Below are 72,089 nucleotides of genomic sequence, written 5' to 3' on the forward strand. Positions count from 1 at the left end.
ACTGACGATTCGGAGACTTTAGGTTTTGAATTTTGTGAAACCGACTCCGAAAAAGGATTCGGGACCCCGAAAACTGTCAGGATAGGTATTCTCAGAAAAGATTAACGACTGTTTAATAACCGGTCAAAGGTGGTCAACAAACTTTCAATCATTTTACAGAAATAACACCCTTTTTAAAATAATTACCAAAATAGAACCTTTTCGAATTAAATTCCCAAAATAGCACCTAAATGAATTAATTCCCAGAATAGCACCAAAATTGAATTAATTCCCAGAATATCACCGGTCAACAGTCAACGGTTGGTGGGTCAACGGTCGGGTCAGGTCAAAACCGGTTGAACCGGTCATTTCTGCCTTCCCCACGTGCAGTGGCGGCGCGTGGGGGCGTCTGGTGGCGTAAAATTCACAGAAAAATTTCTAAAAAATTATTTTGAGCGATTTTGAGATACTTACAAAGATCGGTTCAAATATTGAACGGCAGAGAGCTCGATTTCATCAAATCGGAAATTTTGACCGCTTCAAACCCACGCGCCGCCGTCGACGGAGACCGAGGATGATACCGGTGGACTCGGAACGTCACAAGGAACACGATGGTGCGGGAGGGTCGTAAACGGAACAACGATCGGCGATGAATTTAGGATTTCTCGGTGATTGAGCTAAAAAAAAACGTCGATGCTTTGACTTGAAATTCACAGCGTTTCGCTTCAATTAATTTAAGGTGATTTTGGATGTGGTTTTTGTTTTGAAAATAGAAAACCACGTATACATATATATATAAACCAAAAACATACCTAACATTTAAGGGTAAATTCATGGCTTGGTCTTTGAATTCCTTTAACTCTAAAACAAGCTACAAGTTTTAAAAACTTCCATTTAGTCCCAAATTTCACCAATTCACTTAATTAACTCCTCCAAATTCAATTAATTATTATTTTTTTTCAAATTTTCGGGTTGTTACAATTCTCCCCATCTACAAGAAATTTCGTCCTCGAAATTTACCTTATGCAAATAGATGAGGAAATTGAACTCCATTCACTCCAATGTCTCCCAAGTAGCTTCTGAGGGGCTACGATTACTCCACTGAACCTGACCATTGGAATACGCCTATTCGAAGAACTCGCTCATCCCTCTCTAAAACCTGAACAGGCTCCTCCTCATATGACAAACAGGTCTCAGCTCTACCTCATCAACCTGAATGATGTGATTGGATCTGGACGGTATCGCCTCAACATAGACACATGAAAACATCATGAATATGACTGAGCTAGGGAGGCAACTCAAGTTCATAAGCAACAGGTCTGACTTTCTTCAGAATACGATACGGCCCAATAAATCGCGGACTCAGTTTACCCTTAGTCCAAATCTCAATACCTTCTTCCATGGAGATACCTTGAGAAAAACCTGATCTCCAACCTCAAACTCGATATTTACGTCGCTTATCTGCGTATGACTTCTGCCTATCAAATGCCTCTCTTAAGCGATCACAGATCAGTCTGATAGTATCTTCAGTCTCTCGAACCAAGTCTGGACCCAAAGTTTTTCTATCATGTAACTCTGTCTAACATATAGGAGTACGACATCTACGTCCATACAGAACCTCGTACGGTGCCATATGAATACTCGCCTTATAACTATTATTGTAAGCAAACTCAGCTAACGGCAAGAAATCTTCCCAACTACCACGGAAATCAACACAAACCGTAACATATCCTCCAACACCTGAATTACTCGCTCACTGTCCATCAGTTGAGGATGAAAAGCTGTATTGAAATTCAAACGAGTACCCAGAGCCTCGTGCAAAGCTTTCCAGAACCTGGAGGAATCTCGGATCTCGATCAGATATGATAGACAACGGAACACCATGAAGTCTAACGATCTCAGAAATGTATAATCTAGCCATTTTGTCCAGGAAATTAACCCGAATAGGGATAAAATGAGCTGACTTGGTGAGTCGATCAACAATCACCCAAATAGAATCCTTTTTGGAAGGAGTTAGAGGAAGACCAGTAACGAAGTCCATCATAATGCGCTCCCATTTCCACTCAGGAATCTTGATTGACTGTAACAATCCAGATGGATGCTGGTGCTCAGCCTTAACCTGCTGACAAGTCAAACACCTCGCCACATAATCTGAAATATGTTCTTCATACCAGTCCAAAAGTAGCGTTCTTTGAGATTATTGTACATTTTGTCCCCGCCAGGATGTAGCATAAGGACAACTATGAGCCTCCTGAAGAATAATCCATCTCAACTCATCATCTTTAGGGCACAGTATCGACCGTGAAAACACAAAATACCATCATGATCACAGTATACTCCAAACTCGATCCCTGCTTAAACTAGTTCAATAATGGGAAGCAATGAGCTATCAAGGAGCTGTTTAACCTTAATCTCCTCGGCCAAAGTAGGTTTAACCTGTAACTCTGCTAATAAACTATTATCATCAAATAAGCTCAAGTTGGCAAATAAGGCTCTGAGATCTGATATCGCCTTACGGCTCAAGGCGTCTGCCACTACATTAGCCTTCCCTGGATGATATTCTATCTAAAAATCATAGTCCTTTAAAAGCTCCAACTAGCGACGCTGTCTCAAATTCAATTCTTTCTGAGTAAGCAGAAAGTCAGACTCTTATGATCAGTATAGATATAACACTTTCTCCGTAGAGGTAGTGTCTCCAGATCTTTAAAGCAAAATCCACAACAGCTAATTCCAGATTGTGAGTAGGATAGTTACGCTAATGCGGCTTTAACTGACGTGACGCATAAGCGACAACCTTCCTATCTTGCATCAAAACAACATCCTAATCCAGAATGAGAAGCATCACTATAGACAGAAAAAACTTTCCCAGATTCAGGCTGAATCAATATTGGGGCTTGAGTTAGAACAGTCTTCAATTTCTCAAAGCTAACTTGTTGGTCCTCAGACCAGACAAATGGAACATCTTTCCTCAATAGTTTCGTCAGAGGAGCTGCAATAAGGGAGAAACCCTCAACGAAACGACGGTAGTAACCAGCTAAGCCCAAGAAAACTACGGATCTCAGAGACGTTTCTGGGTTGCTTCCAGTTCAGAATAGTCTCCACTTTGCTCGGATCCACCTGAATGCCAATAGCAGATACGATATGTCCAAGAAAAGTCACTTCGTTGAGCCAGAACTCACACTTGCTCAACTTAGCGTATAATTTATTCTCCCTTAGAGTCTGTAGAACAATCCTTAAATGCTCTATTATTCTGCTTCACTTCTAGAATACACCAATATGTCATCATGAACACAACTACAAACTGGTCCAAATAAGGTCGAAACACCGATGCATCTGATCCATAAAAGCAGGGGGCATTAGTTAACCGAATGACATCACTAAAACTCTAGTGCCCATACCGAGTACGGAAAGCAGTCTTCGGAATATCGAATCTTTCACTTTGAGTTGATAAAACCAGATCTCAAGTCTATCTTTGAAAAGATAGAAGCCCCTCGAAATTGGTCAAATAGATCATCGATCCTGGGCAGAGGATATTTGTTTTAACTGTGGCTTGTTCAGTTTCCTATAATCAATACAGAGTCTCAATGTCCCGTCTTTCTTCTTGACAAAGAGAACTGGGGCTCCCACGGTGATACACGGGTCGGATAAATCCCTGTCCAACAACTCCTGGAGTTGGACTTTTAGTTCCTTAAGCTCCTTTGGGGCATACGATAAGGAGCCATTGAAACCGGGGTGGAACCAGAATAGATTTCAATCTCAAACTCGACTTCTCTATCTGGAGGTAATCGAGGAAACTCCTCGGGAAAAACATAGGAAAATTCATTGACAATTCGGATGCCTTCAATAACTGATTGAGATCTTCTGGTGTCCAAAATATAAGCAAGAAACGCCTCGGAACCCTTCCTGATCATCTTCTCCACTACCAAGGCAGACACAACATTCGTCAGAAATCCACGCGTTCCCCGATCATACATCTTTCAATTATCCGGGGCTTCAGAACAACTCTCTTAGTCTCAAAATCAATATTTACTCGATGTTTGTCCAAACCAATCTACGCCAAGAATCAAATCAACTCTTCAAAGGGTAACTCCATCAGGTTAGCCAGAAAAATCTCCCCCTTGATCTCTATAGGGTACTCTCTAAAAATACGATCCAACACGATGGATTTGCCTAAGGAACTTTGAACTATCACTGAATGCTCAGTATTCTCAAACGGAATATTTAGACCCTTAGACCCTTAAATAAATTCGATCTCAAAATTTCCAAAATTTTAATATAGGGTAATCGGCTCATGGATCGACTCCTTATTTGTTTTAGAAAACAAAATTCCCTAGTGGAGTCGCTAAGCTGTCGTAACTGACCCTTCGGGGGGAAAGCCAACTAGTTATGACAATGAGGGTTTTTTTAAAATATTTTATAAAATGTTGAGAGTCACCACCAATCATTTTAATGTGTTATTGGAACATATAAAATCAAGTAATTTTAATAAAACATTTTATTTTATCAAATATACCAAATTTTAGGGTCTACGAAAACTATAAATCAGGTTCATGAGTCGGTTACACGTGGGGAATGATTAACACCCTACAACACCAAAAAATTGGTACCTAGTTAATTATCATATATTTAAAATTGGAAATTTTGAGCTTGAGGTTTTATTTAATTTAAAATTGGAAATTTTGAGCTTGAGGTTTTATTTAATGACCACCCTCAAGCATTTAATGCGAAAGCTTCGTTATTGATCTAATTAAACATACATTACCTTAAAGTTTAAGAAATCGTGATATGTGGTTTTGAAAAGATGTTGATTTAGTTCAGAGATTACTAGTGGTCAACCCATGAGCATAACACGGAGGATACACTATTAATTCCTTGATAAATGAACATTGCCTTATTATCTTAAAATCAAGATGCAAACAAACAACCATTTGAAAACCTAATTATGCTAGTGGATTAATTAAAGCTATCCTCTACCATGTAGTGTCAAATTATGAAATTTAAAGAACCTAGAGGACTAAACCTAAAAATTACAGCTATAAGAGGACTAAACCTAAAAATTACGACTATAATATTAACCTTAATTGATTTTAACCATTTATTGAATCGAATTAAAATGGACCAATGAACATTTTAATGCGAGAGCCAAATCGAATTATTCCCTAAATTAAGGGACTAGACTAAAATTAAGCCTAAAGTTGAGGTTCTAATATTGGATCAAATAATCAAAATAGACCCTTAGACATTTTAATGAGAGGGTCAAATTGAACTATTCTCTGAATTAAGAAGTTTAGGGACTAAGGTGTGAGAAATATAAATCTAAGGGTTAAATTTAAAGTCTAATTTAACGGGAAATGAAACTAAAGTATTATCTCTAAAATTTTATTAAATCAAAGAAAATATTAATCTATCTAATTAAGGAAAGGATTAAACTTAAAATAAAGTATATTGGAAGTAATTGAAACTAATATATACACACACACATATATATATTGTTGAGTTAATCGATCGATGAAATCGGCCAAGAAGGGGGTGAATTGGCAATTGAAATTTTGGTGAAAGCTTTTGCAAAAAATTAAAAGTAATTGCACAGCGATTTAGAATGGTTTGACTTTTTCTCAACAAGTCTACGTCCTACATTAGCATCCACACTAAGGATTTTCCAACAAATTACTACTTGTTCTTTCTTTTGAGGCCAAAGAGATAACCTTACAACTCCTCAAGAATATACCCAATTCTTGAGAACACTCTTTCTCAAAGAGAAGATTACAAATTTGCAAAACTTACAAGGAAATCCTCACAAGGTAGATTGTTTGCACAATTCTAGAACAAGAAACAAGTAGTGTTCTTGAAAGTAAAATGAATATTGAATGAAAAATAGGCTTGAAATGCTCAAACTTGAGGTTTGATGCTTTCTCTTTGATTCTCTCATAATTCTTGATTCTTGTTGTTTCTTGTTGTTGATCAATGGCTTCTAAGCTTGTTTAAATACTCCTTCAATTGATTCTGAACGTTGGGGATGATTAGTGGAGTTAATAGAGCCGTTTAAGTGTGAAAACAATTAATAAAATCAGTTAAGAGCGTAAGTGCATCGATGCATACACAAGGTGCATCAATGCATCAAGTGTAAAATTCAAATATTTTGACCGTTAGACCCTTAGTGCATCGGTGCACTAAGAGTGCATCAGTGCATCAAGTGTAAAATTCAAATATTTTGACCGTTAGACCCTTAGTGCATCGGTGCACTAAGAGTGCATCGGTGCATTCGATGTTTCAAAATAGCCTGAGTGCATCGATGCATGGACTGTGCATCGATGCATAAACTACATTCGATGTTCAATTTATTCATTGGTTCCTCGATGCATGGATTGGTGCATCAGTGCATCCCTTTGAAAAATTGATTTTAGGCTTGATTTTGGTTCAAAATACTTTGTGAAAATTATTTCAAAAATATATTAAGTATAAAATACAATTTTACACATTTAGTAAGGTTTGAAATTGATCTTGAAAGAATTGGAGTAATAATTTGATATTTGATTAATTGAATCGAATATACTTATAAAATTCTTTGTAAAATCTTAAAATTCATTTATACTTAGTTTGTTATATCGAAACATCAAAATGTTTTCAACAATCTCCCCCTTTTTGATATAACAAAATATTTGTTTAATTTTAAGATTCTTTGAAAATAAATTTTGAAATCAAAATCAAGTTTGAAATTACTCTCCCCTTACTCTAACACTTCTCCCCTATTACTCTAACTTCTCCCCTTTTTACACTTTTACACTTCTCCCCATTTTTGTTAAATCAAAAAGACTTTAAAAACGTTTTAAACAAGGTTTTTGAAAAACATAGCCAATTGATTATTAATAAATATAGCTTAAGCTGCTAAGATCAAATATCAAGAGAAAGGTTAGCCATTAGTTTTCATAAACAATATTCATAAACATGTAATGGATAATTGGTCATATATGACTAATGATGCAAAAATAAGTATTAATATCAAAAAGAAAATTCAAACCAAACATATATATATTAAGATTTAATATCCAAAACAACCAAAACGTTAATCCAAACATTCAACCAGTCAAAATAAACAATCTAGAAACATCAAAATCAATCCAAGTTTTAAATCCAAGAAAGCATAACAAGGAAAAATAAATCTAATCCATCAGAGGATCGGGAGGAGGAGGAAATTGTGCTTGTATCTTAAGAGAGAGAGCATCCATACGTGCAAGCATCTGCTGTTGAAACTCCATTTGTTGAGCTTCCAAAAAGTCTAAGCGATGATTCATCGCTTCGTTGTTAGCAATCAAATGGGATTCGATGGAAGCAAACCGTAGATCAAATGTCTCCAAAAACGAACAAAAATATGGAGGCACTTGATCCTTTTGTGGTGCCGATGCATTGTCGGGATCGTCAATGTCTTGAAATAATAATTGAAGCTCGGGATCATCATCTGTAGCCGGTGTCGGAGGAGGAGCACGAGAGGAGCTAGGAGCAGCTCGTGAAGAACTAGCTCCCGGAGTTGGCTTATTGGGTCGAAAGACCCAGAGACCAGTTTCCTCGTCATGTTTCCAATCAACTTTCTTCAATGAGGTGAGATTGATTTGGTTTTGGAGAGGAATGAGATTGTCAAGAGAGATGTTAAGACTGAGTTTGATAAAAAGGTTACTAAGTAGACACCCATAAACTAAAGTTTCAACATGTTTTGAAGGAATAATGTTTATGGTATCCACTAGCTCACTAAATATGATGTGTGGTAAATTTATTTTCTTCTTATTCTTGATACAGTGAATCCACCATAAATACCTAGTACGAAGAGTGGAGTACCTACCTCCAGATGGTCTAAACCACCAATAGATCATCAAATGAAGAAAACGATCGTGATGAGTACATAAGGTACTAACACTAGCATTAGGAATATAGGGATATTCCATAGTTTCTTTTTCATTGTATAAACCACTGTCATCTAGCCCAAATTGTGAAGCAATAGTCTCAGGATCAATATGAATATATTGTCCTAAAAGATAGGATCTAATTCCTATAGTCCCACATTGAGTCTGGTTTTGAATACATACCGCATTAGAGTAGAAAATGCGCACTAACTGATGATAGACGATAGGTTTTAAGGAAAACAATTTATCAAACTTCCATGTTTTGAGAATTGGAAGGTATTCGAAGTCAAAATCAATCATGGCTTGAACAGAAGGAATACGCTCTTCCCGGATTCTATAAGATTGGAAAGAATTTATGTACCTATGGTACAATTATTCTCTACGACGTTCAGGCATATTAAAACAGGCTCCTATAAGATTTGTAGGTGGAGTAGGAATGGGATTAGGAGGTTAGGTAGAACGACTAGAAGAGGTCCTATGGCGTTTAGGATTTGACATGGTTTAAGGAATCGGAATAAGGAATGTAACCTGTAATTTGAAACACATGTATGCATAATAATCAATCCCAAAACTCAATTGAGTCTGATATAATTCAAGGTTCTCTAAACCGAATCCTAATGGGCATAGTTTTGAAAAACTATTTAGAAAACAATGTTTGAAAATTATAATATGTATAGTTTTTCATGAAAACAACATAATTGAATCAAAAACATCAAATTTAAAAATTAAATTAAGATTTTCGAATTTTTTATATATTTTTTGAAAATTCAAAATTCATTGAAAATATGAGTTTTTGATGAAATTAGTTGTAAAATCTAGTTTGTAATCATCAAACAATCAATGCCCGATATAATGTTCATCCTAGAACTAATCTAAACTAGTTCTAAAATCAAAATATGATAAAATAGAGTTTTTTAGAAAAATACCTTGAAAATTTCGAATTGATGAGAATGAGAAGTTGTTTTGCATGATTTAATGATGGTAGCAGGACTTTGAGATGAAATGAGAATGAATTCCGAACAAAAAAGTTGATTTTGGAAGAACTTTGAGAGTGAGGAGAGGGAGAGGAGCGACGGCCGTGAGAGAGTTTTAAGAGTGTTTTGAGAAAATGAGGAAGAAATAAGGTTTTTATCCAAAAACCCAATGGATGCATCGATGCATGACCTTGTGCATCGATGCACACTCAAGGAGTGCATCGGTGCATCTTCATGATGTATCGATGCACATTCAAAAGGGATACATTGATGCACTGTTAAGTGTATCGATGCATTAAGCGCAAAAATGTCAAAAATCCGTTTTAAATACTTGAAAATGCTAAATTAATTAGCTATAGTGGTATTGACAACTCATATATTGAAAATTAATCATGTTCAATCAATCAAATTAATCCTTAAACTACATTTGATCATAAAATTAATTTTCACCAAAGAACATAAACCCCCTAACTAATAGCAAAGAATGCAATCAAAAATTATTATTATAAGCATTTTTCATTTATTCTTAAAAGTGCTAAAAATAGTTTAAACACTAAGTGAAGATAGGTCAGTTAAACCTAATTCTCTCCTAAGTGCCCAAAATCTTTCTTTGTCTAAAGGTTTTGTAAAGATATCCACTAATTGGTGCAAAATATCAACAAATTCTAGAACTACATCTTCCTTAGCGACATTGTCTCTAATGAAGTGATGTCTTATTTCAATGTGCTTAGTTTTAGAGTGTTGGATGGGATTTTTAGTGAGACAAATAGCACTAGTATTGCCACACTTGATAAGAATGGTACCTACTTCAATTCCATAATCAAAAACTTGTTGTTTCATCCATAAAACTTGTGCACAACAACTACCAGCTGAAATGTATTCTGCTTTAGTAGTAGATAATGCAACACAGTTTTGTTTCTTTAAAAACCAAGAAATCAGCATATTTCCAAGGAATTGACAAGTACAGGAGGTGTTTTTCCTACCTAATTTGCATCCTCCATAATCCACATCAGAGAAGGCATGCAAGCTAAAGCTAGAGTCTCTAGGATACCAAAGTCCTAAACTAGGAGTGTCCTTAAGGTATCTAAAGATTCTCTTAACAACTAGTAAATGTGATTCCTTAGGACATGATTGAAATCTAGCACATAAGCAAACACTAAACAAAATGTTCGGTCTACTTGTAGTTAAATAAAGCAAAGATCCAATCATTGACCTATATAATTTAACATCCACACATTTACCTCCTCATCTATGTCAAGCTTTGTTGATGAGCTCATTGGAGTGTCAGAGGTTTCCCATTTTCCAGTCCAAACTTCTTGAGCATATATTGACGTACTTAGATTGATTGATGAAGATGCCATCTTTTCTTGCTTGATTTGGAGTCCCAAGAAAAATGAGAGCTCCCCATCAGCTCATCTCGAATTCACTTTGCATTAGCTTAGAAAATTCTTGGCAAGAAAATTATTAGTAGAACCAAATATTATATCATCAACATAAATTGAATTACTAATAAATATTTACCTTTATGCTGTAAAAGCAATGTAGTGTCAACCTTCCCTTTTGGAAAACCTCTTTCAATTAAAAAATTTGACAATCTTTCATACCAAGCTCTAGGAGCTTGTTTTAAACCATAAAGCGTTTTTGTCAATTTAAGAACATGATCCAAAAATTTTGAATCTTCAAAACCTGGAGGTTGTTCCACATACACTTCTTCTTTTATAAAACCATTTAAAAATACACTTTTAACATCCATTTGATATAATTTAAATTCATGAAAACATGCAAATGCTAATAATATTCTTATTGCTTCCATCCTAGCTACGGGAGCGTATGTTTCATCATAGTCTATGTCTTCTTCTTGAGTATACCCTTGAGCAACAAGTCTAGCCTTGTTTCTCACTATATTACCATTTTCATCAAGCTTATTCCTAAATACCCATCTAGTACCTACAGTAGATTTATTACTAGGCCTTTCAACTAATGTCCAAACTTTACTTCTCTCAAATTGATTTAACTCTTCTTGCATAGCTATAATCCAATGTTCATCATTTAATGTTTCTTTAATATTCTTAGGCTTTATGCATGAAATAAATGCAATATAATTACAAATATTTCTAAGAGAAGATTGAGTTGATACCCCTTTTGATGGATCACCTACACCATCCTTGACATAGTTGTACTCTCTTGGGTAAGATACCTCCCTTTATTCAATGGTTGGATTCTCGAGAGGATCATGAGTTTCCTCATCTTTCGTTTCTTCATTTGATGATGGTTCTCCAACATCAGGTCTAACGTCATTTGTGTTTATAATACCTACATCATCATTTAAACAAGAATCCTTCCTCGGAAGGGGATTATCATCAAAAACAACATGTATAGACTCTTATACAACTAAGGTTCTTTTATTAAAAACTCGATAAGCTTTAGAATTTAAGGAATAACCCATAAAAATTCCTTCATCACTTTTAGCATCAAATTTGCCATGGTTTTCTTTACCGTTGTTTAAAACAAAACATTTACATCCAAAAGGATGCAAATAATAATGTTAGGCTTTTATTTTTGAAATTTCATATGGAGTTTTCTTTAAAATTGGCCTAATCATTACTCGATTTACAACATAACAAGCAGTATTTGTGGCTTTTGCCCAAAAATATTTTGGCAAATTATTTTCACAAAGCATGGTTCTAGCAATTTCTTCTAAAGTTCAATTTTTCCTCTCAACAACTACATTTTGTTGAGGGGTTCTAGGTGCTGAAAAATTATTGCTAATACCATTAGAGTTACAAAATTCAGTAAATCCAAGATTTTCAAATTCAGTGCCATGATCACTTCTAACACTAGTGAGAGAGTAACTTTTTTCGTTTTGGATTATTTTTGAAAAAAGTGATAAAAAGTTCTAATGCTTCATCTTTAGTACTTAAAAATAGAACCCAAGTATATCTAGAATAATCATCTACCAAGACAAATGCATATTGTTTTCCACCCAAGCTAGTAGACCTAGTTGGCCCAAAAAGATCTATATGGATCAATTGTAATACTCTACTAGTGGATACGTCATTAATGGATTTGAAAGAAACTCGCTTTTGTTTTCCTTTAGCACAAGCATCACAGATTTTATCATTATCAAATTTCAGTTTAGGCAACCTCTTACAAATCTCCTTGAATTAGCCGTTGCAAAACACTCATACTAGCAGTAGTCTCCTATGTCATAACCAACTATCATGCTCATCCTTTGCAACTAGGCTAATTAGTCATATCTATAGAATCTAAATTCACCATGTAAATGTTTCTTATTCTATGACCAACAAACATAATCTGATTAGATGCAATGTCAATAACTTTACAACCATTAGTTTCAAACATGACATTGAATCCCTTATTACAAAATTGACTAATACTCAAAAGATTATGCTTTAATCCATTCACATATAAAACATTCTTAATTTGTATGGAAGATGTATTACCTATAGTGTCTATACCTTCAATGTGACCTTTTGAGTTATCACCAAAAGTCACCTCTCCTCCATTTTGGCGTTGAGCTCTATGAACCGATTTTTGTCTCCGGTCATGTGTCTTGAGCATCCACTATCAAGGTACCATGAGTTTGAGTTTATTTCCCGTGCCTTGTAGCAATGCTCCTTTTCCTACAAACATAGTTAATTTTTGATTTTTGGTACCCAAATCTTTTGGGTCATATTCATTAGTTTCCAAAATCCTAGTCCCCTTAGGTATCCATTTGTGTAGAATATCCTTATCTTTAGCAGTAATGAGTTCTTTAGAAACCCATATACTTCTAACGATTTTTCCATTAGAGGTTCTTCGAGGACCTCTATGATTGTAGTTTCTAAAACTTTTTCTAACAAATTTGGTTTTTGAATTTTCTCCTTTTTCAAAACGTTTTGATCCAACTTTATCAAAAGAAGCTTTAAGATCATCAATTTCCTTTTGATGATCATCATTGACTTTTGAAAGTAAATTATGCATATAAGAATTTTTCTTTTCAAACTCTTCTAGTTTGATTTGCACATTTTTTATTTTACTTTCAAGATCATTGTTGGTCTTGGATATGAGATTATTTTTATTTTTCAATTTCGAAATATCATGTTTATATTTTAAAAATAATTTCTCATAATCCGAAGCCAACCCAGTATATTCCTCTAATAACTCTTCATAAGATAAATCATCTAAATCAAATGAGTTAGAGGTTACCTTAGAATCTTCCCCGAATGCCATCAAGCACAAGTTTGCTACTTCTTGTTCCTCTTCATCGGAACCTTCTTCATCACTCCATGTAGCCACATGAGCCTTGTGCTTATTCTTTGATTGACCCTTTCTCTTCAATTGTGGGCAATCATATTTGACATGCCCTGGCTTTTTGCATTCATAGCAAATGATCAGGTCCTTTTGTTCATTTTTGAAGCCTTCATTTCGTTTGAATTTTCTTCCTCGGTAAGGTCTCATCATTTTTCTGAAACGTTTGGCAAACAATTTCATTTCCTCGTCATCGTCATCTTCATCCGAATCACTCTCATTTTTTGTGGATTTGAGAGCAACTCCAATGTTTTTCTTCTTCACCTTCTCCTTTGGTGTCTCATCAATCTTATCGAGGTCCACCTCATCTTCAAGCATCATTTCATGAGTGAGGAGGAAACTAATTAGCTCTTCAAGAGTTAAGGACTTTAAGTTCTTAGCCTCGATGATTGCCATCTTCTTTTATTGCCACGATTTTGGAAGTGAGTAAACTAACTTCCATACAAGCTTTTCGTTTGAAATAATCTCTCCATATTATTTGAGACCATTGACAATCGTTGAAAATCTATCCGTCATAGCTTTGATATCTTCATTTGGTGTCATCCTGGAATTTTCATAGCTATGTGTTAGAAGACTAATTTTAGATTCTTTTACCTCGTCGGTGCCTTCATAAGTGACTTGCAGTTTATACCATATTTCTTTGGCGGTTGTACAAGATGAAACTCTTCCATATTCATCTGGTCCAAGAGCACAAAATATGATATGAATGGCTTTGGAGTTAAGCTGGAACATTCTTGTATCTCCTTCACTCCACAATCTTGGATGAGTGAGAGGCTTGATATATCCATCTTCTACAACATTCCATGCTCTCATGTCACTTGCTTGAATGAAATACATCATCATATTCTTCCAATAGGCATAGTTAGCTCCATTGAAGAAATGAGGCTTGTTGACGGGCATCGAATCGAGACCGAAGTCGAAGTTTGAAGTGAAGGCCATTGATACTTGATTATCGATGTAACTCTTCCCGAATCGACTCAAGAGTCGATTAAACCTTCAAATGAGTGAGGCTCTGATACCAATTGTTGAGTTAATCGATCGATGGAATTGACCAAGAGGGAGTGAATTGGCAATTGAATTTTTGGTGGAAGCTTTTGCAGAAAATTGAAAGTAATTGAACAAAGATTTAGAGTGGTTTGACTTTCTCAACCAAAGTCTACGTCCACTACCTTAGTTATCCACACTAAGGATTTTCTAACAAATTCACTAATTTGTTCTTTTTTCTAGGCCAAAGAGATAACCTTACAACTCCCTCAAGAATATACCCCAATTCTTGAGAACACTCTTTCTCAAAGAGAATATTACAAATTTGCAAACTTACAAGGAAATCCTCACAAGGTAGATTGTTTGCCAATTCTAGAACAAAGAAATAACACTAAAAATGAATACAATTGAGTACAAGTAGTGTTCTTGAAAGTAAAATGAATATTGAATGAAAAATAGGCTTGAAATGCTCAAACTTGAGGTTGATGCTTTCTCTTTGATTCTCTCTTAATCTTGATTCTTGTTGTTTCTTGTGTTGATCAATGGCTTCTAAGCTTGTTTAAATACTCCTTCAATTGATTCTGAATGTTGGGGATGATTAGTGGAGTTAATAGAGCCGTTTAAGTGTGAAAACAATTAATAAAATCAGTTAGGAGCGTCAGTGCATCGATGCATACACAAGGTGCATCAGGCATCAAGTGTAAAATTCAAATATTTTGACCGTTAGACCTTTAGTGCATCGGTGCACTAAGAGTGCATCGATGCATGGAGTGCATTCGATGTTTCAAAATAGCCTGAGTGCATCGATGCATGGACTGTGCATCGATGCATAAACTGCATTCGATGTTCAATTTATTCATTGGCGCATCAATGCATGGATTGGTGCATCGGTGCATCCCTTTGAAAAAATTGATTTAGGCTGATTTGGTTCAAAATACTTTGTGAAATTATTTCAAAAATATATTAAGATAAAACACAATTTTCACATTTAGTAAGGTTTGAAATTGTCTTGAAAGACTTGGAGTAATAATTTGATATTCAATTAATTGAATCGAATATACTTATAAAATTCTTTGTAAAATCTTAAAATTCATTTATACTTAGTTTGTTATATCAAAACATCAAAATGTTTTCAACAAATATATATAAACAACAAATATGCATTTAAATACATAAATAAAAATTATAGATATGTTAATACAAATATAATAATTAACAATTATAAGTATAAATGTAATAAACTAATTAGAATTAGGGGTAATTAATAATACAATGACTAAATTATTAGTAACAAATAAATTAACAGGGACTTAAATTGAAATAAAGCATAAATAACATAAACAATTACTAAATTGCTATAAAATGAAACAATGTATCAAAATTACAAAATAATAATATATATAAAAAACATGGAGATGGGACCTAAATGTAAAAACATGCTAAAGGTTCAAGGATTTAAAAGAGATTATTCATTTTTTTCCTAGAATATAATAAGCTAATAATCAAAATGAAAAATAACATAATAAGGACAAATATTTCTAATTAAAAATAAAATAAGCACACATAGGTGACCAAAATAGAAATTATCATGGAAAGTTTAGGTACCATAAAATAATTATAACCGAAACCTTAATTATATATGCTTCTTTTTTAGTTTCTTGCTCATCTGTAACGCTAATTTCCCAAAAAAAAAACTCCTCCCCTTTTTAAACTCAATCAACCCGCCTTATTTTCCTCATTCGGCGTCGTCTTCGCCAAAACCATGGTTTTCAGAATCGGACCGATCAGCGAACCGGTCGTGTTACCGATTCACTGGTTCAATCGGTCGAACCGGTCAGACCGTTCGAAAGAACCAGACGAAGTCATAATTAATTAATTATTTAAAAAATTAAATAAAAAATATTAAAAAAACATTTAATAAAAAATAATTTTTTATATCACAAGTTATATTCAAAGCAAGTTATAACATATATAAGTTAAAAACCATAAAATCAAGTGAAACAAAATGATTCAAATCAACTACAACATAATATTTAAGGTAAAACATATTAAATAATAAATATAATTATATAATTATAATAAAAAAATAAATTTGGACTAAAAAAACCATAACAAACGATATCGTTTGGTTAATTTTTTTTAAAAAAAATCTCACATGGCTAAGAAACATAGAAGAGCATCACAAAAGTCTAAAGAGTAAAAATATGAAAACAAAACAATCTCACATTACTAAGAAACATAGAAGATGATCTCGACTAACTTCTATAAATAATAGAGGTAATTTGCATTCAAAATCATGGAGCCTTTTGGTGAGCACAAAGCGAACTATTATTTCGCTTCAATCGAGCTTGAATTTCAGGCTTTAATCGAGCTTCTAAATTTTTTTTGAGTTCGAGCCTTTTTGAGTTCAAGTTTCAATATTATATTTCGAGTTCGAGTTAAACTTGATAATTTTTAGCTCGTTAGTTTTTTAATTAAGTTGAGCTTACTTTTAAAGTTTTCAAATTTGAGTCGAGCTCAGCAATACTCGAGTTCGACTCGACTCGTTTAACAAACGACGTCGTTTGATTTAAATTTTTTTTAAAAAAAAAACAGAACCGATTTTCAACCGGTTCACGATTCGATCCGATTTGATCTGATTCGAGCGGTTCACAGCCAGTTCATTAGTAACAGTTTAACCGGTATAGAATGAACCAGATCAGACAGTAGTTCCCAATTGAACCGACCAATCCGGTCCAATTTTCAAAACACTGGCCAAAATCATAAAACCGCCTGGCCGACCACCGTCCAACAGTAATCTCATATCAACGTAAACTCTTCGATTCCATCTCCTAAACTCGAATCTAAGATTAAAAATGCCTAAAACCAACTCTAAAGCCCCCCTTAAACTTTCGAGTTCTTACTCTGGCCATCATCGATCGCTCCGATTGTCACTCTTAATCCTTCTGTACCCAATCTAACCTCAAAATGGACCTCGAAACGACACATGCAAGCCTAGAAAAAGATAAAGGGTCCTCCACTTTTCGATTTCTCCTCCCCGATGACAACTCCGACGAAGATTTCAAACGCCAAAGGTAAACTTCTCACCTTCCCTCTTTTTAGTTTCAAAATCTTGCTAAAAAAGGAATAAATATGATTTTTTTTTTACCTTGAAAATGCTTTGTTTTGTGCTGTTGGGTTGTTGATCGAAAGAAATGGGGAATGATGTGTTGCTTGAATTGCTTGTGTAAAAATGAAACTGAAAAGGTTGGCATTCTATTGATTTCGAATGAAAATACGAGGAAAGTCCCCTATTGTTACTTTGCTTGATTCTCGAATATGGGGAAAAAAGACTCCTGCTTTACATTCTTGTTTGGGTTTTATAGGAACCCAGTCAAAAAATCTTGGAAAAAAATTCAAGAAAATGTCCTCTGATTTTCTACAAATATTCTTGATTTTTGTTTTGCATAAGGAATCTGTTGAAGTTTTTTTGGGGTTGAGTTGGCAAGGGTTTGTTGAAGAAGGGGGGCCACCTGGTTGCTTTTGGAATGCTAATCTGACGTGAAGTGCTTGGGAAACTTTCGGAAGCAGTGGGAGAGATTGCTGAGGACTTGGTGGCGCTAGTCACACATGTTGGGGCGTTTAGGGTTGAAACCCTAATTTTTGTGGTGGCTAGACGTGGGTCATTTAAATTTGGGCCTATAGATAGAATTTAGAATTTATTTGGGTTTGTTGTAATCGGGTAGAAATTTAGGTTGATTGGGTCTCCATTTGGGTCATATGAAACGGGTTAAGATAATGATTAAATTTTGGTTAAATGTAATGGGTTATTTGATGATGGATTTGTTTGTAATGTGCACATTTGGACCTTTGGGTTTATAAATGGACATTTATTTTGGTATATTAATGGACTTTTTATTTTGATTTAGTTTTAAATGGAAAAGTTTAAAAAATCTATAGACTTCCAATTCTAGTCATCAAATTCAAATGAATTCCACTAAGCTAAAACAAGCCTCTAATGCCACCAATGCCACTCGAATTAGCGCACAAACCCTCTTAAACAAGTCTTTGATCATTTTCCATTCAATTTGAATTATTCGAACAAAATTAGGTTATTACAATTTATAACCTCTAAATTGTTGAATTTCTGCAATATGTCTGTCTGAGATCCTCTTTGTACCAAATAATCTCTATCCTAATTTTTTTTTGTTTTTGTTTGGGATCCTTTACGAAAGGTAATATCCCCATCTTAGTTTCTGATATCTGCATGAGATACTCTACGGAGGGTAATATCCTCATCCTGATTTCTATATTCTACTTTGGGTATTTGTATGGAGTGTAATTTCCCCATCATGTTTATGAAAAAAGGTAAGATTGTGTGAATTTTCTGTTGTAATATTCTGATAATGGATAATTGGTTTATTGTTGCATGAGTTTTAATTTGTATTTTATGTCATATCAGAATTATTTATGATTGTTATCGATATACGTTACATTTAGAGGACACACTCAGCTCTATAAACTTATTTTATTAGTTCGTCTTTTTTCATATCCTTTGAACTTTAGGGTTTTGATTAGTACTTAGAAGATCAATTGTTAGCTCATTTCGTGAGATGTCGTATGGACATTTTCATACCTTGAATTAATTTTACGATTTTCTATTAGATTTGGTTGTTTTTACATATTTGGGATTTTGAGACATTATGTTTCCTTATGGGACTTTAGAACTATTTTTAACAAGTATTATTTTTATTGGAATTTGTATTTTACTATTGAGTTACACATGTGACAACATGTTGTAAGTTAAATCTGTTTTGGGTTTTAATTTTGCTAAAAATCTTAGAGAAATACATGTTTTCAATTAATTCAATCTAAAGTGATCTCCAAAATTTGATCATAACATCTCAAGGGTCCATTTGTTTCACTGAAAACGTTTTTCGGAAAATGAAATCTGTAAAATGAATTACATTTATGGAAAACATTTTCCAGAAAACATTTTCTAGTATTTGGATGGTACATTGTAAAATGTTTGACACTGTTTGGTTAATTTTTCTGAAAACAGTTTTCATAATCTGTTTTTAATAAAGGAACATACATATTCGATATGTTTTATTTTATATTTTTTAAGGTTCATTTTTATATATAATTTTTATAAAATTTGTATTTTTATAAGTACGACAAACTAAATTTTTAGATAATACTAATAATTTATGTTGATGTGTATAAATACACTATTTTAGTTTAAAATCTTCATGATGCTTATTCATTGTATTTTTAGAAATGAATTTCAACGTATAATTAATATTATGTAGGTTTATTTGAAAAAATTAATAATTGATTAAAAATATATTAAAAGTTTTAAAATATGTAGGTTTATTAATAGTACACCACATTAAAACAACAATAGTGCATAACTTCTCAAAAATATTATAAGAATTATTTCAGAATATAACAATTTCTCAAAAACAACAAATAAAAGTCTTAAAAGAACAAAAAATGTACTGAACATTTCATTAACCAAATCATCACATTCAAGATCCAACATCACATCAGATGATCTATATTTTGCAAGAGTCTCCAAAATTACAACTCCCCTTCCAAATGATGGACCACTAGTATCGCTCAATCCATTGAAAGTTCCAACAATCAAGCTAAAAATATTCTGAAAGCATGCCACAAATCAATCACCAGAAGTTCAGTTGAAAATTTATTACTTTCTAAGAAAATCAAGACCAATCGCTCCACTAACTAAGAACGACCATGCACCTGAACTCAGTGGATCTTCTTCTTCGACATCAGTTGTCAGTGACGCATCTTCTTCTTCGACGAAGATCTTTATGCCTTGGTTTTCCGATTCACGCAAGCATCTCATCGCCAATACATCTTCTTTTCATTGGGCTTGCTGTATTCTTGCGAACAAAACATTTTTTCCTACCTTCCAGACCCGTGGCCTTACTTCGTGTTTTTAGTTTTTGACCGGACATCTACGGAGTTCATCTGTCTTCAGGTTCAAGATCTACCTGTTGGACTCTATTCATTACCTCCACCCTTCTTTTTTCGCTGGCAGTAACAACCTCCATCGTCGGGCGCAACCATGATAGTTCCGTATAGTCCCTGGGTTGTTTAACTTTATTAGTTTTTCTTCATGCCGGGTGCTGGAATCCCTCCCTTCTGTCCAGCAGAGATCGAAGGGCCAAACTCCTCCATCTTCTGCATCCGCGCTTTCTCCCCCATCTCTCCCTTCTCATCATGACGAGGTTCGTACTATCTTCATTATGGGTCTGCCTGTAGATGTCAAAGAGAGAGAGCTGTAGAATCTTCCGAGATGGTTTCCAGGTTTTGAAGATTCTATAAGGGAGGAAAGCCTAAGGGTTTCGCTCTCTTCTCAAATGCAGATTTTGCAGTTGCTGCCAAGGATGCTCTTCAGAAAATGGTTTTTGATTCTAAGTTGAAGTCCCTCTTGCACATTGAGATGGCTAGGAAGTATCTTGTTGTTAAAAAAGGTATAATTAATAATTTTGATGCTCTTGTTCCTTCAGTACTGTCATTGCCAAATCTAGCCTCTTTAGCATCTCCAAGTATTCATGTGCCTGTTAAAACTGGGTGTTGCGACGAAAAGTCTGCAATTGATGGTGTCTACGAGGGAACCAGGGAATCTACCACAAAGGAGTGCAATGTTGATAAGTCTGGATGTTACATGTTTTTTGTTGAAAATTTACCAGAGAATATCCATTAGAAAAGGTTTGGATCTTTATTTTGCTCCCATGGTCGGGTTCTTGATGCTTTTATTCCAAATAAAAGAAATACAAAAGGAGTTCGCTTTGGTTTCATTCGCTTTGCTACCAAGGAGTGCGATCTCAAAAATGAATGGCTCTTTTTATCGATGGTAGCAAAATTGGTGTTTCTTTTGCTAAATTCAAACCTCGTCACTCTTATTGGAGAAAGTCTTCCACAGGTGTTCTCCACAAGTCCGGGATGGAAGATGATTCAAGAAAGAATCATTATAAAGTTGAAGGTGTTATTGATGAAGAAAAACTTCAGGTGTTGAGTAATTGTCTAGTGGGGTGGTGTAAAAACTTCATCAAAATCAGTCATCTCGCTAGAAAAATGCATATGAAGGGCCTCACTGGCTTCTCCTTAATGAGAGCTGCTGGAAATGCAGTATTAATAATTTTCGAAGACTCTGGTTCATTGAGAAGTGTGAAGAACGATAAATCAGAGACTCTTGCAGAGTGGTTCTCCATAATCGAAGCTTGGTTAGAGAGTTTGGTATTGGAGTGTCGCCGAGTATGGTTAGTTTGCGAGGGTGTGTTCCATTTCAAGCATGGAATTGGAATACTTTCAAGAATATTGCTGATAGTTGGGGTCAGTTACTAGCAATCGATGAAAGCTGTCAGTCATCATCATCTTTTGATCGGGCAAAAATTCAAGTCCTCGCAAAGGCTGGTGCGAGAATTGATGCGACGTTGGAATTGAAGGTTGGTGACAACTTCTTCAAGATCATGGTGCATGAGATAGAGCCTTCATTCAAGCCAAACTCTTGGGCTCCTGAAGAAGACGAATCTCATTAGATCTCGTCTTTCTATTTGTGGTTTGATTTAGTTTATATGGTTGCAGGTGTTGCTTTTCTTTTGTATTATGTTCTGTTGCGTTGTTTAAATACTACTTGTTGGAGGTGTAATTAGAAATAAGGTGATTCGACTGTGACTTTGGTTGAGGTTATATGAGGTTAAGGTGTTTGTTGTAATGGTGTATATCACCATAGGAGGATATTTCGTGTAATCCTTTGTATTGGGTATTATTATTAATAAACTTTGAGGTACTCTTTTCTTCATTCCAATGTTCGTTAACATACTTCTTAGTATGTGAACGAATACGAAGGGAGTTTTTAATGAGACCTCCAACTTCTATAAAAAAAAAAGAAAAAGAAAATCAAGACCAAAAATAATAAACCTTCATGAAAGAAAAAAGCACCTTTAGAATATCATCACTATAAGGCGCTTCAGGCGCAATTATCCGAGTTATCTCACAAATACAGGTTATAACTAGAAGTTTGGCTTCCTGATCTTGATGATTCAGCAGTTCTGGCTTGATAATTGCATTAATCAGAGGCTGCATTGATTCCACTATTGATGATGGTGGAGAATGGTCAATCTCAGAGAGACATGTAGCAGCTTAGCTTGCTGCGGATTAGACGGAAAACATTCATGATATATGCCAAATAACCAAATTAAAAGACTACAACTGATTTTGATACACATAATATATATGAATTCACAAGTTCAATCATCTAACAGATGAACAAGATTCATGAAGTAATACATATTACCATAGACCCGACTGTCCAAGCACATAGGTCTGATGCTAGATGTGTGTAAGTAAAATGATAAAGAACATGTGAAATAAACAAGAATAAAAGAAAATATAGGAAAACATCTTTACTACCATTAAGAATTATCAACCAATGCATGGGTCGTATCATGCCTTTAAATAGTTTGGAAAAATTAAATGCACAATCAGTGATTCAAACAAACTCAAAAGATAAAAATATCTAAGCTTTTCACTAAACCACCAATAAATTTGAGTCCATAAAATAAAAGAACTACCATCTTTCATGAATAACAAGATATCTCTTCATGTCATAACAAGTTCACCATTAGAGATTCCAAGCACCATGTGAGACCAAAATAAAACCAATCCATATTCGAAAAAATATCTTTGGTCTATGTTTGGATAATACAAGAATTCTTTAAATAGCTAGTTGCTATTGATTGAGTAAACTAACTACTCCATTGACAGACATTTGTTTTATGAAGGAAACTTAATCATTCACAAACAGAAGGAACAAAACAATGATGTTTAGTCAAGTTCACTGTTGAGCAACGGGCATTTGAGTTTGCAAAAAGTAATTCAATGTAACAGAAAATGAATCAAGGGAGGGGTGAGAGTAAGACAACATTTTACATGGATTGACATTGGTAAAGATTAGTTAGCTTCCATAGAGCATTTTAAGGATAAAACCCACAAGCTAACAGAAGGTAGAAATTTAATTAATGTAGTCAATTGAACTAATTCCAAATCTAGGTTGACTTCTTTTCAAGGTTGATTATGTTTCACCACAATACCCCTTAAAGCCCTTCGCAAACCATGATGACAATTCCAAACTATAAGGCCAGACCCACAGCACACATTTTTTGCCTTGTTACATAAAACGAGTGATTGGTGGTGTAATCCATGAAAGGCACCAAAACCAAAGATTTACGGCATACTTATGTTCTTGAAGTATGGAGGTTATCGATCATTAAAATTGTAGGGGGAAAGTCAAACACAGTCCAGGTCCCGAGGCTAGCACATTGCAGCTTGTTTAGGTCCTGGTTCACTGCCTAGAAGAACCATAATGTTTGAAGATACAACTACTGGGACAAGAATAATAGAACATTCTAATACGGTAACTAATAGCTTGAATTAACTCAAAAGAACAGTTAACCCAAATATTATATCATGTAGCAAATTAAGGGCATACAATTCAAGTGGAAACTCAAGTTGGCAGGAAGTATGAGTGTGGGTAGCATACCACAACAAATACTCATAGACTCACTCAACCAATGCATTCACCTCGCCAGGTCAAATTTTCATAAAAAACAAGTGTTTTATCCATTTAACCAAAAAAAAAAAAACACAAAGGAAAAAGGGACATACCGAAGTAGAAATTGTCTTTTTTGCATTGGTAACACGAGTAAGGCATCGATATTTGATGGGTTGTTGAGCAGCCTTCAGTTTGTTCCTTTGAACCTTCGACTTCAAAGATGCTAATGAAGATGGAAAACTAAATGCATTAATGAAAATCTAATATAGAAAATATCCAAGAAAAATAATGCCATGGTTGGAAACATGAATTTCAAAATTTATATCTGAATTCCATTTGTAACATAAATTGAATTCCACGGTTGGAAACATAAAATTCAAAATTCAGATTTCAAAACAGAACATGCATACATTATGTGTAAATTGCAGAGATCCAACATGATTGCCATAAATTTCAGTCTTACAAATATCAATCCTATTTCTGAAATCCAAATCCACTGTTTGAAATTCAAGCTCCCAAAACCTAAAGAAATCGAGAAATTCGTACATCGTTTAAAAGTAACCCAAACAGAGCCGGTCTCAGTGCTTCGCTCAAACATGCTCGTAAGTTCATTAAGAAAAGGGTCTGGCTGTAGAAGAACCTTAACGAAAAACAAAAAAAAAAATCAGCATAAATCATATCAATAAGATCAAATGCCCAAGAAATAAAAACGAACATAAATAACGAAATTACAGCAAATCAAAACCACCAAACATATATACTAAGAGGGGAAAAAGCTAAACAGAATTCAAAAGCGAATAATAACCTTTATGATTATGCAAATGCCTAAAAAATGTTCTTCAATTTGTTGAATTCAAAGAGAGAGAGAGAGAAACGAAAGCCCATAACATTAAATAAACGAAAAAGGATTAAAAGGGATGAGGAATTACCATGATTAGGTGAATGACGCCCTTGGCGGATGAAGGAGATTCCAACTTGGATCCCAGCTCCATGAGCCGCTCTTCCAGCTTCTCCACCATTTGCTATCAGTAATTTCTGTTCGCAAGGCAAAGCAGCAGCAGCAGCTTCGTCTCCTGCTCACTCTCGCTATGTAGCTTTCAGTATCAGTTGAATGAGTCGCGGACTCAATAAGATGAGAGATAGAAAACAAAGAGGGGAAAAGGGGTTTTGTTTTTTATGGCACTTGCTCTCGCCCCGCCTCTGGGTTTCGGGTTTGAGGCTTTAGAAAGGTCACTGGATCGATCGAAATTCAATGTGGAGGAAGGGAAGATGAAGGAAAATGACTTACCTTTCTCAAACGGTAAGTCATTTTACGGTAGAAAAGGAGTTTTACGTTGACCGTAACACTAAATCCATTTCTTATTTTGCGGGAATCAAATACGAAAAAAAGGGAAAATATTCAGTAAAATCCCCCCTCCCAACTAAACAGACCTTAAATAGAATTTATAGAAATTATATTTAATGGTATTATAGAAATGACCATCCAGCTCAGTTGGTAGAGCACAAGGTTCTTAATCATAATTTGGAAGTCTCCCACAGAAGTTGCTCTCAACCTGGCGTTGGGGCAGCCTACTATATTACCTCCCCTATCCCATTACATATGGGAATAAGGGTCAGCTAATTTTTTATATTTAATGGTATTAGAGTACATGTTTAACTCTTAGACTATATTACCCGTAAAATTTATATTGTTTTGTTAAATAATTTTTGCATGCATAGAAAATGTTTTGAGTTTGGAAAATATTTTCTAAAATATATTCTAAGTGTAAATTTTGATAATATTTTAATCTTATATGTTTTCAAATATGGAATTTATATACGAATTACTTTGATTCGAAACTCTAGTACCAAATTTGACTTTAGCTTCTGTTTATATTTCATCTCAAACTCAGTAGATAGTATGCCACCCCATAGAGATCGACATCCTTCTACACCATCTCATAGAGGTAGTAGCGTTCGAGGACGTGGAGGTCGAGCGATTGTTATTGATATGGATCCTCCTGCTCCTAAGGTTGAGACTTATGAGGGGCGTACTCAAGCTTCTAATTCTTCTTATCTGACAGAGAATGTGTATGTCACTGAGAGCAGAACTACGAGTGATATAGATGTTGTTGTTATTGGTCGAGTAATGTTACACTTACTTTAGAGATCAACTGGAGTTAAGCTTGAGGATACTGCCATTACTATATCATTGGTTATGTTGCGTAATGGAGTAGAGTATTTCAAAGGGCTCACTCGAGCATCTCGTCTATTGGAGAGTACTGGATTGAGGAGATCAAGTGTCTTATCAATGTGATGAATTATGCTAAGGGACATAGACTTTAGGTAGTCATTTCGTTGCTAAAAGATGATGCCCTGAGTTGGTGGGATTCAATTATGACTACTCTAGTTGATCAACTGACTTATGAGTATATCCATAGAGTCTTTTGGAGTCGATTTATTGGAAATTGTTATCTAAAAGAAGGAAAATAAGAAATCATGGATTTGAAGTAGAGTAATATGACAATTTAGGATTATGAGTTAGAGTTTCTACATGTCAGTAAGTATGCCACTAGACTAATCATTGTTGAGGTATATAAGTGTTTATGGTTTGAGAATGGTCTACACGTTAAAATTTGTAGTAGGATAGCTACTCATCATGAGCGAGACTTTGTTAAGCTCGTGGATCGAGTTAAAATTGTCAAGGAGATAAAAAATCTTAGTATGGAACAACGCAATCACAAATAGAAGCAATCAGGTTTTGATAGTCCTTCTAGTTCTTCCGTTCATCCTACAAGCGATTGAAGGATGATACTTCGATATATGAATCTAGATCTAGACTTAATGATTCTTCTTGTGGTGGTCAAAGAGGAAGGGTGTTTCTTCTACACATCGAGTTATTCCTACTTGTACGTTATGTAGTCGGCAGCATGATGGAGAGTGTCGTAGGAAGTTAGAGGCATGTTTCAGGTGTGATTTTATTGAGCATTTTTTGAGGGATTATCCGCTGCCTGCTTCGACATATCAGACTCCAACTCATTCTCAAAGACCATCTCAGACACCGAGGGGTCGTAGCTAGAGCAGGCTTGCATCATTTGGATTTACACTAGGTTCTTCGATTAGGGGGTGATATGTCGAGTGTAAAGGTTATGTGAGGTTAGAGACTAGACAACCTACCATTGTTTATGATACGAAACGTAGTGAAGATCGTGATGAGTCAGATGTCATTACAAATACTTTTTACCGTTCATTCTGTTCATTATTTGTATTGCTTGATGGTGGGTCTACACGTTCATACGTTGTAAGTTTTGTTATTGGGAAGATTGAATTTCAATATTAAACCATCTAGAGTCTTAAATATCACTTTATTAAGTTTTATGATACCCTAAATTACTAGATACTTCACTTAACATTTCAATTTAACAATATTTAACATTTAATTACGTCAACGTGTACTTTTTAACACATAATACAATAGAAAATATGATTTCATACTAAATCAGTATATTTACAAAAATTATACTTATGATTTTTACTATACATTCAACACAACTAACCTTAAAGCATCATGTAGTCACTTCATGCATGACTTACTAATTTAAGCCGCCATTGAGATCATCTAAATATACTTATCTATTATCACAACCAATATTTGCGTGCAAGACTTAACCTAACAAGACGACTTGAGTAATCAATTATATAAACTTAAAATAAAATGACTTATTAAATATTTTATCTTAACGATATGAGAGTCTATTTTAATTTTGATCTGACAAAAACTTAAAAAACTATTAGATCAGTAATTTTTAGAGAGGATAAATCCCTTCCAACTCTCTGCATGACTCCATCCATGAACGTATCTCATTTATGCTTTTATTATAAAAAATATATTTAAAATTTAATTGTTAAATTTACCAATATAACTAGAAATATAATATATATAAAATTTTGAATCAATATGATATTTTTCTCATATCGATTCAAAAAAATATTTTTATTAATATATTTTGTTATTAAATACTTTTATATCAAATAAATAATTATAAAATATTAATTTAATTTAAAATTAACGTAAAAAATTGAGATGAATAGAACATAAAATTTATCGATGCTAAAATTAAAAATTATTAATCATAGAAATTTATATAAAAGTATGTAAACAAGAAAGGCCAGATTGAATATGGACTCAGTTTTGAGCCCAAACTATAAAACCCAGATAGAGACCCCTGGTCTTCATACAAATGAAATTTCAAATCCACCAAACATTAAGTTATCCTTTCTTTATAATTTAGTTCAACAGCGACAAATTATCAGAAGAAAAAAAAATCAACAGCGACAGGAATTTGCTTTCTAAGATATTCGTTCTGGATCCGAAATTGAGACCCTGAGATTTTGCAGTGTCGAGTTTCGGGAAAAAGAACCAAACTAGCAATGGCGGCGTTTATCAAGCTCGAAGATTCTCCTATGTTTCAAAAACAGGTAACTCCGGGGGTACAACATTCTTTAACATTTGTGATTCTGGAATTATATTTGTTTATTTATGTATTTTTTTTTCGAATTCGTTTGTTTTTGTCAATCAATCGTGCGTGAATCCGTTTCATGATTTTCTTTTGTTTACCGAATAATCAAATCTTCATTGAATCTGCGTTGATTAGCAGTTTGCCATTCCATTATACTTTATTTCCGAAAAGTAAACCTGTTGTGTTTGCTGATTGAACAGGTATGTTCTCTAGAGTCCATGGCTGATGAATTGAAAGGTCGCTGTCAAATGCTGACCCAAGGAAGTATAACGTATAGGTATGCATTTTTTTCTCATTCTATTTTCACTTATTTATTTACTCCTGCAAGAAATGCTTGGATTAAATTATTTTCTGTTGTAATTTATGGAGATTTATGATTTCTGACCAGTAAGTTTCATTCTTAGTATATTAGGGCTGTTCTGATTGATTGCCTTCTCTCGCGTCGCTTCCTCACCATAATAACTGATAACTATGTTGCTTATTTTTCTTTAATGACCATTTATGCATGAATTTCTGAATATATTGAAAAGCTTTTAGAAGAATGGACAAATATGTGGCGGATGCATACCCTATCTACACCCATACTCAAGTTTGAGTAACATAGATTAACAAGATATTTTAAATGTGCCGATCAATTTCTTAGCAAGCTTGGGACTAGATTTTTGGTTCAAATTTTGGTCTATAATATAAATGCATCTTTGTTGTCTTATTTTCATTAGCATCTAACCTTTAATTTGTACCCTCTTTGTGCCTGTTATATAATTTAAGCTGTAATAACAAATTTTAAAAAGTTTTATTGCTAATGAGGCCTAATATTCCTATAAAAAAAGTTTTATTGCCCAAAACCAATAAAATGATCTAATATCTCTCACTCTTTCTCTTCACATATATATTTATATATTTATTTTGCTATATCTTTATTTCATTTGCAGGAACAACAGCTCTTGGCTCTTGGAGAAGCATATAATGCAGACAATTGCTTTGCTGATTCTTTAGAAGCATTTGGTTGCGGACAAGATGATCCTATTAGTGTGTCCATAGGAGGTAGCCAATGTCTTCTATTTAATTTTTTTTGACTACATCTCCAGTTAGTTGAGTTGTTTTTTTCCTAGTTAGTGCCAGGAACCTTTTGTTCTATTGTTACCAGTTTTGCCAATTACTGGATATGAATGTATATCTGCATTATACGCTGCATGTATGTGTGTTTCTGACTTCTGATTAACATTTCTTGTGTAAACTACTGTATATAATCAATGATAGAAAGCCAAAAGCCATTCGACATTTTTTCCCTTTTGCCATTTTGCACAACAAATTCTGTTAAACGATGATTGTTTTTTTCACCACTTGAGTTTCACTTATATCCATATGTTCATCTTGTTACAGTATAATGTTTTTAAATATAAAGGGAAAAAAATGTTAGGAGATCTAATTGGGTGGGAATGAAGTTAGTTTTCAGATAACTTGATGAACATTTAGATTATGTACTCTTTTTCAGAGTGGTTGATTGTAGGCTTGAAGCCATATATTTGACCTTTTTTTACTTTAAAGGTAGAGTTCTTGGGTCTGAAGTATGAGCAAGGTTAGATCATAAGCGGATACATCTAGTTCTCCAGCTTATCCCATGTTGGAATTATAGAGATATGATTTGTTATGATTTGATTTCATTCCTTTAGTTAAGGGATTCTGTAAATATATTTATACAATCCCTTATTTTAAGGGATCACATCCTAAGATTAGTATCTTTCCTTTCTTAAGTGTTTCATACTTTAGAGAGAGAATTTGCATATAAAGATGTAATTTGTCCTATTGAAAATAATAAGATTACAGAGAATTACTCTGATTTCTACATGGTATCAGCTTGGGTTACGGTTTCTTTCCAACCTAGACCATGTCCGCAACTTCTTCTCCTACATCTCCTTCGTTAACTCAGGAGATCATTTCAAATTCAGAAAATCTTTCTGATTCTAACACTCAAACAGATTCATTCGGTCTAGTTATTATATGCCATCGATTGAATGGCAACAACTTTCTTGAATGGTCCCAATCGGTTAAGATTTTTCTCTTAAGCAGAGAAAGATTGGGCTATGTTACTGGTGAAATCCAGAAGCCTGCTGCGACTGACAATGTTTTTTCTAAGTGGATGCGTGACAATGGTCAGGTTATGACTTGGCTCCTCAATTCCATGATCCCGAGTATCAGCAGAAATTTTCTTCTGTACAACACAGCCGCTGAAATCTGGAGTGCAGTCCGCGAGAAACATACTCTAGCACTGATAATATTGCCGAGTTATATCACATTGAAGATCAAGCAACCACTCTTAAACAGGGAACCATGCCTGTCACTCTCTACTACAATACATTAACCGGCCTTTGGCAGCAATTAGATTTGTATGCACAACATGATTGGGCAGATCCAAGAGATGCTACCCTTTACCAGAAAATTGTAACTCAGCGAAGACTTTTTCAATATCTCCAAGGCTTAAACAAGGATTTGGACGAGGTTCGTGGCCGAGTACTGGCTCTTTCCCCTCTTCCCTCCCTTCGAGAGACTTTCGCTATTGTCAAGAAGGAAGAAAGTCACCGGTGTGTGATGCTGCCTGATGAACCATCTTCTACTCCTGAAGGATCTGCCTTACTTGCTCATCAATCATCTAATACTTCGAAACAGGGGAGACCTTGGTGTGAACATTGCAAAAAGCCCGGCCACTCCAAAGAGAAGTGTTGGAAGGTTCATGGTAAACCTCAGGACTGGAAGTACAAGACCTCTCAAGATAATAAATCTAGCCTAGTCGCTGCCAACTCTGTCACTCGCTTCACCAAAGAACAGGTTGCTGAACTTCAGAAACTGTTTGAAAAGTTTCAAGGGCCTTGTGAGAGTAATCTGGTCATAAAAGAACCAGAAGGTAACCCTTATCCTACAACTTTTTTATCCTCTCAATTGACTCCTAATTGGATCCTTGATTCTGGTGCAACAGATCAAATGACTGGTAACAAGGAGTTGTTTTATAATTTTTTCCCAAACATCGGTAAGGCAGTCAAAACGGCTAATGGTTCCATGTGCAAAATAGGTCATGGCACTGTGGTTCTCAATTAACATATGACACTTAAAAATGTTCTCTTTGTACCAACTCTGGCTTGCAATCTCATTTCAATTTGTAAACTTTCCATCGACTTGCACTGCTTTGCAATTTTTACTGATATTGACTGTACTTTGCAGGCATTGAACTCGAAGAAGATGATTGGTAAGGCCAGCTTGCAGAATGACCTCTACATCCTCCCTTTATCTACTACAACTGAGATCTTTAAATCGTTCACCGCTTTAGAAAAAAATGATACCGTTATGCTATGGCACTTTCGTTTAGGCTATCCTAGTTTCCATTATCTTGCAAAGTTGTTTCCTGCTCTATTCATTAATAAAAAGCCAATTTCTTTTTCTTGCAAAGTTTGCTCTCTTGCCAAACACACTAAATCATCTTATTCTCCTTCTAAATACAAGCCTTCTCACCCTTTTGCCTTGATCCACAGTGATATTTAGGGCCCTTCTCGGGTGAAGAATGTTGATAATTGTAAGTGTTTTATCACTTTCATTGATGATCACAGTAGGATAACTTGGACTTATTTTCTCAAAGATAAATCCGAAACTGTTGGTGTTTTTATCCAATTTTATAACATGGTTCTCACTCAATTTGGAACCAAAATCCAGCTCTTTAAATCTGATAATGACAATGAATTTTTTGCTAAGTCTTTGGGTGCTTTTTTTAGGGAAAAGGGTATAGTTCAACTTAGTTCTTGTGTTGGAACCCCACAGCAAAACGGCGTTGCCGAAAAGAAAAATAGACACCTCCTTGAAGTTACTCGTTCACTTTTATTTACCACTAATGTTCCAAAATATTTGTGGGGGGAAGCCTTATTAACTGTCACATATTTAATCAACCGAATGCCTAGTAAGATTTTACACTTTAAAACACCTCAATCTATATTTTTGCAATACTTTTTCACATTTTAAACCTATATCCATTCTACCTCTTAAAATCTTTGGTTGTACTGTTTTTATCCAAAACATTGCTACTAATAAGTCCAAGTTAGATCCTAAGTCTATAAAGTGTGTATTGGGTGGGTATTCTTCACTCAAGAAGGGTTATAAATGCTATCATCCTCCTAAAAGATTTTTCACCACTATAGATATCACTTTTTATGAGCAGGATTCCTATTTCACTCAGGCTGAAATTCAAGGGGAGACATGGAGGGATTTTACAGGATTTCAAATCGCGGTCGCAGTCGCGTTTACGGTTATTTCGGATTTACCGTGATTGCGGCCGTCGCGGGTAACTCGGACGGCGGCGAAACCGCTATATCGCGGTTGAAATCACGATCGCGGACCATTTTTTAAAACCCTGAAATTTTCATCCATATCAGGTATCTCCACTCACTTTTCATTCTCAACCTTTAGAATTGCCATCATCCCTGTCTTTACCTATAGATTTGTCACTTGTAACTACTTCTATTGATCCACCTGTAGTACCTATCACTACTTCACCCATACCCACTTTAAATACCCTTCCTGAAAATACACATACTCTCATTTAAAATCTTCCACAAAAAACAATCAAACAGCTCCGTTTCTATACAAGGAAAAGAAAACATATTCCTGAGGCTGTTTTGCAATCTGATTTTTGCCGAGAATTGGATTTGGGTCCAACTGCCGAAATAGAAGAAGAAATCAGTAAGTCTACTTCCACTACTCTAGATGACTTCCCTATTGCTATTAGAAAAGGGGTTAGACAGTGCACCAAGCATCCTATTGAAAAATTTGCTGGTTATAATTCTTTGATGCCTTCTTTTCAAGCATTTACAACAACCTTGGATAAAGAACAGGTTCCCACAAGCATAACTGAAGCTCTAAAGGATTCTAAATAGAGAAGGGTTGTTGAAAAGGAAATTTCTACACTAGAGAAAAATGCTACTTGGATTGTTACAGACCTTCCTCAAGGAAAAAAGGATATTGGTTGTAAATTGATATTTGCTGTAAAGTATAACTCTAATGGCAGTATCCAATGATAAAAAGCGAGACTAGTGACCAGAGGTTTTACGTAAACATATGGGATAAATTTCACAGAAACTTTTGAACCTGTGGCGAAGTTGAATACTGTTTGAATACTCCTAAGTTTGGCTGTAAATTGCGATTGGCAATTACACCAACTTGATGTAAAAAACGCTTTTCTTAATGGACAGCTAGAAGAAGAAGTCTATATGAAAATGCCACCTGGCTTACAGTTTGCTGAAGGTAGCAACAAGGTTTGCAAGCTCAACAAGTCTCTATACGGTTAAAACAATCACCCAGAGCTTGGTTCGAGAGGTTTACTAAAGTCATCCTAAAAAACGGCTATAAGCAGTCCCTCGCCGATCATACTCTTTTCATCAAGGTAACCTCTACAAATAAGAAAGCTATCCTTATTGTGTACGTGGACGACATAATTCTTACCGGAGATGATGAAGAAGAGATTTGCAATTTGAAGAAGTTGTTAAATAAGGAATTTGAAACCAAGGACTTGGGAAAACTAAGGTATTTCCTAAGAATGGAGGTGGCAAGGTCAAAAGAAGGACTTGTGATCAACCAAAGAAAATATGTACTTGATTTACTCAAAGAAACTATTTTTCTTGGTTGTAAGCTAAATGATACACCAATGGAGGCAAGCTTGAAATTTAACAAAGAAGACGGGTCCTTAGTAAACAAAGAGAAATTTCAAAGATTAGTTGGGAAACTAATTTATTTATCCTTGACAAGGCCAGATATAGCATTTCACGTAAATGTGATAAGTCAACACATGACTAATCCTACTGAAGAGCATATGGCAACAACAAATAGAATTCTCAAGTACTTGAAGAAAACTCCAGGACACGGTTTAATGTTTAAGAAGACACAAGACATAACTGTTAAGATATTTACCTAGTTGGGCCGGAGACCTTACTGAAATGAGATCCACTAGTGGCTACTGCACCTTTGTTTGGGGAAACCTTACAACTTGGAGAAGTAAGAAACAATATGTCGTTTCAAGAAGTAGTGCTAAAGCTGAATTCAGAGCACTAGCATTGGGAATATGCGAAGGAATTTGGCTACTTAAACTACTGAAAGAACTTGTCACTAATCAAGAGGATCACTTTGAAGTTTTGTGTGATAATCAATCTGCTATTCAAATTGCCAAGAATCCAGCTCAACATGATCGGACAAAGCATGCTGAGATTGATAGGCATTTTATTGTTGATCAAGTTAACAAAAAGACAACCACACTTTCATACATTCCTTCAGAAGAACAAGTTGCAGACATTCTTACTTAGGCTTTGCCAAAGCCTGTTTTCAATAAATTCCTATTCAAGCTGGGATTATACAATGTATATTCTCCAGCTTGAGGGGGAGTGTAGGAATTATAGAGATATGATTTGTTATGATTTGATTTCATTTCTTTAGTTAAGGGATTCTGTAAATATATTTATACAATCCCTTATTTTAAGGGATCACATCCTAGGATTAGTATCTTTCCTTAAGTGTTTCATACTTTAAAGAGAGAATTTGTATATAAAGATGTAATCTGTCCTATTGAAAATAATAAGATTACAGAGAATTACTCTGATTTCTACATCCCAAAATATTCTTTTTCAGTAAAAGATGTTTTTCGATTCAAGATTCAGGGAGTTAGGTGAACCGATTAAGGTTTTAGGTGAATTAGTTGAAGTCTTAGTTTTCTAGAAAAATATTCCAATAATTTCTTATGGAGTTGTGTGGCTGATATGGAATATGATGTTGGAAGACAATGGTAATTAGAAGCTTCTATAAAATTAGCTTTTCTCTGTGTCTCAGATGAGGAGAAACAACATGATAACCTATTCTATCATTATCATTGACCAAAGAAGCTTTTGTCTTTTAGTTGCTTGTTTTAGCTGGGGAAAGAAGTTATAGTCCCATTAGTTTAGCTAGGAAGATTTTTGTCAGTAACCTAACCTCTGAACCATGGAAACTCCCCAAAAATTGAACCAGCATGAATTGCTTTATGCTCTATGACATTGTGCTGATGCTGGTTCTTGTCAAATGTTTATTTAGATGAGTGTCTGGAATTCCATGGCACCTCTTAAGATCTTTCTTTGGAAGCTTCTTGGAACTTTTTCTTCAGGAGGTTTAAATTAATTGAGATGGCATAGGGTATCTATGCCTTTATTTATTTTTTTAATTTTGAAAAGGATCTGGTGAAAGAGTGGTCAATGTTTTATTGTTGGGTTGCTGACATGTTGTGGTCTGTGTTATGTTCCTACTCTTTTTATTTTATTTTATTTGCTGACTACAACTCATCTGATGGCTGAGTTGCCCTGCTAGAAGATGATAGGGAGATTATCTTGTTGGTCCGTTAAATTACTTGTCGAAGATTCAGATGTAAAATGGAGGAGAAGATTATGTTCCTGATTTCAAATTTGTGCCGTTGAAGATCGAATTACCTAGCTAAAAGATTGAAGATTCAACCTTAATTTTTTTTTAAATGTTTCCTTTTGTAGGGCCAGTTATGTCCAAGTTCATCAATGCCTTTCGTGAGCTTGCTAGCTATAAGGAGTTGCTTTGTTCACAAGTGGGTATCGATTTTCCATCTACAAAAAGCCCTTGTTTCTTATACCAATGAATAAGACTGGGATACATAGTCTTTGTCTTATTAATTCTTATTACAAATGTATCTGGTTTGTTACCAACGTTTTACTTAATGTTATTTTCCTTTGGAAACATTCAAGTTTCCTTTTTATTTGACTTGATTGAGCATGATTACATAGTGTTGGTGCCTCAGGTATATACATAGATATCCAAGGACTGATATGCTTGTATATATTTTTAACTTTTAAGTCGTTTGATCTTATAAACCATTCATGAAATATTTGTTAATGATATTACATAGGAAACTTTTGTGTCTGATGTCATAGTCACTACATTTACTCCCAAGTTTTGTATGAAAGACATACGTAATCAAAATATAAGCTTCTAGATGATTGATATCATGTACCTTTAAAATTTGCGTTCGAAAAGGTCGCCTATATAAGGTATCAACTCCTTTAACTGAATTTTAATGTGGAAATAAGCTGACATGTGATAAAAATAAGGACCTTTGCCTAAGTGCACTTATGTATGGTACCTTTCCCTTATTACAGTCTTACGAAACATATTTTCTACCAAAAATAGATTCAACTGATCAGATTGTAGTGGCTCTAAAAAGGATTTAACATGTTAATTTCTACATAGGTAACTACTTTATAAATTCTTCATTTGCAGTCTGATGTCTTTGTGTCAATTTGGTTAGGTTAACTTGCTCTTTAATATAGTAGTATTACTGAGCATTGAATATGTTATGCATGAATGCTAACAATCTTGAGGTCACTTGCAGCATAACCGCAGACAAGCAAAATTTTAGTTTAAAACACTTCTTATATCAGAGAGACAATATTAACATTTACATCATGCCATTGGGAAGCTCATTTTTGTTTCAGAATTTGAATAATCCGTTACAGGTGGAGCATGTTTTAATTGATCGGCTAATGCACTTTACAACTGTTGATTTGCAAGATGCAAAGGTGAAGATAATTCAGTCACTATCTCTTTTTTCTTTCTTTCTTTCTAATTTTGGTGCTTTTAATAATCAATTTGGAATTGAAGTTGTTATTAACTTGCCACATTTCCATAGTCCGAGTCACGGAGATTAACTTGATTACTCCTTGTTTAGATTTTGCATTGAAAATTGGGCGTGCTTGCACCAGGAGTTCTCAATGATTGCCTCACTTTCCTTGGGTTTTCTTGTGAATCTTTAAATTTGATCTAGGTATATTGTATGACATCAATTTGATCATCCATTTGGAACTGAACCTTAGATGCGTTTGTTTCATTGGTGTGTATCTTTAAATTTGATCTCGGTACATTGTATGACAACAATTTGGTCATCCTTTTGGAACTGAAAATTGGATGTGCTTGTTTCCTTGGGATGCAATGATTGCCACACTTTCCTTGGGGTTTTCTTGTGAAACTTTAAATGTGAATCTTCAAATTTGAATCTAATTTTGGTAATTTAAGTTGTTATTAACTTGCCACATTTCCATATAAAGACGAAAAAACTTGTTCCGAATAAATCGTGTTTATTTCTGCTGAATATGGCTGACTTAAATAGAGTTTAAAATGTAACAACTTTACATAAAAAGATGAATAAAATTAGCAACAAAATAAAAATGATTCTATCTAATTAAAAATGATCCTATCTAATAACTAATAGAATAAAAAACTGATTCTATCTAATTAAAAATGATTCTATCTAATAACTAATAGAATAAAAACTGATTCTATCTAATTAAAACTGATCCTATCTAATATTTAATTTATATATTCTCGACACTCCCCCTCAAGCTGGAGAATAGATATCGATCATTCCCAGCTTGGACAGAAATCCTTCGAACATCGTAGTAAACAGTCCCTTGGTGAGAACATCGGCGAGCTGCTCTGATGATGGAACAAACGGTATGCATATATCGCCATTTTCTAGCCTCTCCTTGATGAAATGTCGATCTATTTCGACATGTTTGGTCCTGTCATGCTGTACAAGATTCTGAGCAATACTGATTGCCGATTTGTTGTCGCAATACAACTTCATCGGTTTATCTCTTTCAACCTTCAGCTCCTCCAAGATCCTCCTAAGCCATAACAACTCACATACTCTTTACGCCATGGCTCTGAACTCGGCCTCCGCACTGCTTCTAGAGACAACTGGTTGCTTCTTGCTCCTCCAAGTAACTAAGTTGCCCCAGACAAAGGAGCAATAACCGGTAGTAGATCTTCTGTCTGTAGAACTTCCGCCCCAATCAGCATCAGTGAAGATCTCCACTCTTCGACTTCCATTCTTCAAAAACATGATTCCTTTACCAGGACTCCCTTTCAAGTAATGAAGAATCCGTTAAACAGCCTTGGAGTGTTTTTCTGAGGGACAATGCATAAACTGACTAACCAAGCTCACAGAAAATGCAATATCTGGTCTCGTATAAGCCAAATAAATCAGTTTCCCCACCAGCTTCTGATACGGATTCTTGTCCACAGGCTCAACACCATCTTCTTTTTTCGAGTTTTTGATTCGGATCAATAGGAGTCGCCACTGGTTTACATCCGAGTAATCCGGTCGCTTTCAAGATATCGAGGACATATTTTCTTTACGAGATAATTATACCTTTTGAGGATCTAGCCACCTCCATTCCAAGGAAATATTTGAGTTGTCCTAGATCCTTGACTTCAAACTGGTTGGATAAGAAGTTCTTCAACGACTCTAACTCTACTGTGTCATCTCCTGTCATAACAATGTCATCTACATACACAATTAAATTAGCAATTTTACCATTATTGTGTTTGTAGAACATAGTATGATCAGACTGGGCCTGAGTGTAACCATGTTGTTTCACAGCTCTCGTGAATCTCTCGAACCAGGCTCTCGGAGATTGTTTCAATCCATAAATGGATTTCTTTAGCTTGTAGACCCTTCCATCCTTCTTCAATTCATCAAAGCCTGGAGGAACTTCCATAAACACCTCTTCCTCTAGCTCACCATTTAGGAATGCATTCTTCACATCAAACTGTCTGATAGTCCAATCCAGATTGGCGGCTAGTGAGAGTAGGACACGTACGGTGTTTAGTTTGGCCACAGGTACGAAGGTCCTCCTCGTAGTCAAGGCCGTATGTCTGAGTGAAGCCTCGTGCTATGAGTCTTGCCTTGTATCTCTCGATCTAGCCATCTGCATGGTATTTGATGGTGAACACCCACTTGCTGCCTACAGATTGTTTCCCCTCAGGTAAAGGAGTTAGATCCCACGTGTCATTCTTCTTCAGGGCCTTTAACTCCTCAAAAACGGCCTCTCTCCATCTCGGAACTTCTAGAGCTTCATGTATCGACTTAGGTAGTGCATCATCCATAATCCTGGTGGAAAAGCTTTGAAATCTGGAGAGAGTTTATTATAAGATAAGAAATTGGATATTGGATGTTTTGTGGTACATGATCTAACACCTTTGCGCAAGGCTATGGGTTCAAAGAATTCTGTAGAAGGCTCTAAATTTGGAGAAGAAATAGGAGAAAGAGAAGTCGTACCTTGGACCATAGTCGAGTCCGATGGTTGGCATACCTTGGGGACCGGTGGAGCATTACTTGGTCGAGTCATCCGTCTAGAATAAACATGAAGTTCAGTAGGTGGTTCCAAGTTGGTTTCTACCTGAGTCTCACGAGGTTGTGAATTTATAGGTTGTGAAATCCTAGGATTAGTTACGGAAATATGAATTGGTTCCACTGAGCTATTTACAACCGATTTTGGTAAGGATGTTTGTTCCCAAAAACTCATTTCAGAGTCATTCTCCCCCGGAAGAGAGTTTTTGTCAAAAAAAGGTTTTTTTTCAAAAAACGTGACATCCATACTCACATAATACTTCCCAGATTTAGGATCAAAGCATTTATACCCTTTTTGTGTTGGTGAAAAACCTAGAAATATGCTTTATGTGCTCGGGGATCGAGTTTTCCTCTATTTGGCCGTGTATATGAACAAAAGCAATGCAACCAAAAATTTTAGGTGTTAAATCAGTGAAAGATCTATTTTCAGGAAACATATTCTTTAGAGCTTGCAAAGGAGTAATATAATTAAGAACTCTTGTAGGAATTCGATTTATCAAATAAGACGCTGTTAAGAGTGCTTCATTCCAAAAACGATTAGGAACATTCATAGCAAACAGTAAAGCCCTAGTCACATCTAATAAATGCCTATTTTTTCTTTTAGCAACTCCATTTTGTTGGGGAGTATCAACGCAAGAACTGTGATAAATAATTCCTTTTTGTTTCAAAAAATCACCTAAGATTGCATTAAAATATTCTCGACCATTATCAATTCTAAGAACTTGAATATTTGCTTGAAACTGAGTATTGATCAGTGAGTGAAAATTTTTGAAAACACTTGCTGCCTCGGATTTTTCTTTTAGTAAATAAATCCACGTGACTCTAGTGTGATCATCAATGAATGTGATGAACCATCTAGATCCTGAGGCTGTTTTTACTCGTGAAGGGCCCCAAATATCACTATGCACAAGAGAAAAAGGTTTTGATGGCATATACTTTAAAGATGGATAACAATCTATGATGTTTTGCCAATTCACAAGCTTCACACTGAAAAGAAAAACCGTCCTTTTTTTGAAAAGATTTGGAAACAAATATTTCAAGTAATTAAAACTAGGATGGCCTAACCTATAATGCCACATTATTTCATTCTCACAAGACAAGGTAGTAAAGCATCTCGGTTTCTGAACTTGTTTATCTGAAGGATTATCCGTGACCAAGTGATAGAGTCCATCAACCTCCTTAGCATTGCCAATCATCTTCCCCGAACAAGGGTCCTGAAATTCAAATCCAGCAAATGTTATTGTAGCAATGCGTTTGCAATCATGAATAATAAGATTAACAGAGATGAGATTGCAAGAGAGCTTTGGGACATGTAGGACATTTAGTAATGTGAGAGATGGAGAAATAATGATAGAGCCTTTTCCAGCTATAGAGGTTAGGGAGCCATCATCAATTTTTACCTTCAGATTACCAGATAAAGGAAAATAAGATGAGAATATGGAGGAATTACCGGTCATGTGATCTGTTGCCCCTGAATCTATGATCAAGGGTTTGATTTAGAACTGGCTATGAAAGCTGTAGGATATGTACATTTCTGGGCTAATGATGAAGAGGCAATATAAGATGATGGGTTAGGAGTGTTGGATATGGAATGAGAACTCATTAGTTGATACAATTGCTCTAGCTATTCTTTGCTGAAGGCAGACAGTTCTGAGGCAGGTTTCGGCTCTTCAGAAGCATCTTCAGATGAGGCATGGAATCCCTTTGCATTACGAGAATTTCGATTGGCTGAAAAATTCTCGGCTGGCTTCCCGTGTAGCTTCCAACACTTGGCTTTAGTGTGTCCCGGCTTGTTGCAGTGCTCGCAGATTGGCCGATCTCTGTCGTTCCTACGATCATTGCGACGTGGTGGCTAACCCGAGAACAAGGCAGAAGACTCTGTGGGATTTGGTGAGTGGCCTCCAAGCATGACCGTTCGCCGGCTCTCCTCTCGTCTGACTTCGGAGAAGACTTCTCTTGTGCTTGGTAGTGGTTCAGACCAAGAATGCGCCCTCTGACTTCATGCAATTCCTTGTTAAGGCCGACATTCGAGACGCGTTCTTTCCACCATCTTCTGGAATAGAGCCCTGTCCTAGCATAACGTAGTCGTGAACATGTCAACCTCTTGCCACAAGGTCTCGAGTTCAGTGTAGTATTGACAGTTTTTCTCCTTGTTTTAGCCTCCATAACCGAGTTTTTAGTTCAAACAATTGTCCTGCGTTCCCGAGATCAGAATAAGTCTCGTTCACAGCATTCCAAATGTCATGAGCAGTAGGTAAGAAGAGATAAGTTCTCCCTACACTCAGATCCATGGAATTTATGAGCCAAGCCATAATCATCGAGTTTTCTGCCTCCCATCTTTTAGATTCTTCATCTTCTTCGGCAGGTTTCGTAGTGGTACCTGAGAGATAGCGAATTTTCCACGGCCACGAATAAATAGTTTCACAGATTGTGACCACTGTAAGAAATTATTTCCATTCAACTTATGAGAAGTGATGGATATGTTTTGGAAGGATTCAGTGTTTAGGGTGATTGAAGGTGAGCGAGTAGAACTCATAGAGTCGATACCAGATGTATCATCGTAGGGTTTGGCCATTTTGGCTCTAATACCATAAAGACGAAAAAACTTGTTCTGAATAAATCGTGTTTATTTCTGCTGAATATGGCTGACTTAAATAGAGTTTACAATGTAACAACTTTACATAAAAAGATGCATAAAATTAGCAACAAAATAAAAATGATTCTATCTAATTAAAAATGATCATATCTAATAACTAATAGAATAAAAAACTGATTCTATCTAATTAAAAATGATCCTATCTAATAACTAATAGAATAAAAACTGATTCTATCTAATTAAAACTGATCCTATCTAATATTTAATTTAGATATTCTCGACACCATAATCTAAGTCACTGAGATTAATTTGATTACTCCCTTTTTGAGATTTTGCATTGAAAATTGGATGTGTTTGCATTGGGGTTGTCAACGTTTGCCACACTTTCCTTGGGTTTTCTTGTGAATCATTAAATTTGATCTAGGTAATAGTATATTGGATGACCTAGACTGATTGTGTTTTTGTTAAACAACCCACTTGATTCCATAGCAAACCTAATTACTCGTCATGTTTTCTTTAGTCTATTCATGTGCTATGTTTGGATGTAAAACATCACTCTTTTGTCATCTTTTTACTTCTGTGGTTTGCATTTTATGTTTTCTCTTGTCTCACTTGTTTCTGGGTTGAATCTTATCCTTTTCCATTATCTTACCATATTATTTATCCATGTTGTTTGTTGTTAGCCTAAGAATATGTCTTTCTAAATCTATACTTTTCTCATGTGATATTTTAGATTAAATTTGCCTCTTTTGTTTTTTTCTTATTGTCAAAGATAATATAGCCATCTCTAACAAAATTCAGTAATCCACTTTGGAATATTGAACTCAGAATGTTGGGAAAAATAGGACTCTCAAATGAATAGAACCGAATACTGAGCCATATTATATTCCATCTTTGCCCAAGACATATTACAGTGTTTCTTATCCAAGTCATGGATATTACTGACTCTTAGGAGAGTGTATATTTCTCGCATAAGAACTCCTTCTGGATGAACATATTGGATTTAGTTCATGATAATTGTGGAAGCTAAATATTTGCAGTATGGCTTGAGATGTCTTGTCAGAATACAATAAATTCTGATGGTAAGAGTTTGGTGGTTGAGTGTGCAAGGTAGAGAATTTTTTTTGATAGGAATAACAGGCCTCATTAAAAACCTCCTCCTTGATTAACGGAGTCTGATAATCAGCTCCTTAATCTGCAGAGGGAGGAAGAGTGCCTTAAAAATTTTATTACTCATTCAAACTTACATAATGTTTAACAAAAACTCCAAACTGAAAAACACAACAAACTTAACCACTCAAGTAACAACCAAAAACCTAGAAACTCAAACAATAAAACCCACTAATAATGCCTAACAATCAACCAATTCCCATCTTTTCTAAACTATCAGCCTCCCCATTACACGCCCTTGGAATCCATCTAATTGAGTGCACCCTATCCGAGATGAGTGATGAAATCTCCTTAATTAAAGGTAGGATAAAAACAGGGGCCAAAGTTGGGGTCAATATCCATTCCACAGCTGACTTACAGTTATTTTCCACAATTAACCTTCCAACAGTAACCCAACAAGAAGACATATAGATTTCAATTCCTCTCTGAATAGCCTTTAACTCAGCAACCGGAGGGGGACCTTGACCTATATTTTCTGAAAAAGTTAGAAGAGAGTTACTGTTCCAGTCTCTTAAAATACCTCATATACCTCCATTTGTGCCATCAAGTCTAACAACTCCATCAACATTCATCTTCAAAAAATCAACAGGGGGTGGGAACCAGTGAATCACCTGAACATTCTTAGGATTAAGAGCCTTAATACAGTCTGCAAGAGATGAATCACCAATCAGCACATCCTTCTGAATAGGAAACTTAGGTACTTGGCTAGAAACCATTTAGATAACCTGAATCTAGTAATAAAAAACAGAGACATCCTATCAAGGGGAGCACCTTCGAACACCATTACATTCCTAGCTTTCCAAATCGACCAAAATACTACTCCCGGAATAAATTTAACCAAAGCTATATCCCAAAAGTTTACTATCTTATTCCATAGTTCCCAAACTACAACACACGAAATAAATAAATGTTGCACTGATTCCACTTGTTCCTTACAAAACAGACAAAGAATTTCATCCCCTAGCTACATTCCTCTTTTCACCAATTCTTCTCTCACTGCCACTTTCTGATGAGCTAGCTGCCACAGGAAAGCTTCAACACGAGGAGGAGATAATCCCTGCCACACCCCTTTTAACCACATATCAGAACCCCCTGACACCTTCCCGAGTGCATTTCTGCAAGATTTTACTGAAAACATTCCATCCCCACTTGCAGACCAAGAAAGAAAATCTTCTACTGATTCTGTCAGTTTAAAGTCATTCAATTTTGTCATCAATTCCAGCCACTGCTCCAATTCCCAGTCACACAAATTCCTTCTGGTTTCGATGTTCCACACCCAACCATTCGAATCAAAACAGCCAAACTCAGCAGCCTTACCCCATCTGTTTGTAGACATCACATACATTCTAGGGAAAATATTTTTTAAAGGAAACTTGTCAGCCCATGTATCTGTCCAAAATGAAATAGACTTTCCATTCCCCACTTTCAACTTAGAGTGTGATATGATACATTCACCCTCCGAGTCGTTCTTCAAGAAATTGTTAGCAATACCTCTCAAAATCCAAGAAGATTTGGGCGTAAACACCTTGCTAATAGACATGGAATTACAACTAACCTTGTGTCTGCAACATAACACACTTTTCCACAAAGTATTCTTTTCATTGGCAAACTTCCACACATATTTTCCCAAAAGAGCCCGATTAGAAAGATTCACATCAAGAACACCAAGACCACTAGAATTCAGTGGCTTGCAAACTGATTTCCAATTAACCCGATGTATCCTCCTTTTTTCCTCATTACCCTCCATAGAAATCTGGCCATTAATGAATTGAGCTTCTTACCAATAATGCAAGGCATTCTAAAAAGGGATAAGAAGAATATTTGTAAGGAAGTTAGCACCGACTTCAATAAAACTCTCCTCCCAGCCAAAGAGAGACAAGAAGCTTTCCAGCTGGCAAGTTTGGAGCTAAAATTCTTGAAAACTGGATCCCATAGAGCTTCTGAGTTTTTCTTAGCACCGAGCGGAAGTCCCAAGTAATCTGTTGGAAAGGAACCCACTGAACAGCCCACTGCTAATGCCCACTCTGTTAAAACTTCCTCTTCCACATTAATACCAAACAACTTGCTCTTAGTTAGATTTAGATGCAACCATGTCATAATACTAAAAATCCTCAACACTCTCTTGACATTTTTAATTTGGGAGAGAGAAGCTTGACAGAAAATGATCAAGTCATCGGTAAATTGGAGATGTGACAACCGAACAGAGTTTTCAGATTTCCCAATAACAAAGCCTTGAAACAGACCCTTTTCTACTGCTTTAGTTATCATCAAATGAAGCAGCTCACCTACAATGTTAAACAGTAACGGAGGTAAACTGCACCCTTGCCTAAGTCCTTTGGCCATAGGAAACTCTTCCGAGGGAGACCCATTTACAAGAACCGAAATTGAAGCTGTTGATATACAGTGAGATATCCACGACAACCATCTCTTACCAAAACCCATCTCTAACATTACTCTGATTAAAATTGGCCATTCCACAGAATCATAAGCTCTACGAAAATCTACTTTGAAGACAACCCCTTGTAACCCTTGTTTTCTCCAGTAATCAATCCCTTCATTTGCTATAAAAGCACAATCCAACAATTGTCTCCCCGGTATAAAAGCAAACTGAGATTGACTAATAATATCACCAACACAACAACTCAGTCTCTTCAATAAAACTTTAGAGATGATTTTGTACAAACTGCCTACAAGGCTGATTGGTCTAAACTCCTCTACACTGTTCGGATTTAGCTTCTTCGGAATAAGTGTGATAAAAGCATGATTTACACCATGCTCCCATTTCCTTCCAAAATAGAAATCTTCAAAAAATTTCAACACGTGTTCCTTTAAACTTGGCCAGCATTTTTTAAAGAAACCCATTGTGAAACCATCCGGTCCTGGAGCTTTAGTGTTGTCTGATGAAGCTATAGCCTGCCAAATTTCCTGTTCTAAAAATTGCTCTTCAAGTTTGTTAGACTGTTCCCCTGACAGCTTAGCAAATTCCAGAAGTAAGTCCTCTACTTCCATTGTTGAATTGGAGTTGTAGGTTGCCTTAAAAAATTCTGAAATATGTAACTTTAACTGTTGATGATCTAAAACCACATTCCCATTTATCTTCAAGCTTAAAATTTCATTTCTTTTGCTTCTATTCAGTACAGACAGATGGAAAAACCTTGTGTTTCTATCCCCGTCTTTAATCCATCTAGTCCTTGAATTCTGAAACCAAATGCTTTCTTCGATTCTATACAGCCTCCAGAGATTAGTTCTACATTGCCTTAACTGATCCCACTCCTGCTTCGAGAGAATTCCACCTTGAGCTTTACAATCAAGATCATTAATATACCTTTCTAAATCAGAAATCGACTCAGAAATCCCAAAAAATTTACTACTTGACCATTTTCTGATTGATTATTTTGTTCCTTGTAAGATGTTGAAGATTCCCCTTCTGTTATTTCTCCCCCTCATAACAACCATGGAAGATTTAACCAATTCCTCAAATCCTTCGTCCTCTAATAGATAATTAAAAAATCTGAATAGTTTAGGACCCCAATTAACAACTTTATCCAGTGAAAATGGATTATGGTCAGATAAGGAGCTAGGCAAAAGTCTTTGCACTACATTCGGAAAACAAGTCAGAAACCTCCCAGAGATTAAGAACCTGTCGAGTCTTTCCCAAGTAGAGTCTTCTCTATTATTACACCAAGTATACCTTCCTCCCACCATAGGGAGATCAATTAAGTTTGATTGCTGTAAGAAGTTTCTAAATAAATCAATAGAATGCCAGTTTTAGGACTTGCCCAACTTCTCATCCGGATCGAGATACACATTAAAATCTCCCCCGATACACACTAACAAATTTTGAGCAGACACAAAATCCAACAGTTCCCTAAAAAAATCTTCCTTTTCTGCTTCAATTGATGGACCATAAACATTTATAATCACACACTCTTCACTTGAATTTATGAACTTCTCAAAGACTGCTATGAATCTGCCATTTAAGAGGTTGTTCGAGACTACAAAATCATTTTCATTCCACATAATCATTAATCCACCTGCAGATCCCACTGCTGGAACAGCAATACCTCCTTTAAGAAAACTCCCCCTATCCTTCTTCTTAAAGCCAAAGAAACACTTTCTAGCTTTGTTTCTTGAATTAGAAGAAAGTTCGGCTTATTCCTCTTCACCAAATTAGCTACAGCTCTTGATTTTTCCTTTTTTCCAAAACCCCTTACATTCCATGAAATTATGTTGACATTTATCATAACAAGACATTCAAACCCAAAACCTTTAAGCTAGTCAACAGAAGAACACTAATCCCCTGAATTCCCTTGTTCCCTACTTTCGGCCAATCCCTCCTCAAAATTTATAATTTTGTCTAGAAAAGCCTTCTTCCCCTCTTTAAAAGATATCCCCATTATTTTGATGACTTCCCATATAGCCAAAGCCTCCTCCAAGAACAACGAGAATATTGAAGAATAAACAGTAGGGAAACTAACCACATCCAAAGCTTCTCTGATCAAAAGCCTTCTCCTACTTTTACTCACTTTCCCTGGCATAGAACCAGGTATAAATCCAGTAGAGAACTCTTCTACATTCCCTGAATGTTGAGCAATACCCACTTCTGAAATCTGAGGAACACCAAATTCCTCATTAATGGAATTGGCCCCTTCCACTAAGGAATTTAGATATGATTGTCTGCTCAAACTAAGGATTAGAATATTCCTATTTTGAACAACCAACTCCCTTATTTGAAGTCCATCATCTTTTCTGCTCGGATTATGCCACACATTTCTTACCCTAGTTCTTCTATATACTTTAGATACAGATCCTCTTTTCCACCTTCCTCCTGGGACGTTCCTACCACACAAACTTCCAGACAAGAGGTCCAGGGGACTCCGAATCAGATGAGAAAATAGATTGATTACATTCATTATCAAAGTAGCTCAACATTTTTCATGAAGCCTTTTTTTCGCTAATTAGATTAGAAGTGGGAGCTAAATTATTGCTTTATTCATCATGTCCTCCGAATTTACCTAGCAGCTCCTGTCCTCATATCATTTTCAGGAGGCTCGTCGGCGATTTGACAATGCTAGGACTGGATATGCTCAAGTATTAAGACAACAGAAACTTTCTTTTTGACATGAAGTTAATTTTTTGGATTTTTTTATTAACAACAGTTTGAATCTCCTTCACTGTTTCTCTTTCTCCTATTCACTTTTGAGGTCATCTCAAGTAAATTTTGGAACAGACCAATTCTTGGGTACAGACTATGTTTTTATGTACAACCACAGAATTCTTCTAAATGAAGAGCTATCCAATAGAAGTGAATAACTGAGAAACTAAATCAGTAACTTGATAAAATGTCTTGTGTGTTCTAAACTCTGAATATTCTTTGCATCAAACATATTTGTTACTGGTTTACTATTTTCAATGTAGCAAACATGATTGAATGTCTCATTTCTAAATAAGTTCTCCAGTGGGTTTACTAATACATATTCTTAGAATTCAAAAGTAATGCAGATGGATATATAGAAGTTTTAAATATTAGCTACTTTTCCTCTAAAATTTTATCAAGTAACCGAGCAAGCATATAAAACTATTAAAAGCATCAGGTTCCTTGATTTTTGTAGTAGATAATGCCTTTTACCAAATGCTTTGTATTGCTAGGCACGTGAAAAGTTTGTCTTTGGAGAAGAATACATCCGAAGATGTGCTAGAAGAGATATGTTATTTCCTTCTGTAATATCGACTTCACACATGTTTTAAAGAAGGCTAGATGACATTCTTTTACTATGCTCTGTGTGTTCTGCCAGTTCTCACTTCTCTATTATGCTCAATCTGGTTCATTAATGGGTAAATAGTTTACTATTTCAGTTACAGTCAGAAAGAAGCAAAGCATTTATATCTCTTGATTATGGATCTGATATCATTTTAGCTTGTAATTATTGTACTTGTTTTGTATTTAAACTATATATCCTTATGTTGTGCCTTCCTCTTTGCTTACCTTTATATGAAGAAAGTATGTTGCCAGTTACCTGGACGGAATGTTTACGCAATCTGGTCTTTTCCGTATATGCACCAATCATGTTGTCTCTAGTATCTGATAGCTAATACTTGATCTGCATTGACAAAATTTTAAATACCTTTGATTCCTCAGTCCATTAGGTACAATCCTAACATTAGATGCAAATTTTAGATATCCATTTGGTGCAAATTTTAGATATCCGTTAGCTGCAAATCTTAAACTTTCCTTCTAAGACCCTATAAGTAAATACCACCAGTACTCCAGATTGGCTTCTTTTTCGTAATGAATGCTTTGTTTGTTCAGATTATACCATAACATTATCTGCATCTCGTGTTTTCTTGATAACTTCCAACCTTATTTATGGAGTGCAGTTGTTTTTCCCCCTAATAAAACTAACCTGGGTTGTGTTCTGGGTTGGATTGACTTTTACTTTTGACAGGATCTAGAGAATTCAAAATCTGCTTTTGAGAGAAACCGCTTCAATTAGTATGTTTACTTCGGCAACAAAGCTCCCTGTTTATTTTTTTTGTTCAAATATCAATATTATTCCATGCGTGGTTTGGTGACTTTTGTTTTTGGTTTAAGGAAAGCAGCTAAATTCTCTAATGAATATTGAAACAAAAAAGAAGTACGAGTTTCTAGAATCTATAAGTGTAATTATGGACGGCAACCTTAGATATTTTAAGCTGGTTTGTATTTTCTTTTGACTTATTTTATTTTTTTCTAGTTATACAAGTTATGTTTGTGGACTGAATATGATTGGTTGCTTGTCATAGGGGTATGAATTATTGAACCAGTTGGAACCATTTATTCACCAGGTAATAGATCTCATTGTTTATTTGGGGAGAATTTTTTTTTATTCTCACTGCCTGTTAACTTTATTAATCATTTAATGCGGATTCTGCTCATGGTGTTAAAAATAAGTTAATGACATGTAGTCACTAGAATTTTTTTTTATAAGAATTGGAAGACTTGTTAAAAACCCCTTTCATAATTGTCAACATACCTAAGGTATAACAGCAAACAGCGGAAGGAGGAAAATATTACATCAAGTTTCATTAGAATATGGTAAAACAAAATTTTAGGTTACAAAGAGCCATCCTTATGATTGAAATAGAAAAGGGCCCAGCTAACCCCCATCCTAACAATAAATACCCCAGGATTAACCAATTCCAACTTTAGTTAAGCTATCAACCTCTACATTAACATTCCTAGAGATAACTCGAATAATGCCACTCCTCGCTCCATGATCATGCCTACTATATCCCTAACCACTGAAACATACAAAGGCAGACATGAAATTAGATCCTTAACCAAATCAACGTAGTTTTTACAATTGCTCTCCAGGATCAAACGCCCGTTAGAGCTTCACTCTGAATTTTCAAAGAAAATTAACCCAGTTTTGATTGCCACCAGCTCCACAAGTGCTGGGGGACCAAGCCTTGAAGGTTCCGAGAAAGACCCAAGTATTCTGCTAAAGGAGTCGCGAAGAATGCCTCCAACTCCGCTAGCTTTCCAATCACCCTTCACAGCTCCGTCAACATTAAGTTTGAAAAATCCCGAGGGGCAACCAAAACTCAACGGTCTCACCAGCGATTCAAGTACGAAAAAATTGAAATCGGGAGGAAGGGATGCGAATACTTACAGTGAGTTCCTTGAAAAACAGCAAGGACAACAGTGAATACTAGTGGTGTAGATCGGTTCGAATCGTAAGCCTCCACGAAATCACGTCTCGACCTCTACTCAGTTCACCCGATTGAGAGCAATATTTTTCTTCCCCAAACCAGTTTTGAGAGAAAAATGACTGAAGGTTTTGTGTGTGTATTCTAAAATGGCTGCTAGACCTAACACACCCTTTTATAGGTAAGTTACCCTAATCATATTACGGTTTTATTATTTTAAATTAATTAAATCTATATTTAATTAATTGGAATTTAATAATCATTTTATATCCAAGTTACCCTAATCATATTAGGGATTTTATTATTTCAAATTAATTAAATCTATATTTAATTAATTGAAATTAAATATTCGGGATTATTAAAACATATATTTAATTTACTCTAGATTCGCATGCATCATATTGTTCGAAAACAAATGAATCTAAGAATCCATCTTTATGGAGTTTTGATATGCGTTTCTCACTTATTTGGCCTAAACGACAATGCCAAATATAAGTTTGATTCGAGTCATTTGTTTTTGATCTCTTAGTATTTATGTTATAAATGGTGTTATCTTGATCCAAAATATAGAGACCATTAACCAATTGTGTCGAACCATAAAAAACACTATCGCGATAAAAAGAACAACAATTATTCTTAATAATAATCTCAAAGCCAATCTTGTCCAAACAAGAAATAGAAATAATGTTCTTACTCAAATTAGGCACATAATAACAATCATCTAAATTTAAATCAAGTCCACTAGGCAAAGTTAAAACATATGTCCCTATAGATAATGCAACAACTCTTGCTCCATTTCCCACTCGTAGGTCCAAGTCTCCTTTAGCCAGATTCCTTCTCTTTTGTAGTCCCTGTACAGAAGTACAAATATGAGAACCATAACTTACACCACCTGGTATACCATAGTGGAATGGAGTTTCTGAAAGAAGGAATCGAACACTGTTAGACATGTTTCGATCGATGATGAGTCATAGTGATCTTCTGACTTCTTTTTTGGGGACATGTACTTGAAACAACCGCTTTCTCACTAAATCGCGTTCTATCTAAATCGGTTCAAAATACACTATACGAGATATGGACTGGGAAACGTCCTAGTATGTCTTTTATGAAGATTTGGGGTTATGAAGCTTATGTAAAACATCAGATGTCTACAAAGCTCGAACCTAAATCTCATAAGTGTATATTTATTGGATATCCTAAAGAAACTAAGGGACACTATTTCTTCAACCCTAACGAGAACAAAGTGTTTGTTGCTCGAACATGAGTGTTTGTTGCTCGAACATGAGTTTTTTTCGAAAGAGAATTTCTCTCAAAGAAAGGGAAGGGTAGAAATATTGAATTTGGAGAAGTTCAAGAGCAACAAATAAATGAACCTGAAGTTGAGCATGTTTCACAAGTTGTTGAGGAGCATTCAACAAATTTAGAAATGGCTTATCAAGAGGCAGTGTCTAGCCTAGACTCTGAGAAATGGCTTGAAGCCATGGAATCTGAGATGGATTCCATGTCAGTAAACCAAGTATGGACTTTGGTTGAACCACCTGAAGGGGTCAAACCTATAGGGTGTAAATGGGTTTTCAAGAAGAAAACTGACATAGATGGTAATGTACAAACATACAAGGGGCGATTAGTCGCTAAAGGTTTTCGACAAGTTCATGGTGTAGACTATGACAAAACATTCTCCCATGTAGCTATGTTTAAGTCCATCCGGATCCTGCTCGCAATAGTTGCATTCCATGATTATGAAATCTGGAAAATGGACGTCAAAACCGCCTTCCTTAATGGAAAACTTAAAGAGGATGTGTATATGACACAATCAGAAGGTTTTATCTTTCCAGGAAATACTGGAAATGTTTGTAAGCTACAGAGGTCTATTTATGGACTAAAGCAAGCTTCTCGAAGCTGGAATCTTCATTTTAATGATGCAATCAAAGAGTTTGATTTTATCAGAAATGAAGATGAGCCTTGTGTTTATAAGAAGGCTAGTGGGAGCATTTTTTCTTTCCTAATCTTGTATGTAGACGACATACTCATCATAGGAAATGATATACCTACTTTACAGTCTGTTAAGACTTGGTTAAGTAGTTATTTTTCTATGAAAGATTTGGGTGAGGCAGCGTATATCTTAGTAGTTAAGATCTATAAAGATAGATCAAAACTACTTCTAGGTATGAGTCAAAGTACATATATAGACAAAGTACTGAAAAGGTTCAGTATGGAAGAATCCAAGAAAAGATTTTTGCCTATGAGACATGACATTTCTCTTTCTAAGGAAATGTGTCCTTCATATGATATATGTAAATGTGTTCTATGTGAAAATGTCTATGTGAACATGTAATAAGTAACTGAAGTCTATGTGAATAAAAGACACTTGAATAATAAATGTGAAATAATTATATGGTTAAAGCTTAAAGTATATTTTATGAGAATTAGGGGTATAATTGGCATGCCAAGAGTCGAGGGTTCTATGTGGTCCTTCAGGAAAATTCTATGTGGTCATTTGCGGCAATTCTATGTGGTCTTTCAGGACATTCTATGTGGTACTTCGGTGCTAATTATGTGAGCAGTGGTGACTGCGTTAGTGCACAACTTCAATGTACTCACATACCTTAAGTTCTCAGCAATATACGTTTGGGTAATAAAACAAACTTGATATAATTTGAACAATGATTAATAGTATTATAATGTTAATGAAGTGTATATTTGTTTTATACAAAAATGTTTCAAAGGAATGTATAAGCAATCTTCAAATGTGCATAAATTAACTAATGAGTAATAGTATATGTTATAAGTTATAAAGAGTATGGTGTTATAATAATTAATGATTCTTTTGGAAACTTTTACATAATTGTTTTATTATTTTATTATACTCCGGTTTGCCTCACTAAGTCATAGACTTAGCGTGTGAGTGTTTTCACACATAGGTTCAAAGAAATTCGAGGAGTAAGCTGAGTAAGCAAGGGCAGTACAACATGACTGAGAAAATTATCAGATCAGAGAGATTTTAAATTGTATGTGTTTTGTTATTTGAAATGTTGTTGGCATGTACTAAATTTTTTAAATTGTATATGCTTTGATATGTTACTAAGTTTTCATTTTTCTTTGTTAAATAAAAGTAAAAAGTTAAATTTTTTTTACAGATTTTCAATGTTTTCAAGTATTAAGAGTCAATCTGACACCTCAGATTTGTATCCGGTCGGATATGGGTCAGGGGTGTTACATTTATTGGTATCAGAGTTTAAGTTGAGTCAAGTTTTTGAAATAGATTGGTCGGTCGACTGTAAAAAATATTTGGTTTGTACATGCCATCGAAATAACAAGTATCTCTGATCTGATAGTGTAATGAGTATGATTCCCTTGCTAGTGTAGTTAAATGATTATAGTTTAATAGATGTAAGACTAAGAAGTCTTCTGAAGCAAAACGAGAAATAAAGTTGATAAGAGAAGTAATAACTCGGCAAAGAGAATAGTAGAGGCCTCAGGGAGTATTTTTCAAACATTGGATGCGATTCTGAAGTATTTTCAATCCTCTACTTCCCCGTATTATTAGAATAAATGTTGCTATAGAGTTAAAAAGGTTTGGCAATACCGGAGTTTAAGGATTGAGCTGAGGAAGGTCCTGTTTCTGTGGATTTTTTATTAAATGACGAGGAAATTATGTTGAAGTGTCTCCATTGTTTTAAAATGGAAAAGTTGGATGAAATAGTTTTACTGCTAAGAGGTCAAGTATGGGCATAATGGATTAAGTGTGATAAAAGGGTGAACATGTTCCATTCTGAGATTTTTGGAAGTAATTATTATGAAGATATTGATATAGGGTTGTTAGGATCAGGGATTTACATGAATGTGTCATCTGAGAAGCATTAATGTTATTGTGAAAAGAAAGATGAGTTCTAAATTATGAATGGATTATCGTCCCTTTAAGTAAAGTAGAATTTATAATCTTTTGATCAGTTAAAAGGGTTAGTGATGTGCTAAATTTTCTTTAGGTTGGAAAAAGGAATGTTTTACCATCGGGTAAATAGTAAATTGAAACGAGACTATAGTTTACTCAATTGGAAAAACAAGAATATCAAAATAAAGTAATGGTTAAATGTTTAAGGCCACAAAGGCAATGATAAATACCATATAAGTTGTTATCAAGGATTTATAATAATTTTAGTTGCGTATTAGATATTGTTGTTTTTAATCCCGAATAGATTGCTTGAGATAAAGTAAAGACATGAAGTATAATCTTGATAAAGGGTTTAAACTTTCTGAAAGAAGTTAAGGATGAAATGGTAGAAAGTATAATAGATGTACGAGTCATGATTGAGTGAAAGTTGAAAAAGTTATTTTGAATTCGAAATCTTTTGGAATTCTCTGATTATTTAAAAGATTCATAGTGAAACTTGAAAATGCCCCTTCTTACTAAGTAACTGATTAATAATTGAGGCCATAATTATTTAGATTAGTAAGAAACAAGGAAAAACAAGGTATGTAATAATAAGAATCGTTGGAAATTGATAATTTGGAAAAGTAAGTAGAAGAAGTATTTTAAATGGTTAGGTAAGTATTTGAATATAGTCATTGATGAATCAAGCAAAAAAATATAAGTATAAGAAATGATAAAGAATAAGGTTATGTGCAAGTAGTGTGAACTATTAAAGTTATGAAGGTGCAATAAAATAGGCAACCAGTTATGAGTACAAGTGGTAAGATGATGCTTCTCATATCGATATGAGAAGAGTAATGGAGCGTGAAGAAAAAGAGATGACCTATGTTGCAAGGAGGTTTTGATTTATAAAGGAATTAAGAGAGAAAGAATTTAAGTGATTGAGTTTAAAGGATCAAGTATGACAATGAGTATAAAGAGATTTATATTATAAGTTTGGTTTGGAAGTAAGCAATTTTAAATTCTCAGTGAAAATGAGAAAGAGTTGTTATGAACTTTGTATCATGTTTGCTTTTGAGAGTAAATTTGTATGTTTATGAAGAGATTGATTAAGTTAGCATCTTTTATTTTAGCGAGGTGAATATTCTATGGATAAGTACGTGTGATTATATTAAAAGACTGTTTGATTTCATGAAGTATATGTCTCAATCATATATGATGGAGTTAAAAGATCGGAAGAAAAATTTCACGATAAGTTAACTAAGTATGAGGTGGATTTGTATAAGGTTATATTTCTTTGCTATATACAAGTAGTCAAAGAGATAAAAATTTATATATATTAAGGAAGCTTGAAATATAGTCGAATGATTATATTCCCTTTGATCAATTTGTTAAGGATAGGCATGTTATTTTTGGACTGTTTAGTACCAAGTAAATTTTGAAATGATAAAAAGTATATTGCCATAAGCTTCAAGGTCAGTATAAGTAAAAATTGGAAAATATTATGTGTATCATAATTAGGATGTGGGTTGTGCAAGAGTAAAGGTTTTGGTTTATGTTACAAAGCAATTAGAGAATTATGGAAGAAATCAACTGACTCACGATCTTGAGTTGGCAATGATTGGGGTTGATGTGTTGATGGATCACCACTATCTACATGGGGAATGGCGTTATATCTATGCGGATTTCTAAAAGTCAAAAGTAGGTGTAGAATCGAAGTAGTGAAAAGATAGGTAATGGATTGAATTCCTTGGAGATTGAAGATGTGCTTATAAACTACAAGTATAAAAGATTGTTGTGGTGGCTGTTATGACAAAGATGACATATATTATATTTTGAGAGTTCTGAATATGTACTTGTCTTTAAAGATATATAGTGTTTTGATGGTATAATTAATTAAAGCATTGGTTGTTGGATCGATTTAAGAATCTTAAGAGAAAGATGAAAACTTCTTACTTATTAAGTATAGAATAGGTAAGAAAGGGAAAACTAAAGACTTAAAGTTGGATGAATGTTTATATGACATGGAAAGAGTTATCATTAAGTTGTTTTTAAATGATTGATATGTCAGTGAGTTTAAGAAAGGTATTAAGATAGTTTAACTTGAAGTTTTTGTAAAACAAAATGTCGGACACCATTACGTTGGTTCAAATTGAAAGATCGAGACTTAGTGCGACTAGATTTGATCAAAGAAATTAAAGAAAAAGTGAAGATTATTTAACTTAACCTTAAGATAGCTGATGATCGACAAAAGTCTTACACAAATTTAAAGAGAAAGGAAATTAAATTCTAAGAAGGTGATAAAGTGTTTCTCAAAGTTTTGCCTTAGAAGAAGATTTTATGTTTTGGATGCAAAGGAAAGCTCAGTCCTAGATTCATTGTACCCTATGATATCTTAAAAAGAGTTGGACCAGTAGTCTATCAGTGAGTATTGCCACTAGAGTGGAAAAGATTCAAAATGTCTTCCATGTTTCAATACTCAAGAAATATCGATTAGATGTTTCTCATATCATAGCATCGGTTCGATATGACTTGACCTATAAGGAATGACTAGTACATATATTAGTATATGAAGTTAAATAATTAGGAAATTAGATACATTCGTCAGTAAGAGTTCTTTGGGTAGTCACAAAGAGGAAGAGGTGGCATGGAAGCATGAAGAAGATATAAAGAGAAAAGTTCTTTATCTCTTTGTACACTGAAAATTTGAGGACAAATTTTCTTAAGGGGGAGAATTGTAATAAACTTCGGGTCAGTGACTAAAATGTAAGGATTTAAAATTTGGTGGTTTATTTTGAATAAATTGAAAAGTTCAAGAACTGATTTTGGATTTTGTTCTAGGACTTATTATCAAAGATGGAAGAATGGAAGGACAAAGAGATCATTTAGCATGAATGAATTTAAAATTCATTTTAAAGGTTATTTAAGAAATGACCGTCCAGCTCAGTTGGTAGAGCACAAAGTTCTTAATCTTGAGGTCGTGGGATCGAGTCCCACGGAGGGCATTTCATAACTCGGAGGTCTCCCACGGAAGCTGCTCTCAACCTGGCGTTGGGAGTAGCCTACTATCTTACCTCCCCCTTATCCCATTACATATGGGAATAAGGGTCAATTAATTTTAAAGGTTATTTAAACATGTGAGAAATAAGGAATGAAAGAAAGGAAAAATCTGGAAGCTTTGGATTTCTCTTCTTCCTTTCCATCGCAAGCTTCTCATTTCTAAGGTAAGTAAATTGAAGTTGGTTAATTATTTCATTTTTATTTGGTTTTGGTTCTCTGGGGAATATAGAAGCTTAATAAAGCTTAAAGATGAGTTGAAACTAAGAGATGGATGAATTAGTGGTAGTAAAATGGGGTTTTAAGGGAATTATTAGAAATTGATTAATATTTGGATTCTTAAGAAATATTTGACTTGTCAAGGGTTTTAATAAGATGTTATAAGTTTTAGAAAGGATTGAGAACATGTTTGAAGAATTGATATGACTTTTAGTTTTAAGAGTTTTATGGAAGATTTTACATGTTAAAGGGATTTTAATGGATATAAGTTAGTGGTAATAACTGTAAATGAGTTTAAAGGTATGAATAGAGTTTAAGTAGAAGATTTAAGTGAAGTTGGGTAAAATTTTTGAAGTGAAATAGATGAATTAGGGTAAGGGTATCAGTACTGGAAGAACAATACTGATACTATAAGGTTAAAATGTAAGGGAAGAGTATGAATACGATGAACAATATTAATACTGATTGAAGTAGTATCGATACTGATGTGGAGGTATCGATACCAAGAGTAGGGTATCAATATTGTAATTGAAATCTGAAATTCCAGAATGTCAAAATGGTTTCGGTATTGAAGTGGGTATCGATACCATAGAAGAGAAGTATCGGTATTGCAGGAAGAGTGTCGATACTATTATGTCTGAAATGTTAAATTAGATGTTTCATTTTAAGTAAAGGTTAAATGATTAGATGAGAATTGAGCTACGATATTCATATTGATCATGTAATGTGTAGATTTGATCGAAAACAAATGTTGAACGAAGGGACGTATAAACTTGGGGAGGTAAAGTGAAAAAGAGTTGCTTAGAGCTTAAGTGAGGCAAAGGTGAGTGCATTCTTACTTACTTTATATAAAATTGGAGGACGACTTGCGATGAGCCAATCTCAAATATTTTTGAACCAAATGATTTGTATTATGTTATTGTTTTAGCTAAACGATATTTTAAAAGTAATGTTTCGATTTCATTGTTATAAATATATATATATTTGAAATATTACAAGTATATGATTTAGGTGAAAATACGTCATGAGAAAAACTGAGGATTTAAATAATGTTATATGAATCAATACAAGTATAGGTTCTATACGAAGAAATGATAAGTTTAGTACGGTTAAATGAAGTGTTATAAATAATTGTTCTATGTGAATAAATAATAAATTTAGCCAATGCTACGTGAAATAATATGAATATCTGTTATAGGTGAATATGTCATACGTGAAAATTTTTATACGTGAAAAATAATCTATGTGAATATAATATATGTAAATGTATTCTATATGAAAATGTCTATGTGAACATATAATAAGTAACTGAAGTCTATGTGAATAAAAAACACTTGAATAATAAATGTGAAATAATTATATGGTTAAAGCCCAAAGTATATTTTATGAGAATTAGGGGTATAGTTGGCATGCCAAGTGTCGAGGGTTCTATGTGGTTCTTCGGGACATATTCTATGTGGCACTTCGGTGCTAATTATGTGAGCAGTGGTGACTGCATTAGTGCACAACCTTAATATACTCACATACCTTGAGTTCTCAGCAATATACGTTGGGCTAATAAAACAAACTTGATATAATTTGAACAATGATTAATAGTATTATAATGTTAATGAAGTGTCTATTCGTTTTATACAAAAATGTTTCAAAGAAATGTATAAGAAAGTGTCAAATGTGCATAAATTAACCAATGAGTAATAGTATATGTTACAAGTTATAAAGAGTATGATGTTATAATAATTAATGATTCTTTTGGAAACTTTTACATAATTGTTTTATTATTTTACTATTCTCAATATTGCCTCACTAAGTCATAAATTTAGCGTGTGAGTGTTTTCACACGTAGGTTCAAAGAAATTCGAGGTGTAAGACCAGTAAGCAAGGGCAGGACAACATGACTGAGAAGATTATCAGACCAGAGAGATTTTAAATTGTATGTGTTTTATTATTTGAAATGTTGTTGGCATGTACTAAAATGTTTAAATTATAGATGCTCTGATATGTTACTAAGTTTTCATTTTCCTTTGTTAAATAAAAGTAAAATGTCAATATTTTTTTTACATATTTTCAAAGTTTTCAAGTGTTAAGAGTCAATATGACACCTCAGATTCTTTTTCGGATCGGATATGGTTTGGGGGTGTTACAGTCACTATAAACATAAATGCAAAATGAACATAACATGGATGTAACTCACTACTAGTTTACCAAACCCAAAAAGAACAAAAAGAGCCAAAAGACTTTAACATAGATAAATGACATAACTTCAGCTAGATTCCATACCAAATTTTATTCTCGATTGCAAAGAATATCAGGATTATTACCATCGAATCCTTCACAAAAAGAGCCAAATTTGTTGAGAATCTTTTTCCCCCAAATATATACTATTTTCTTAAAACCAAAATGGGATCAATAAGTGCAGGCCTGCAAATAATTTTCGTATAAGCTTCATTCTTTAGATTCCCAATATGTAAAACAACTTGTTCATTACAAACAACTGCAACACTGGTCAACGATCTTCGTTCAAAAAACAGACATGAAAATGCTCTCGTCGGAATGAGAGGGTTGTGAGAGATAATGTATGTTGGGAGATTTGGGTTTAGGGTTATTGTTATTTATAATGAATAATTAGATTGAGAGAAAGGAAATGTGAAAAGAATAAAAAAATCTAGGTTTGAAAGGAATCAAAAAAAGAAGAAGAAAAAAAAAGAGAGAGTTAACGAAAGGTTAACTATCACATCAGATAAAATTAACGGGAGCTAACAGAAGGGATAGAAATGAAAATGAATTAAAAGTTCGGTGACGGTAATGTAAGTTTCAAAAGTTGGGTGACCAAAATGCAAGCACCCTAAAAATTTGGGAACTATTTTTATAATTTACTCTTATTTTAATTGACATTTCTGTGTACTCTTGCTTACAAAAATATTTTTATGTCTTTTTTAAATTTAATTAATGTTTAATATGCATTAACATTATATTCTTCTTATAAACTAAAATAAATTTTATGTTATAAATTTTTATCAACTTTATTGTTTTATATTTGTATAATTCATATGTTGAGTTTGTGCAATGAAATTTTTAATAGTTGTATTTGAATTTAATTATTTAATAACTATTTTTCATCACTATTTTAGAAAAAGGATAAATTCCATGAATCATCATTGTACTTTGTTCTATTTCCTATTTCACTCACTGTACTTTAAATTAGTTCAATTTTCTCACTGAATTTTATACATTTAACGTTTTTTGTCACTTGTCTGTTTCTCCCACTAATGGCTTTATGATATGGATTTATTAATATTATTTTTAATTATCATTTTTTAAGTCAGATAAAAGAGAAAAAGTTAAAACAAAAAGGGTAAATGAGAAAAAATACATAATCTTGCTTCCACGGTATTTCATTGTAGAGTAAGAGCTCATTTTACCACTTTTCAAGCTTCAATTGATTCTGACATCGCCGGCATAAATCCCACTCCTCAGCTCATAACCGCCATCGAAAAACGGTTGCTTCAAGAAGAGATCTTCATACTTTTATCATAATCCCCAAAATCCTCTTCTTTTCCATAAAAACGACGACCCTGAATTTAACTCATTCGATCACAAAAAATCATTAGGCTCTTTCTGTTCACAGGGTTCCTTCTTTTCCCTAGACAGTAATCACTTATAGGTACTTGTTTTGATTATTTCACTTCAAATAATCCTCCTCCTCATGGCTCGTGCCCTCTCTTTTTCCCTTCGTCGAAATCATTTTCCTTCCCCTTTGTCTTACTCTATTATACTCCTTCCAATCATTTTCAGTCTCCTCAAGAATCGTCCACTTACTGCTAGTAATCCCATCCATTATTAGTCCTTCATATGGACAGGGTTCTATAGTAGTTTGTGAACCAAATTATTTTTCCCCAAATCCCCCATTTTAATATAGATGCAATGAATGTTGATTTTTTAGCCCCTAAAAGTTGAAATTTAAAAGGGTATAAATGTCACAACCCCATTTTAAAATAAAAAGTATAAATTTATTGAATATATTTAGGGACCAAATTGTAAAATTTCAAAACTTTTAGTCTGGTTTAGAATCTGTGGGAAGTTCAGGGACTTAACCTTGAATCTCTTTTTTTTTTCTGTCTGTAGAGAAAATATTAATAATAATAATAATAATGGAGTTGGTAGCCTTCCCCTATCCCCTGCATGGTAGCTTACACCCTAGCCATTTAGGCTAGGGTACTATTTGTAATATTTTTAGGTAAATATATATGTTATTGTTTAAGGTCGGGTTAACCCCTAATTTCCCAATTTTCCAAATCCCTAACCCCTAACTGCCCCCTTCGACTTTAACCAATCTACCATTGTTGATTCAATCGAGTGGATGAAATAGCCAAGAGGGGGTGAATTGGCAATTAAAAATTTTGGTGGATGCTTGAGAGAAAAAATTAAACAAATGAATACAAGAATTTAAAGTGGTTCGACTTTATCAACCAAAGTATACATCCACTACCTTAGCTATCCAAACTAAGGATTTCCACAAATTCACCAATTTGTATCTTTCTTTGAGGATAAGGTGTAACCTTACAACTCCCTTAAGAATTATGCCCCAAATTCTTGAGACACTCTCTCAAAAAGAAAATTACAAACTGCAAACTTATAAAATCCTCACTAGGAATGTGTTTGCACAATTCAAGAACAAATAAGAACACTTGAGAAATGAATACAAATAAGTACAATAAGTGTTCTTTGAAAGAAAAAAGAATATTGAAGAATGTTGACTTGATTTGGCTCAAATTTATTATTTATGGTTTTCTCTTTTATCTTGTCTTCACAAATGACTTGGGATCTTGTTTTTATACTCCCTCGATCAATTCCAACCGTTTGAGTTGTTGTGGGAGTGAATAGAGATGTTGGGAGGTAGTTTCCCGCATTAAATGCTGCTCATAAGCTTGTAGAATCGATACTCGGTCTCCCAGTATCGATACTCCCTACATTAAATACAAATATTTGATTGTTGGGAAACTCTGGTATCGATACTGTCACAAGGGTATCTTTACTACTATAATCAATAATATTGGTATTGTACATAGTATCAGTTCCATTTTAGTATACTAAAATTTCAAAAACAAAATGTAGTATCGGTACCACCACTAGGAGTATCAGTACTACTATACTAAGTAGTATCAATACTGAATATAGTATCGGTATCATTTTAGTATTATGTTTTGATTGTATCGGTACTGCCATAGAAACATCAGTACTACTTCATTGTTTTGGGCTTAAGCATCGATACTTGTATTGATACTTTTTTAACAGTATCAGTACTGTTCTAGTAGTATCAGTACTACTATGCTTAAAAATCATTTTTGACTCGATTAAAGTTTAAAACCCTTAGCAAAAATTATTTCAAAAATATTTCCAGTATAGGACTCAATTTTTCAGTAGAGTGAGGAGTAAAATTGACCTTTTAACTTTAAAGAATAATTTATATATTCGAATGAATAAATCGAATATAATCTTAAAATTTGTAAAAACTATTTAAAAATTTTTGGTATATCAAAATATCAAAGTTTTTTCAACAATCTCCCCCTTTTTGATATAACAAAACATTTAAAAATTTTAAGATTTTCTTGAAAAAATACTCCCCTTACTCCAACATTTCTCCCCCTTTTTGTTAATTCAAAAAGATATAATTAAGACTAAACAAGATATATAATATAGATGTGAAGAAAAAATGTGCCAAAGAAGTTAGTCAATATAATTAATATCCAAAAGATAGTGGGCATGGTCATAATAAAAGGAAACATGGCTGAAAAGATGCGAAATATTGTAAAGAGTAAAAGAAATCTTTTAGATAATCCAAAACAAAAAAAGAAATATCAAATCCAAAATATCAAAGGCTAAATAAAACACACAAAAATGTAAGTTCAAAGTATGAAAAGGAACTCCAACAAATATGCAATTAGCAAAGAAAAAACATCAAGCATCCGACGGAGGATCAAGATCTGAAGTAGTTGCACGGAAAGAATCAAAGTCTCGAGAGAGATCATCGAGCCTATCTGTCACCATGTCGAATCGAGCAAGGATGTCTCGTCGGGAATCCATATGTATTGCTTACAGTGACAACTGCTAAGAGGTGATCTCGGACACCTGAGTCCCCAAGGCAGTAAAGTGGGACTCCATAGAAGCAAACCTCAAATCTAATGTCTCCATCATGGACTGAAAATAGGGAGGCATCTCACTTCCAACGCTAGGAGGTTTGTCAGGAACGCAAGTCACAGGATCATCAACGTCATTATAAACATCATCGTCCTGAGGTGAAGCTGGAGCCGAAACCGTGAGATGAACTTGCATTGGACGTCTCTTTTGGTTTATTTTCCCAATTGTCTCCAACTTTAGTCTATCCCAACTTGGGAAGATAGGTAAGATCAATGTTGGGTACCAAAGGGGATATCAGCATCAAGATCGACTCTAAGACCAGCTTTGATAAAGAAATTACTAAGAAGACAACCATAATCCAGAGATTCGACCTTCTTAGAAGGAATATGGTTAACGATGTCCACTAGTTCACCAAAAATGATTTGAGCAAGGTTAATTCTTTTGTTTTCCTGAAAACAATGAATTTTCCAAATGTTAATGCTTCGTAGAGAGGAATATTTACCTCAGGATGGTCGAAACACCAAGAGATGATCAAGTGAAGGAACCTCTCATGGAAGTCAAGGACACTAGCATTCTTCCCTACATCTAAGGTGAAAAGGATGATGTCTCGCTCGTTATCAATCTCAGTGTTTTCAAGACCAAAGCACGGGCGATGGAGTTGAAAACAATAGTAATGTATTCGTCCAAGAGATAGGAGCGAATACTTTTTGTATAAGTACAAGCTTTATTTTGGACACAAACCGTATTGGAATAAAAAATACGGATGAGTTGGTGATATACAACGGGTTTGACTTTGAATGTGTTATCAAATTTCCAAGCTTTTAAACGGGGTAGGTATTTGAAATCAATGGCATTCATTACCGGAAATAAAGTTAGACGTTCACCCTTAAGAGCATAAGATTCGAAATGGTTAAGATATCGTGAATAGAGGTTGTGACGATTTGGTTCATTAAAACACGAATTCACGATGGTCATTTTATTTTTATTGGGATTAGGATTTGGTGGAGGGTTAGGAAGTAGATTATCATGAGAGGAAGATGATTGTGTTCGTTTATGAGACATGGTAAGTAGCGAGATAAAGGTAAAACATGCAAAGAAAAACAATATATATGTATGCAACCAATCAATCCCAAAACTCAATATGAGTCCACAATTCAAGGCATTATATAAGGAAATTAATTTAAAAAATAATAATGGGCCAAAAAGAAAATAATGTTAAGATAATATATATATATATAAACAAACGTATATATATAAATGTATGTAATAAAGTAATTTTAAAAAATTTCGAATTTAAATGAATTTTGTTAAAAACAAAGTAGATTCAAGTGTATAAATACAAAAATAAGAAAAGCACATTCACTAATTTAAGCAAAAACTAACTAAAACTAGGCTTAAATTCGAAAAGAAAAAAGTAAGGGTTTTAGAAAAAATTACCTTGAAAAAGTCGGATTGAGATGGAATTTGATCACGAATTGGATGATTCTAGTAGGTTGGAATGAGGAAAATCAACACAAAAATGACTCCAAAACGATGGAATGAAGCAAATTTTCGAAAAGGTTAGGGAGGTTTTTGGCTAAGCTTTAAAGAGTGAAGGAAGAAAAATATCTGATTTTAGGGCATTATAAGCTAAACCCGATCAGGAGTATTGGTACTTCAATGGGAGTATCGATACTTCAAAGAAAAAATCTGATGGTATCGATAACGAGTATCGATACCCTATCGAGGCTGTAATAACATTATCGGTACTTGAAGAATAATATCGATACTGACAAAGAATATTATCGATATTGGATGAACAATATCAATACTAAGTGCACAAAATGGTTCAAAAAAGAGGCAAAAAACAAATATGATGCATATTTTAAAGCATAAATAGTGGTGTAGGCAACTCTAATAGGGTAAAGCAAATATGTTCAAGCAACTAAATATCCATTTAAGCATAATTTGAACATATTGGAAAATTTCATGAAAATCATAAACTCCCCCTAACTAATAGCATAGAAAGCATTAACGAGGTCATTTTGCATGCATTTTTCATAAAATCATAAAAGTGCATAAATTATTTAAACACAAAGTCAAGGTAGGTTGGTTAGACCTAATTCTTTCTTAAGTGCCTAAAATCTTTCTTTGTCTAAAGGTTTTGTAAAAATATCAGCTACTTGATGCAAATTATCTACATACTCTAGAAATATATCTTCTTTTGAGACATGATCTCTAATGAAATGATGTCTAATTTCTATGTGCTTAGTTCTAGAATGTTGGATGGGATATTTAGTGAGATAAATAGCACTAGTATATTCACACTTGTTAGGATTGGTACCCACATCAATTCCATAGTCTAAAAGTTGTTTCATCCATAAAACTTGTACACAACAACTACCGGTTGAAATATATTCCACTTGGGTGGTAGATGGTGCGACACTATTTTGTTTCTTTGAAAACCAAGAAATTAACATATTTCATAAGAATTGACATGTATCGGAGGTACTTTTCCTATCTAATTTGCAACCTCCATAATCCGCATCCGAGAAGGCATGCAAGCTAAAGCTAGAGTCTCTAGGATACCAAAGTCCTATTCTAGGAGTGTCCTTAAGGTATCTAAAGATTCTCTTAATGGTTTGTAAGTGAAACTCCTTAGGACATGATTGAGATATAGTACATAAGCAAACACTAAACATTATGTCTGGTCTACTTGCGGTAAGATAAAGTAAATATCCAATCATAGACCTATAAAGTTTAACATCTACACACTTTCATTCTTCATATTTGTCAAGCTTTGTAGATGAGCTCATATCAGTGGCTTGGGGTTTCACATTTTTCAATCCAAACTTCGTGGCATATCTTTGATGTATTTTTCTTGATTGATGAAAATGCTATCTTTTTTTTACTTGATTTGGAGCCCCAAGAAAAATGAAAGTTCCCCCATCATGCTCATCTCAAATTCGCCTTACATTAGCTTAGCAAATACATGGCAAAGAACGTCATTAGTAGAACCAAAATTATATCATCAACATAAATTTGAACTACTAATAAATCTTTACCTTTACATTTTATAAAACAAGGTAGTGTCAACCTTCCATTTTGAAAAACCTTTTTCAATAAGAAATTTTGACAATCTTTCATACCAAACTCTAGGATCTTGTTTTAAACCATACAAAGTTATTGTCAATTTGAAAACATGATTTGGAAATTTTGAATCCTCAAAACCTAGAGCTTGTTCCACTTAAGCTTCTTCTTTTATAAAATCATTTAAAAATGCACTTTTAACATCAATTTGAAATAAAGTAAATCCATGATAACATGCAAATGTTAATAACATTCTAATAGCCTCCATCCTAGCTACGTGAGCATAAGTTTCATCAAAATATTTTCCCTCTTCTTGAGTGTACCCTTGAGAAACAAGTCTAGCCTTGTTTCTCAATATATTACCACTTTCATCTAATGTATTCCTAAATACCCATTTAGTACCTATAGTAGGCTTATTACTAGGCCTTTCAACTAATGTCCACACTTGAAATCTCTCAAATTGATTTAACTCATATTGCATAGCCATAATCCAATGTTCATCATTTAATTCTTCTTTGATATTATTAGGCTTTATGCATGAGATAAATGCAACATAATTACAAATATTTTTAAGAGAGTATCTAGTGGTTACCCCTTTGGATGGATCACCCAAAATCTCACTATCATTGACATAGTTGTACTCCCTTGGATATGTGACTTCCTTTTCCTCTAAATTTAGATTCTTGAAGACATCTTGAGTTTCCTCATTCTTCACTTCTATCGATGATGATTCACCAACTTCATTTGGATTTAAGATACCTACATCATCATCAATACAATAATCCTTCCTCGGAAGAAGATTATCATTGAAGACAACATGTATTGACTCTTCTACCACTAGAGTTCTTTTATTAAAGACTCGATAAGCTTTAGAATTTAAAGAGTAACCAAGAAAAATACCTTAATCTCTTTTTTGCATCAAATTTGACAAGATTGCATTTTCCATTATTTAAAACAAAACACTTGCATCCAAAAGGATGAAAATAACTAATGTTAGGCTTTTTATTTTTGAAAAGTTCATATGGTGTTTTCTTTAAAATATGCCTAATCATTACTCTATTAAATACATAACAAGTGGTATTTGGGGCTTCTGCCCAAATATTTTTTTTGTAAATTGTTTTCACAAAGCATGATCCTAATTATTTCTTTTAAAGTTCTATTTTTCCTCTCAACAACTTCATTTTGTTGAGGGGGTTCTAGGGGCTAAAAAATTATGGCTAATTCCATTTGAATTAAAAAAATCACCAAACCCAAGACTTTCAAATTCGGTTCCATGGTCACTCTTAACACTTGAAATAGATGAACCCTTTTCATTTTGGATTATTTTAGAGAAAGTGATGAAATTTTCTAAAGCTTCATCTTTTGTACTTAAGAAAAGAACCCCAAGTAAAACTAGAGTAGTTATCAACCAGTACAAATGCATATTGATTTTCACCTAAACTATTGTTTTCCTTTAGCACATACTCTACTAGATGATACATCATTAATAGGTTTAAAGGAAGTTCTTTTGTGTTTGCCTTTAGCACATGCATCACAAATTTTATCAAGATCAAATTTTATCTTTGGCAAGTCTCTTACAAGATTTCTTTGAACAAGTTTTTGTAAAACACTCATGCTAGCATGTCCAAGTTTCCTATGCCACAACCAACAATCATATTCATCTTTAGCAACTAAATATACATTAGACATGTCAGTATTATCTAGATGCACCATGTAAATATTTCATATTATATGACCAACAAGCATAATCATATTAGATGCAATGTCAACAATTTTGCAACCATTAGACTCAAATAAGACATTGTATCCCTTATCACATAATTGACTAATACTAAGAATATTATGATTTAACTCATTTACACATAAAACATTTTCAATAAGAATGGAAGATTTGTTACCAATAAAACCAATTTCTTCAATGTGACCTTTTGAGTTGTCACCAAATGTTACTACTCCTCAACTTTTAGCATTAAACTCCAAGAACCGACTCGTATTATTGGTATGTGTCTTGAGCATCCACTATCATGAGTTTGAACTTTTGTTTTGTTCTTTATAGAAATGCTCATCCACCTACAAACATAGATTAATTTTTTATTTTTGGTACCCAAATTCTTTTAGGTTAATAGGCATTAGTTCCCAATAATCTAGTCTCTTTAGGTATCATTTTTCTAGGATATCCTTGTCTTTAGTAGTAATGAGTCCTTTAGGGACCCATATGCTTCTAACAACTTTCCCATTTGAGGTTCTTTGGGGACCTCTATAATTGTATGATCTAAAGCTATTTCTAACATAATTGAATTTACAATTTTGCTTTTTCAAAACGATTTGTTCCAACTTTGTTAAAACAAGCTTTAATATCATCAAGTTTCTTTTGATTATCATCATGAACCTTTGAAAGTAGGTTGTACAAGTCATGATTTTTCTTTTCAACCTCCTCTAGTTTGAATTGCATATCCTTAACCTTATTTTCAAGTTCATTGTTGTTCTTGGATAATAGATCATTTTCATTTTTCAATTTTGAAATATTCTTCTTATGTTTTGAAAGTATGATCTCAAGTTCTGAGGCTAACTCATCATAAGCCTCTTGCAACTCATTAAAATAATATTCATTTAATGTAGATGAGTTAGAGGTTACCTTAGATTCTCCCTCAATGGTCATGAGACACAAGTTGGCTACCTCTTTATCCTCTTCATTAGATGACTCATCATCCCTCCATGCAACTACATGTGGCTTGTGTTTCTTATTGGATGATCATTTCTTCTTTAATTATGGGCATGTATTTTACATGCCCCGACTTTTTGTACTCATAGCAAATTATGGAGTAATTCTCCTTGGATTCATTCTTGAAGCCTTCTTTTCTTTGGAATCTTATTCCTTTGTTGGACTTCATGAATCTTTTGAATCTTTGGGAAAACAATGCCATTTCTTTATCCTCATCATTTGAGTCACTCTCTTCTTTTTTATGAGTCACTCTCCATGTAGCTACATGTTCCTTGTGTTTCTTCTTGGAGGATCTATTCTTCTTTAATTATGGGTATTCAAATTTAACATGCCCCGTCTTTTTGCACTCATAGAAAATTATGGGGTCATTCACCTTGGATTCATTCTTGAAGCCTTATTTTCTTTGGAATCTTCTTCCTTTGTTGGACTTCATGAATCTTTTGAATCTTTGGGAAAACATTACCATTTCTTCTTTTCCATTTCCTTCTTTTCTTCATCTTTTTTTTCTTGATCTTATTCTTCCTTCACCATCATTTCATGGGTAAGAAAGAATCCAAAATTTTTTGCTTTAACTACGGTGGTCTTCTTGGATTACCATGACTTGGAAAGGCTATAGATCATCTTTCTAACGAGCTTCTCATTAGGAATATATTCTCCAAAGCCTTTGAGACCATTGACAATAACTGAAAATTGATCGATCATGGATTTAATGTCTTTATCCGGTCTCATCTTGAAGTTTTCGTAGTTATAATTGAGAAGACTAATTTTAGTTTCTCTTACCTCATCTATTCCTTCACGAGTAACTTCAAGTTTATCCCATATCTCCTTGGCATTGGAGAAAGATGATGCTCTTCCATATTCATCGGGCCCAATTGCAGAAAATAGAATGTGCATTGCCTTTGCGTTGAGTTGGAACAATTTCTTTTCTTTTTCACTACACATCTCAATTTCTCTAGTTGAAGTAGAGTGACCTTTCATCATGATGCTCCATGCTCCCAACTCACTTGCTTGAAAAAAGTGTTTCATCCTATTCTTTCAATAGACATAGTTGGTTTCATTGAAGTATAGAGTCTTGTTGGTGGGTTGAGAGTCACAAATAATTTCAAAATTTGATATAGAGGCCATGGATGACTTGGTTGATGATTGAACTCCTTTAGGATCTTCTCAAGAGTTGGTCAAACCTTCCAATGAGTCTAGCTTTGATACCAATTGTTGTGTCAATCGAGTGGATGAAATAGCCAAGAGGGGGTGAATTGACAATTAAAAATCTTGGTGGAAACTTGAGAGAAAAAGTAAACAAATGAACATAAGAATTTAAAGTGGTTCGACTTTATCAACCAAACTCTACATCCACTACCTTAGCTATCCACACTAAGAATTTCCACAAATTCACTAATTTGTATTTACCTTAGAGGATAAAGTGTAACCTTACAACTCCCTCAAGAACAAATAAGAACACTTGAGAAATGAATACAAATAATTATAAGAGGTGTTCTTTGAAAGAAAAAAGAATATTTAAGAATATTGACTTGATTTGGCTCAAATTTGTTGTTTATGGCTTTCTTTTTTGTCTATTGTCTTCACAAATGACTTGGGATCTTGTTTTTATACTCTTTCAATCAATTCCAACCGTTTGAGTTATTGTGGGACTGAATAGATCCGTTGGGAGGTAGTTTCCCGTATTAAATGCTGCTCAGAAGCTTGTAGTATAGGTACTTGGTCTCTTAGTATCGATACTCTCTGCATTAAATACAAAAATTTGACCGTTGGGAAACTCTGGTATCGATATTTTCACAAGGGTATCAGTACTACTATATTCAGTAATATCGATACTATACATAATATATGTACCATTTTAGTATACTGAAATTTCAAAAATAAAAGGTAGTATCGGTACCACTACCAGGAGTATCGGTACTACTATATTAAGTAGTATCTCGATACTATATATAGTATCGATACCATTTTAGTATTCTGTTTTGACAGTATCGGTATTATCTTAGCAGTATCGGTACTACTTCATTGTTTTGGGCTTCAACATCGATATCTGTATCGATACTTCTTGAACAATATCGGTACTGTTCTAGTAGTATCGATACTACTATGCTTAAAAATCATTTTTGACTAGAATAAAGTTTGAAA

At 34.3% G+C, this 72,089-nt stretch overlaps 1 protein-coding gene and 1 long non-coding RNA gene across 3 annotated transcripts; one reads left to right on the forward strand and one right to left on the reverse strand.

Moving 5' to 3' along the window:
* Positions 1-22,170: 22,170 nt before the first annotated feature.
* LOC120187514 (signal recognition particle 14 kDa protein-like) lies at positions 22,171-25,008 on the reverse strand. Of its 2 annotated transcripts, XM_039191222.1 has the most exons (4): positions 24,638-25,007; positions 24,255-24,348; positions 23,822-23,931; positions 22,171-22,305 (listed from the first exon to the last, which is right to left on the reverse strand). In XM_039191222.1, exons 1-4 carry the CDS (start codon positions 24,725-24,727, stop codon positions 22,249-22,251), a joined length of 351 nt encoding a protein of 116 aa, XP_039047153.1. In that variant the 5' UTR covers positions 24,728-25,007; the 3' UTR covers positions 22,171-22,248. The 2 variants fall into 2 exon arrangements, with proteins under 2 accessions (XP_039047153.1, XP_039047152.1); XM_039191221.1 differs by lacking the exon at positions 22,171-22,305 and having other exon boundaries at positions 23,652-23,931; positions 24,638-25,008.
* A 2,998-nt stretch (positions 25,009-28,006) lies between these two features.
* LOC120187576 lies at positions 28,007-36,821 on the forward strand. Its single transcript, XR_005522307.1, has 5 exons — positions 28,007-28,166; positions 28,408-28,484; positions 29,140-29,251; positions 35,749-35,819; positions 36,745-36,821. It is a non-coding gene; the product is annotated as an uncharacterized LOC120187576 (long non-coding RNA).
* The last annotated feature ends 35,268 nt before the right edge of the window (positions 36,822-72,089 follow it).

This window comes from Hibiscus syriacus, unplaced genomic scaffold (assembly GCF_006381635.1).
Source record: "Hibiscus syriacus cultivar Baekdansim isolate YM2019G1 unplaced genomic scaffold, ASM638163v2 tig00113725_pilon, whole genome shotgun sequence".
Classification (NCBI taxonomy): domain Eukaryota; kingdom Viridiplantae; phylum Streptophyta; class Magnoliopsida; order Malvales; family Malvaceae; genus Hibiscus; species Hibiscus syriacus.

Coding starts and splice junctions, on each gene's coding strand:
- LOC120187514 (XM_039191221.1), bottom strand. CDS start 24,727: ATGGTGGAGAAGCTGGAAGAGCGGCTCATGGAGCTGGGATCCAAGTTG. Junction 24,349..24,637: donor GCGTCATTCACCTAATCATG/GTAATTCCTCAT, acceptor TTTTTCGTTAAG/GTTCTTCTACAGCCAGACCC. Junction 23,932..24,254: donor TTGGGTTACTTTTAAACGAT/GTACGAATTTCT, acceptor CATCTTCATTAG/CATCTTTGAAGTCGAAGGTT.